The sequence below is a fragment of the Protomyctophum bolini genome (assembly GCF_963924005.1).
Source record: "Protomyctophum bolini genome assembly, chromosome: 16".
NCBI classification, from domain to species: Eukaryota; Metazoa; Chordata; class Actinopteri; order Myctophiformes; family Myctophidae; genus Protomyctophum; species Protomyctophum bolini.
In genome coordinates, this window is record NC_137877.1 from 37,063,592 (window position 1) to 37,135,680 (window position 72,089).

Below are 72,089 nucleotides of genomic sequence, written 5' to 3' on the forward strand. Positions count from 1 at the left end.
AGTCCAGTTAGATACAGTAAAAGGACCATTAAAGGTGACCAGATTTGACTGAGAGCCTGCCATCGCACAAACTCCAGCTTTTCACCAGAGGAGATTATATTTTCCCCCAAAATGAGTGAATAGCACAGGCAGACTCTTCACATATACTAGAGCATGTCTGAAATAAGTGTCAGAGCTGAAATCGACATGTAAATATTAAATAAATGCTTAAACATGTAGCTAGGTGTAACGTTAGAGACCACAGAAGTGAACCTTTCAATTCAAGCCTCTCAACTCGCTGTATTCTGCAAGACATTACCCTACACCTACAGTATATATAAGCCATATCTACAAAACCGGTGGTTCAAACTGAACAACCCATATGTCAATTTGAAGCTATATGACTCCCTGCTTTCATATGACATGACAAAACGAAAATTAAAAAAAATAATAATGGCAGTCCCTCTGCTCCTCAGTCAAATTTGCACACAGTAAGGGGCTCAATGCATTCTCACCTCAAGGTGGCATACAACAGTTTTGGCTGGGGGGGGGGGGGATCCCCGGAAATGCTTTGGCCATGTATCACGACCCAAAATGATAAGAAAATTCAGTGTTTCGCCTATACTGCATTCATGCCAAATCTAGACCATCTGCTGCCTGCCTCACAATGTGTTACATCACTATTAAATAAATAAAAATAGAAAATGTATACACTGTATGCCAAATTTAAAGGACGCCATGAGGGTCAAAGTGGTTAACGTTTCGGTTATTCATATCGCATCTCCCAGATTATCACAACAATGAGCCGTCAGACTAAACAAACTGTGACACTCCTTGCACTGGTGAGAATTGGGTTAGGATGCAGACTTAGCCTGTGGGAATGTGGGACACACACACACACACACACACACACACACAAACACACAAACACACAAACAAACACACACGCACACACACACACACACTTGGATCTCAGTGAAGAGGCCGTGAGCATATTGCAAGTGGGCCGCCAAATAATTGGCAAAACACAAAAAGAAATATATAAAAATAAAATCATTCATTCCATTTATCCAAGCCAAGAGACAATCGATAGATTACTGAAGTAGCCTAAACATGCTCTGGAAATGAATGCAGTCCACCCATCTGACCATGTAGTGGTCTCACATACACCACAGTGGTAAATGGTGCATTTATATACTTTATCCAAGGCACTTTACATTAGATTGTGCATTATACATTCACACACATTCATACACCGATGGCAGAGGAAACCATGCAAGGGCCCAGGCACCAACCTGCACATCGGGAGCAATTAGGGGTTCAGGGTCTTGCTCAGGGACACTTTGACGCTAACTCTGGGGGAGCCCACAGGGATCGAACTGGGAACATCCGGTCACTCTACCCCTGAGCCACAGTGCTCCCTCATAAAGAAAAGGTCACTCAAACACCGCATTGGAAACCAGGTTTTTTTTTTGTTCTTCTTCACTTTATTAACCAGACACTGTCCAGTGCTGAAGCAGCATCGTTCTCCTCTGTGAGAACGTGACCAATTAGAAAAATATTTCATTGCACAATCAATAGATTTATGTTACACCATCTACACACAATTTAGCTGGTTCATTACACGATGAAAATGATTACAGCATTAGACAGAATTATACCAGGTGCAAGGGAATATATTAACGCAAAGTCTTTGAGCGCCCTCTACTGTACACTGCAAGATATGACGGTCCACTGTTAATGCTTGGGACGAAATGTGGTCTGAATTAAGAGACCAGCGGATTCCACTGATGCTACATTTTTAATTCTAGTGATTCTGAACAAATAACACAACTCGCCAAAGAATGCAAATATTCATCATACATTCATTGAAATATGATACAGCCCTGAATCTAATTCATAGGACTTTGTCCAAAAGCTGAAAGCAAACATATACCAAACAGAACAGCACCAGTCCAGAGCCATGTTTAATTTATACTTTGTCCTTTTGGATCAGTGGTTCTCAACGACCCCCAGGGGTCCCCCGCTAAATAATAGATAGTTACGAACCAAATGGACCCCTTATGGGACTGTAACGTCAGGGTCCATTTTGTTCCATTTCTACACTCTCTCTGAGTTAAATTAACATTGACATTTAGGGTCCCAGAGATGGAAATGCCTTTAAATGGGGGTCCGTATCCTAACTCATGTCAATGGGGAGGGTGGGGGTCCTTGAGATGAAAAGGTTTGAGAATCAGTGCTGCTAGAGACGTAAAAGTATTTTCTTATAGTGGGTCACTGGCATTATCTTTTCAAATGGGGGTCCGTGGGCTAATAAGTGTCAATTTGGGGGTATAACCTTGACATGAAAAGGTTTGAGAACCACTGCTATAGGTGAGCCGCACGCTGGAAATAGATGATCTACTACAAGCTCACAATGCGTCAAATCAGAACTGTATTGCCGACGAAAAGTTATGTTTCATGTATTTTCCTCCCACTGAAGAATCTGTTTACATACAATTTTGGGGCAAAAAAATAGCAGGCCTACAAGCTCACAACGCGTGGCGCTGCGGCGCGTTGAGAGCTTGTAGATCAGCTATTTCCGGCAGCGGCGCAACAAACCCAGCACTCTTTATCTACTGGAGATGCGTTGTGTACTAACGACATGGATTTAGAATAAAATTGGTTCAGCGCAAAATGCTGCGTTCCAAGTTCAGGACGGGTAAAAGGGGCAAGGGGTCAAGGCCCCTTGCTTCGATGTCAATGTGTGCACGTCCCTGGACAGGGGATAATTAGTTAGTGTGTCTCACTTGTTGCCACTGAGCTTCAGCACGTCGGCGACCATGGCTCCGATGCCGTCGAAGACCAGGTGCACCTTCGTCTCGCACATGAACGCAGGAGACGTCACGATCTTGTTCTTCTGGTCGACGTGGGCCTCGTGATTGCTCAACCGTTAAGGCGCAAATCTTTGAATATCATTTCAGACTAGAGCAAACTTTTTTTAACTCAAATCTTTGCTTCGGGGGGGGTCCCCTGGAACATATATATATATTATTTTTTTTCAGTTGGGGGTCGGCGGCCAAATACATATATTTTTGGGGGTCCTTGACATGAAATAGTTTGAGAACCGATAACATAGAAACATAGGGTTTTCAGAAAGCGGTCAGGATTTGGAAGGCATTAGTAGAATCGTCCTCAGGTCTAAATGGGTTCAAAACCATTGCCGTAATCAGCATTCAAATTGCTTTTCTGCCGACCCAAACCGACCCCATGGAGTTATGCAACGACAGTTAATGTCATTAAGGGCCATTTGGAAGCACAAACATGATTTTATAAATACTAAAAGTCTATTAAAACAAACAACAAAGCATTTGCACCGAAAACAATGAATTATATTCATATTAACATTAAGTAAACTCATGAGCACATTTTTGTACCAATACAACATCACAGAGAAAGCCCTTGGGCTTTCTTCAGGCACACTCATGTCAAACCGAGGACGTAGTTAAAATATCTTTATTGTTTAGGGCATAATTTCCCAATTTTAAATAAAAAGCAATATAGAAGAAGACCGACAGGTTCCGGCCCATTTGTGTCTCTAGAATCCACATGCTGACTTTGGGAACAACTTGCATTCAACTCGACTGAAGTTTTCCATATCAAGCTGTGTCTGAGGTGATCCCCCGATATATTTTGTTCTTTTAAAGAACAATTACAGCCTGAAATAGAACTTTAAACGTGTGATCCAAGTAAAGCAAAAAGGAAGGAAATGTGCATTAAATGAAAGGATATGGTGACGTCCTTGACACAGTGCTTGGCCCCCAGGGCTTTGATGGCCTGAGCGGTGCCGGCATAGGGCCACTTGCCTCCTTCCTCCTCCTCATGGCCCACCGTCACCTCCACACCTGGAAGAACCTTGGCCGCCAGGACAGGAGCGATGCAGCATAACCTGACGTCACAATGTAAAGGGAAAATAAAGAAATCAATCAAATTGGCACAGCTACAAGCACTTGTAGGTCTGCCAGTTTTGAAAAATCGTAAAAATGTGCCGCAATTCTATGAATACATATTATTTCGTTTTTAACTCGTTTTTAACTCAAATCTTTGCTTCTGGGGGGGGGGGTCCCTGGAACAGCAGATTTTGAGATGGGGGGTCGGCGCCCAATTACATATAATTCTGGGGGTCCTCGACATGAAATAGTTTGAGAACCACCACCGATATAGAAACAGGTTTTTCAGAAAACTGTCAGTATTTAGAAGACATTTGAAGAATCACGTCACAACGCAAATGGAAGATATATAGAACTGGCACATCCGCTGGACGACAGGCAGGTGCAGGACCGAGAGTGGAATAAGCAAAGTCAAAGTCATACGTTTTGTGACACACGTTACGGCAGTGACATTTGTTCTCCATCTCTTGGAGCGGTGAGCTGCAGCCGTGCACTCAGGAATCGTTTAGTAGATTTGACCCCCCCCCCCCCAATCCAACCCATTGATGCTGAGTGCCAAGCAGGGAGGCATTGGGTCCCATTTTTACAGTCTTTGGTATGACCCGGGCCGGGGATCGAACACAGCACAACAATGTAAGCTGATGACAACAAATCAATGAACAATTTTAATTGTGCACCAGCTCGTTCTCCCGTTCCTTACCCGATGGGTTTGCCAGCTTGATGGAAGTCTTTTAAAACACGCTCTACATCGGCGTTCACCGTACAGCCCGGTCCATCCACTGCAAACGTGGACCTATTATTAATAAGCAGTGAACACAAAGCAGTGTAAATGGTCAAAAATAATGGCCGACATATCAGTGTTGTATCCCTAGTTTGAATGCCATCAATATAGCTGAAGATTTTCTAAATATTAAAGGACAACTTTAGTTTTTTTCAACCAAGGTTCATGTTTTAGGTTGTTATTAGAGAAACTAAAAGGTGAGTGTTAATTTTCTTTCATTTGCTGCTTTCTTTCGTTTTAGGGATTTTAGCAGTTTTTGACAGGGGGGCGGGGGCATTCGAGCATGGGGCTAAATATGTATTTTTTAACACAATTTTATGGTGATTTATTTTTTTATGGTTTACTATAGTCCTAATAAACGCCAGGAAATGACATCTGGCCACAAAAGATCACAGGATCTATTGAATGTGACAAACTTACATATTGAGCCTATACACACAGTATAAGCCTTCCCCCAGTAGGCTACCTTCACATTCAGTAGATCCTGTGATCTTATGTGGCCAGATGTAATTTCCTGACGTTTATTAGGACTATAGTAAACCATAAAAAAATAAGTCACCATAAAATTGTGTTAAAAAATACATATTTAGACCCATGCTCGAATGCCCCCGCCCCCCTGTCAAAAACAGCTAAATTCCCTAAAACGAAAGAAAGTTGTCCTTTAAAGAAAATAGACAAGCTTGTCTCACTGTATATGTTTTCTTTTCCCCTTTTACCTCATTCATGATGATTTCCTGTTCTTTGGCTATATAGAAGTGTATATTTGTACGTCTCTAAATGTTATGATAAATCGAACAAGGTGGACCCTCTTGTAAACAAGTGTAGTGCTTTATTGGTCGTGTACTATAATTCTGCAAACTGTTCTAGAATAGAAAATGCAATAACATTTTAGTTTTTTTAATTGATTAGAACATTGTGGACAATTCTTTGGACAAAACAGTCGTAAACAAATCGGTAGTAAAGTGTGGTATAGGACTCTCAAAAATTGGGATTGACATCGGACCTATACAAATCTGTTTTATTGGCTCTGAAATATGAAATGATGCTGCTGTGACAATACCGCAGAACACCACAGGTGCATTCTTTTCACATACCAGAGGCAGATACTAAATGACATTATATTACGGTAAGTATTAGTAAACAGTGCCACCTACAGGTTCTTAGCTGCTCCAAAGCCCCCGGGGAAGATGATAGCGTCGTGGTTGGCGACACTTAGTTTGGCCAAGTCTGTGATGTTTCCACGGGCAATACGGGCCGACTCCGACAATACATTCCTGGCAAAACATACATTCACTCGTTTTACTGGGTTGATAAAGGCACTGCCATTGAATACAGTACAACTTGGAGAATGTATTAGTCACGACATGGTAAAACAAAAATAATAAAATAAAACGATTTACTTGGGTCTGTTGGTTTAAGACATGGTAAGAGCTGTGCTGAGACAGGGATATACTTTCTATTAAAATGTAATACATATAATAATATAAGAACCGAATATTTCCTGAAATTTGAGTTGCTGATCTCAAAGTTTAAAGAGTTAGATGACAATGACAAACAACTCATTGTATTAGGAGAGGGACCTGCAAACGACACTCAATGTCACATTATGTTGACAACTTGACACTATCTTGACACACATGACATTATGACAACATTGCATAACATTGTATTGTGAAAGTTAATGTTATTTTTGTTTTGTGCTGCATTTTATGATTTGGCAATACTGTATTTACATTCATGCCAATAAAGCTATTTGAATTGCTTTTGAAAGCGCTAGTACAATGGATTTAGTATTCTGGTTTTAATGTCCCATCATAGATTTGCTGATATTATAAAGATTACCCTTCATAAACCTCGAGTCAATAAATGATAGCTCTCCAATTTAGGAAGAAACAAATTGGTTGATGTGAGGGTACTGAGGGAATATTCAAACACTCTGTTCTAAGACAACTCTGTTCTAATATAAGTGCATCTGTCATCAGCTCTAACTGGAATAAGGAATCAAGAATACTTACTAGCTAGCCCATCTTTCCAAGACTACCCTGCCTTGTAGCCACAATTTGCAGCTCTAGATTTTTTTTATAAATGGGATGAATCTAGATTTGCAATACCCTCTATTGACTCCCCATTCATCCAATTTGCTTTTGCGATCTGCTTGTATTAAATGACGTTAAACTCACCAACATTGCAGCTCTAGGCGAAGCTTGAATTATCCTCTTTCAATCTGCCAAGCTTTTGTTATGTTATGAGCTACTTTCGGTCAAGAAATTCTCTGCAGGTAATTATTTTTCTAAGTGTTGGAGTTTGGAAGCACTCGTCGAAGTCACTATAAACGGCCCTGCGTACCACCTGTTTCGCATTTTCACATAATGCAGGAGGCAGCAGCGCGACCAGTTAATAAAAACGAGTGCTTCCAAACTCCAACACTTAAAAAAGAATCAACCGGAACAGAATATCTTGACAGAAAGTAGCTCATAACATGTCTATGATGGATTTTTATTAAACAAAAGCTTGGCAGTTTAACGTCGTTTAATACAAGCAGATCGCAAAAGCAAATTGGATGAATGGGGAGTCAATCCCATTATAAAAAAATATAGAGTTGCAAACTGCAGCTAAGCTGTCTTGTAGTAACCTCGCCTCACCAGGTTTTCCACCTCTGAGGAAAGGCTGATCTCTGTTCCAAAAGTGCCGTGTGAACTTGTCTGGAGCAGATGATATCGTTACGTCATGATGTAGTATTGTTTTGTAGTCATCAAGCAGGAACAATCAAACAGAACTTATTTTCTCTCAAACTGGAAGAATTAGAATAACAATAAAAGCTCTCGTAGCCTGTAGCTTTTATTGAGAAAAATCGGTTTGAGGGAAAAGGAAGTTCCGGAAGATTGATGACTACAAAACAATACTATAACATGACGTACCCGAAAAGGAATGGTGCCCAGGCTAGTCTTTTAGTGAGTTCAGTAGATGCATGTTACGGTGTCTCAGTCATATTGATTCACAACACACTTGTGCTTGGCTGAGAACAGAATCTGACCTGGACTCCTTCTCAGCAGGCTGACCTTTACTGTGGTCAATGACATGCATCTGAGACACGTCAGGGGCGAACATCTGAACTTCAGCTCCTCCTCGACTCAGGTGCACCAGAACCCTGATGAATACACAGTCACACACACACACACACACACACACACACACACACACACACACACACACAGGGCTAAGTCAGGTGAGAAGTGTAATACTTATGGAATGGAGGAGCACTATAGGTCGGAACACATAAGTGAACTCACGCCGAGGCTTCATGGAGCTCCGTGCCATCGAACACCCCACAACCTGACAGCACCTGTTAAGAGCACAACAGTGCACAACAGTGAAAGACTTGAAAGGAATAGTGAATCTTGACTGTTGAAGTAGAATTACAGTACATTTCAAGAAAACTCAATACAAAAACTGTTAACACTTCTATATAGCCGAAGAACAGGAAATCATCATAAAGGTAGGTAAAAAGGGAAAAGAAAACATATAAAGTGAGGGGGGGAAAGGGGTGGGTGGGGGATTCAGATTTCACGGGGGCCAGTTTCTAATTGCAGCCGTCCGTGCCCTTTGAGAGAGGTTTGGAAGGAGTCAATTAAGGAATTCGCATGTCTTAATGGCTGTTGGTAGGGCGTTCGACTGACTGTGAGGTTGCTTCTTGCAGACTTGTGGTGCGCGTATTAAAGTATAAGCCATGTTCATGGTATCAATATCAACATACGACACTGTCTCAAATAAATACTTTACTTACAACCGCCACTTTAGCCCCGCACAGCCCGCCGGCCCCCGCCGTGTGAAACGCGTGCGTCTTCACCAGCAGTGAAGACGCTCTGAACGCCGTGAACGGTAGTGATCTTAATGTCAACATTTTTGGAGTATTATAGTATACGACTTTGAACAAGTGGCTGCCTGGCTAACAAACACACACACACACGCCGGGGGGGTCACGTGCTTCTAAATCTCGCGTCGCCAGGCGAGGCTTTCTTTCCACTGTTGTTTACCATTCAGTGCTCACATTCGGTCTACAGCCCGCCTACTGTTAGGCATTATTTTCCAATAGGTATTTCCGTATCCGCTCTAAACGGATATGGATTCTTGCACAGTGAATTAACCCCCCTGTGGAATGAACACAGAGTTGGACGCATTGGACGTGCGTGGTGCGTCACATACCCAACAAGGTCACGCAGTTTCACGCAGCACTAGAGTTTCCAAGAGTGTCAAATATGTAAATATAATTTATATGGGACTCCATATATTACGTTTCAGCAGTATCATATTGCTGTTTCTTTTTATATTCAAAAGAAAGTATTTGATAAACACCGACCGTAAACTACAAATAAATAATCCTTTTACTAAAGGATTATTTGTAATTTGACCTAATACACTTAACCCAAAGATGACTAGATGAGTTGGTGATTTCTTTGAAAGGAACATCAATGCAAAGCACATGAACACATCCTGATGATGTAATATGTTATAACTGTCATATGCGAATGAATGGGAATATTAAGTAGTGTAGGTGGCTCTGTTCAGGATATTGAAGTGTGACAGCGCCCTCTTGTGGTACGTTTACACATCCACATTGATTATTCCCATACTGTATGCTCTGTCTAGCCTTTTATGAAGACTTTGTTTAGATGTATTTTTTTTAGATGTTGATATTTGTAGGCTATATTCATATACAAAATGTCAACATCGATAAAATACATCTACGAGTCTACGACAGCCTTGATCTAAGCTGGCTACTGCAGCATAATGGTTAGCCTAGTCCAGAACATATTTTAACAAAAGTCAATGTTCTAGCCAGCTGGTCTACCCTTAATCACTGTTTAGATTTAAGCATTTTCATTACAAGCTTTAAATATTTACATAATTTAATACAATTACACGTAAATAAATAAATAAACAAGCAAACAAGCAAATAAATTAATAATCAAAATCTTTAATTTTATGAAACAATATGTGCCCATAAACTACAACTAATCAGTCATCATGTTGGTCATCATCATCATCATCATCATCATTATAGGTATTTCTCTTCCATCCAGTGTTGTTTTTGGCAGCAAATTTTGATTTTAGTTTTAGTCATCATATAGCTTAGTTTTAATTTAGTTTACATTTAGATTTCGTCAGTGACAAAAAGGTAGTCGACGAACATTTTTCGTCTTAGTTTTAGTCGACGAAAACAACACTGATATACTGACCATAGGGGTGTAGGGATGCACCGAAAGGGTGCATCCGAATACCGAATATAGAAAACAGTTGAACCGAATACCGAATCTCAGAATATTATTAATTTGATTATATTTGGTCGTATACCTACCTGATTTATGGCAAAATAAATGGTTATGGCAAAACTTAACTTAAATAATAATCACTATTATGGGTCCATAAAACATTTATTCAGCTCTTTTGAATGCATTCATTGCATACACCAGTGATACTCAACCTCAGGCCCGCGGGCCACATCAGGCCCGCGGGACCATTATGACTGGCCCACCAATGAAAAAAAAAAAAAAAGAAGAAAAAAAAATCTGGAAAATGAAAAAAAAAAAAAAAAATCTGAATGAAGTTATCTTTAATTACATTATTATAAGTAATACTATTAGAGTTGTACTATTACTCGAACGAAAATAAAAGCTTGGGGGGGGGGGGGGGGGGGAGATGCAATGCAAATGAAAGACATATACTGTGTATCCCTATTCCCTGACATAATTTTATAGCTAAACGGACAGAATTCTATTTTATTTGAATGATGAAACCCAGCTGCCATTAATAGTTGGAAATGGAAATTGCGGAAATTGCGGAAATGGTGGAAATGGAAATTGCGGAAATTGCGGAAATGGAAATTGCGGAAATTGCAGAAATGGTAATTGCGGAAATGGTGGAAATTGCGGAAATGGAAATTGAGGAAATTGCGGAAATGGAAATTGCGGAAATGGAAATTGCGGAAATGGTAATTGCGGAAATTGCTCTTCACTTATAGCTATCTATTTTCAGGTAGATTGTTTTATTTTACTCAGTCAGCCATATCACTACTCATTTTTTTTCATGAAAAAGGTCATAGCTGGGTAATCTATTTTCAGGCAAATTGTGTTTATTGTATTTTATTTTACTCAGCCATAACAATTTATTTTCTGTTAACCAACTTGCTGGCTGGCAGGCAGGCAGACAGCTATCAAGTATCATTAATGTCGTAATTTTATCTACTGGCCCCTGGCCCCTTGCCATTTTTGTAATGTGGCCCACAGGTAAATCTATTTGAGTATCCCTGGCATACACTATTCAGTGATATATTTTCTGCCTATTCGTGCCGAAACCGAATAGGCCGAAAATGCATTTTTAGCCATTTTCTGCCGAATATTTTCTGCGGCCGAATTTCCGGTGCATCACTAGGGGTTAGGTTAGGGCCTCTCATAGGTTATAGACGATTTTTCAAAAATAGCAGAATAGCAGAAGCTAGATTGAAAAATCGTGAAAATGTGAAAATTCCGAAAATATATTCTTTCAGAGCGAACATTTTTAACTCCTGGCCTGGGGGGTTCCCTGGAACAACATATTTTCAGATGGGGCTTGGCGGGCAATTACATATGTTTTGTGGGGGTCCTTGACATGAAAATGTTTGAGAACGACTGACATAGAAACATGAGGTTTTTCAGAAAACTGTTAGGATTAAGAAGACATTTGTAGAATCGTCCTCAGGCCTAAATAGGTTAAGATAATCATCTGGGGACTTCCCAAACATTATTTGGGGACCCCCAGGGGGGGTCCCGACCCCCAGTTTAGGAACCACTGAACTATTATGACAGAGACAGAGCAGATTACACACAAGATACAAGGAGGGGTGGAACAGGCCTGCAGGGTAGGGCCTACTTCCTGAATCCTGTCTTTCTATCTGTGGTGGATTCTCTAACTGTCACAAACGCTGCAGGGTTAACGTTGATGAATCTCTTTTGTAAGTATGCTTTGTATTATTTATTTGTGTTAAATATAAAAAAATGTAATACATGTTATTTATTATTATAGCATACATGATGCTACAGTAGGTCCATTGTTGTACTTGTATCATACTGTAGTTTCAATGTACAGATTATTATTTTTGATAGTATAGGCTATATTGTTTAGAGGCCGAAGCAAAAGTGGAACAATACAATCAAAGTAAAAAAATAAAGTATAGTTAAAAGGGAATAGAAATGATGCGTACATAATGGGATCTAACAAAAGTATTTTTTTTAAAATATAGGAAATGGAGAGATGCATTTTCTTCCTTGTGCTCCTGCTAATGGGTAGAGAGGGTAAGTCAAGATTTGTTTTCACCACATTAGTTAGCCTAATTTAAAGTTAGCCTATAGTATACAGTATGATTTTGCCACAGTCAACATATTCCCTGTGTTATGCTCTGCCCATTGTAACACTAATAATACATTTTATTTATAATGCACTTTACATTCCACGGAATCTCAAGGTGCTATACGTAGCACTTTGAGATTATGTGGAATGTAAAGTGCATTTATAAATCAAATGTATTATTATTAGTATTATTAGACTAGATACTATGAAATGATAAAAGCATATAAGTATCTTTACCCCAGTAAGCTCAGAGCTACTGCCATCTTTCAATAACCTTGTCCCTTTCAGTGGCACATTTAATTTTACACTTAAACTGAACCTCACGATTATTTAAAATCCTTAGAAATCGTAAAAAACAAGCGCCGTAACTCTCTTACAAAGTGTCTTGTGTCTTCTCAATCAATCAATCAAAACGTTATTTGTATAGCACATTTCAAACAGCAAGTGCAACTCAATGTGCTTCACAGTTTACAAATTATATAAACATTAAAGGTCTGTTTGTTGTTGTAGGTTCTTGCCAAGAGGAGGAAAAGGAAACATGCCCTAAGACATCGATAAACTCCTGTGGTGACTGTATCACTTCTGGGAGATACTGTGTGTGGTGCAAACAACCGGTGAGTAAAAAAAGACATTACGATGCATGTGGCCTCATGAAGCAACATTTTCTTCTATATTTTCTGTTCAGAGAATAAGCCCTTTAAAGGCCTAACGTCGAAATAAATAAAAAGTCTTCTGAAAGAATATATATTCAAAGATATTTGTGCCACATTTTCATAGCAATACAAGCTGCTATTTTTCAATAGCTAAAGTATAACATAATGCTTAGTTAAAACACAAACAGGGGTTCCCGTCCAGAATGGGATAAATATCTCTGCTGTCAGGAGGAAACCTCAGAACTCCATGTGAATGTTTCAGGAAATGAAAAATATACATTTTTCAGGAAATTAAGAAAACCTTATATTTTTAAAACAAAGCAATATACAGCTTTAGCAGACATTTTGAGGGTCCAATGGAGTTAAGAGGTTTTGTCCAAAGCACTTTTTACTATACTTTCCATTGGTTCAATATTTTCTAAACAACACACAGATGTGAAGGGTGTTCAATAGCACTGATTTATGCCACACAAAAAAAATGAGTTATGATCCTCCTGACAGCAACGATTATGAAAAAGGGAGAATAAGTTAACATTCAGAGCTGCTGTTATGCACATGCTGAATGGTTGAATGCCACTAGATCCTAAAATCGAGAAGCATGACAGTTGCCATAAGTAACACCCACCAAACAGTATGAGGGCATTTATTTGGCCACAAGACCACAGAATGGAAAGATCATCAGTAGGCTATACCAAACAAGGCAGTATTAGAAGAAGTTAAGTTGAATTTTCTTTCTGCAAATCAGTAAGGACATCACTGCAGGGAAACCAAAAACCCGGAAATGGCAAAACAGTAACATTTCAGAATATGTAAATGCTGTGTCAGAAGGACACAGTGAAAACAGTAAGACGCACGGAAGGGCGAGAAGCGTAGGGCGAGGTATGGCGTGCCGTGCACGCATCCGCCTGCGTGGCGGCAGACTGCTGGGCGAGCACTGGCGCTTTGGCATGGGGGGGTCATATCACCATTCACCATATCAGATCAACATGGAATGAATTCTGTACTGGCCATATATGGAGCCTGTCTTGAGTGTACAGGGTTTTATCAGGTCAGATCAACATATTATGGAATGTCAGCTCCAACAATATCAACAATATGTCAGATCAACCATATGGAACAGGTCAGCTCCATATGTGGAGATCTAAGGGTTGCAGCGAGGTCAGTGTCTTGAGTGTACAGGGTTTGATGAGGGCCCAGGTAGGGCCGGGCCTTCATTTTCGGGCCTGTTGGAACTCTAGTTTTTTCCGGCTGCCAGGCGTGGCTGCACTAATAACTTTGGGGCAGGCGTGTGTTTGAATGGACAGGTATCAGTCAAAAGGGAGACATCGAAGAGGAATGGTGGATGGGGAAGGAATAAGGATCAACATATGGAATGTCAGAACAGGTCAGCTCCATGTATGGAGATCTAGGTTCGAGGTCAGATGGAGGGTTTGCTGGCCAATATTGATGACATCAGAGATCTATACATATATGGGCATTCCCATATATGGGCTTAATAATGCTGATGTCACGTGATGTCACGAGGCATGACCATATATGGAGGCGTGGGGTGACAGACTGACGGGAAATGCAACGTTTTATCATAGTATAAATTAATTTAAAAAATGAATAAGCTGAATGCTCTCAATATCGTTCACGGCAATGTCTTATAGTGTGTCTTTAACCCAAATATGTAATAATCCAGTACACATAAAAACCAATTGTGTGCGTGTGCGTGCGTGCGTGCATTCGTCCCAGAAAAAGGGAGAAGTAGTTCATGTGGTTAAATGCTTTGTGCGTTTGATTGATTGAATAATTTATTGACCGTTTGAAGAAAAAAAAGAGCACAGGGTAAGTATACAGTGTGTGTAGGCCTATAACTATAATAATAGTTCTTCTTTGTATATTTTGCCATGTTGTTGTCAGGATTTCACCCAGCAAGGGGAACAGGACGCTGCTCGCTGTGACACCAGGAGCCAGCTGGAGACGAAGGGCTGCAGTCCGGACCAGATCATATCGCCCGTTAGCAACATTTCAGTGGTGGAGGACGCTCCGCTGTCCGAGTCCTTCAGTGATCAGCGGGAGTCCGTTCAGCTCTCGCCGCAGGAAATCCACCTCAAACTGAGACCTGGTCAGCACTGTTTTTAGTTTTTGTCGACTAAATCTATACGGCTGATTTACTCGACTGAAATGTGTTTCGTCGGGCCTTGATGCCGTCGTAATGACTGATTTTACACTTGCTGAAAATAGCCGATCTACAAGCTCACAACGTGTCGCGCTGCAACCCGTTGTGAGCGTGTAGATCGGCTATTTTCACCATGCAAACAAGTGTAAAATGACTTATACTGGATCTCTTGTAGTCCCTCCCTAACATTTTAGTCTAGTTTTCCTTTTTGACGAAATTGTCAATATACTTAGTCTTAGTTTCACTTTCAGTCATCATCAGCTTAGTTTTCATTTAGTTTCCATTAAACGTCTTAGTTTTAGTCGACGAAATCAACACTGTTGTTGGTCAGTGGAAGCAAAATTGACATGAAGATGAACAGTAGAGAACAAGCGTTATCTTGAATCAAGATAACGCTTGTTCTCGTTTTTTTTACCCCGCTGGGGGGGAAGGGCCGGGGGGTGGGGGAAGCACCCACTGACGTTAGAAGAACCTTACGCGCCTGATCTTGATTATTGTCAGAATTATGCTTTGTGACCTATAAGGTCTTGTGTCTGGAATCATGTGTATTGGGAATATTGTTCCATTCGTGTCAACAGGTTTTTTTTCCCTCTTTCTATAGGGCTGTCAACCACATTTAAAGTGCATTTTAAAAGAGTAGATGGTTTTCCAGTTGATCTCTATTACCTGATGGACCTGTCCAACTCCATGAAAGACGACTTGCAAAATGTCAAAAACCTTGGACAAAACCTTTTTACGGCTTTGAATGCTATCACTCAGCAGAATGCTCAAATAGGTAAGCCAAGGATGTACTATAGCTACCAACAAACAAACACATTTTGTGAGAAACAGTGAACCTTTCATGAAACCAGTGGTGGAAAATAGTACTTTTACTTAAGTACTGTATTTAAGTACAATGTTGAGGTATTACTTGAGCATTTCCAATTTCCAATACTTCCAATTTGTACTTTTACTCCACTACAACTATTTGAAAACTTTAGTTACTAGTTTGGAGATTTTATTTTTTGATTAGAAAACATACATTAACCACTTCAACCCTATAATTTCGGCCATTTGAAAATAGCCGATCTCTGTAGATCTTTTGAAATGGCACATTCTGCACAATGAGTACTTTTTCAATACATTTGCAATTCCGTACTTTTACTAGTAAGTTCTAAATTGCAGTATTGGTACTTTTACTTAAGTAAGACAATATTGATTACTTTTTTCCAACACTGCATGAAACAAACAACTGAATATTTAGATGGGGGTAAATAACGGTTATGTCTGGACACTGCAGGATTCGGCGCTTTCGTGGATAAGACGGTCCTGCCCTTCACCAACACCAACATAGACAAACTGCAATGGCCGTGTGAAGAGAAAGACACACACTGTCAGGCTGCCTTTGGCTTCAGGCATGTCGTCAGCATAACTGATAATTCAGAGAAGTTCAAGAGCGAGGTGGAAAAGCAGAATATCTCTGGGAACCTGGACTCCCCCGAAGGGAGTTTTGACGCTATAATGCAAGCTGCCGTCTGCGTGGTAAGAGCACACCTGCTAATAATGAAGGGATAATAAGTGGTTCCCAAACCCTTTCATGTCAAGGACCCCCAAATTGACACTAATGAGCCTCCCATTTGAAGAGATATAGCCCTATCTCCCCATAAGAGAAGATCTTTATGGTTCTAGCAGTGATTCTCAACCCGTTCAATTTCAAGGACCACCCCAGTTTGAAATGCATATTAGTCTACGGACCCCCATTTAATGGCATTGCTATATCTCTGGGACCCCAATTTATATTGTAAAAAGCAATGTTAATTTAACTCTGAGAGTGTACAAATTGAACCAAATGGAGAGTTACAGACCCATAAGGGTTCATATATGGTTCCAAACTATCATTTTTTTGGGGACCCCACTGGAACTCCCTCAAGGACCCCTGGGGGTCCCCGGACCCCACTTTGGGAACCACTGTGTTATAGTGTTTCATATCCAAGTTGCTCCCAAACATGTTGTTGTTGTTGTTGTTCAGGGCGAGATAGGTTGGAGGAACAGCAGCACGAGGCTGATTGTGCTTACCACCGACGATGGATTTCACATGGCGGGGGATGGTAAACTGGCCGGTATACTGGAGCCAAATGACGAGCAATGTCATTTGGTAAACGGTCTTTATGGCATGAGCAAGGAAATGGTATGTGTTGGGATTTAAATTAGTTTATTTTTTTCCTTTGTGTTTTGCCTATAGTATTCTTAATGTATAGGCTATACTCTTTAGTTTTCGTCATTGGAAATAGGTAGTCGACGAACATTTTTCATCTTAGCTTTAGTCGACGAAATGACGAAATCAACACTGCAGTATAGGAACTGTATAGTGTAGGGAGGAAAAGCGTTGTGACATCACATGATCCTTGCAACAGATGTAATCTAAGGTAATGTAATGTAACGAAACAGGACTTAACGAGTGCTATGATGTTGCATGGCCTAGCAGTACAGTAAGGTTACGGACAAAAATGCATATACATTTTAAGTGGTTTGAAGTTGATCAAACTTAGGGCCGATTCATACTCCTATTTACGCTGTTTCGGCCCTGTAGTGCCGAAATGATTTCGGCTCGTCAGACATTTTCAGTAGCACCGAAGAGCCGACTTTAGGACGGTAACCGTCCCCCCGAACCTCAAATGACGTCAAATTGTAGGCTCTACAGAGCCGAACCGACTTTTATTCGGCTCTAAAATAGGAGTATGAATCGGCCCATAGAGTTAGATTGTGTTAAATACAGTATGATAAAAATGCTAAAGAATTGAAACGGAAATGGCAGCTTCCTTACTCGGATTTCGGGAGGTGTAGTTCCAGACTCTATATATATATATATATATATAGCATTCGGAGATTGTGGAATTGTAAAATAAAATAAAGGCAAAAGCCACACAAAAAACATAAAAAAAAGAAACACAGGGGTCATTATAATCTGCTGAAGTATGATGTTGTTTTGACGTTTTGTGAGTGTTTAATCAAACATATATCTCTTTGCAGGACTACCCATCTGTTGGTCAATTAGCTACACAATTGGAAATAAATCATATTCAGCTCATCTTTGCTGTGACAAGAGAAATGGAGAAAGTATACACGGTAAATATGTTTTAACTGTTTGTGTCTATACTTTTTTACAGTTTTACAAACTTTGCTTTGTGGTATAATTTACTATTGGATACCGTTACGATGTTATTGTAATGGACCTTTCTTTCATCTCTTATCACAGGAACTCAGTAAAATGTTTCCAAAGTCGGTGGTGGGAGTTCTGTCAGACGATTCTGATAATGTTGTTGAACTGATCAAAGACGCATACAACGTGAGTTTTAAAATCTTCCCTATATACTTGCCCTGATAGCATGTTTGATCTTTTCGCGTTTGGGTAAAAAAATAGTGACGCCCTTGGCTTGGGAGATTGACAAGCTACGGCCCACATTTGTTTTGTATACCCACATCGTCTACTCCGGCCTTTGTGAACACGCCAGACAGTTTTTAAGTTGCTTGATTGTGTATTTAGATATTTGACATACATTTTAGCTTCCCATACAAACCCATTGTAACTTCAAACTCCTTGTAATGAACTTTTGTAATATATTCATTACAAAAACCCGCCCGTGGTTCTATAGCGACCGATATTGTCCTTCTAAAACGTGAAAGTCCAAAATAAACCGTGCAGCGCTACTGCGTTCTGTCTTCCTGCGTGGTGATTGGTGAAGCAGTGAATATAGGGGAACCATTTACTCGAATTACCCGAAAAGATATATCCATATGCTCGCCTCTCGTCTCCGCATTCTTCAAAGTCGGTTTAACAAACCAGCCATGCTTTGTTTGTCTACCAACAGAGCTTGTCATCCAAAGTCATTCTGAAGCACGGCGACCTCCCTAAGGGTGTGAAGGTGACCTACACCCCCATTTGTCCTCATCCAGGACCCGCGGGCGACACCACAGGGGTCTGTGAGAAAGTGGGTGTGGCAAAGGAGGTACGTTTGAACACATTTTGGTTACACACAAATGTGCACAAATGTGCGCACACGCACGCACGCACGCACACACATAGTGGCAGAGCTGCACCCCAAAAAGTTAATATTACACAGTATGACGTCACATTAACAATTGAAGTATTGTTCTGTTACCCTGTAGTAGGTGTATAGGCTATAGCGACGCGTTGTGAGCTTGTAGATCGGCTATTTTCAGCAAGTATAAAAAAATCAGTCATTATACGACGGCATCAAGGCCCGCCGGAATACATTTTAGTCAACTAAATCTACGGTTGATTTAGTCGACTAAAATGTATTTTGGCGGGCAAAATACATCTTATGATAACATATGAGTCTCATCATATTCAGTCGACTAAAACTAAACAAAACACTAAGACATTCCATGGTGACTAAAATGTGACTAAAACGAACGGAAAACTATTCAAAAGAGTATGACTAAAACAAAAAAAAAATCTAAATTTGCTGCCAAAAACAAACACTGGTATATCAGTCACGGAATGAAGATAATAATTCACCGTCTGAACCGTCTTCAACCCCCCCCCAGATTTCCTTTGATGTCACTGTGACTGCAGACCGCTGTATGGAGGAGCCCTCCGTTTTCAAAATCAGCCCGCAGGGCATCGAGGACGAGCTGAAGGTGACCATATCGACGCACTGTGACTGTGACTGCAATGACCGTCCTGATGCCGCCGCCTGCGACGGCAACGGCCGGCTCACCTGTGGCACATGCAAGTAAGCCATGAGGAGACGTGGGTGCATGGGAGGGCTTATTTACTGTTTCTCACCTGTCTGTGGCACATGCAAGTAAGCCATGAGGAGACGTGGGTGCATGAGAGGGCTTATTTACTGTTCCTCACCTGTGGCACATGCAAGTAAGCCATGAGGAGACGTCGTGGGTATACATGAGAGGGCTTATTTACTGTTCCTCACCTGTGGCACATGCAAGTAAGCCATGAGGAGACGTCGTGGGTATACATGGGAGGGCTTATTTACTGTTTCTCACCTGTGGCACATGCAAGTAAGCCATGAGGAGACGTCGTGGGTATACATGGGAGGGCTTATTTACTGTTTCTCACCTGTGGCACATGCAAGTAAGCCATGAGGAGACGTCGTGGGTATACATGGGAGGGCTTATTTACTGTTTCTCACCTGTGGCACATGCAAGTAAGCCATGAGGAGACGTCGTGGGTATACATGGGAGAGCTTATTTACTGTTTCTCACCTGTGGCACATGCAAGTAAGCCATGAGGAGACGTCGTGGGTATACATGGGAGGGCTTATTTACTGTTTCTCACCACATGCAAGTAAGCCACGAGGAGACGTGGGTGCATGGGAGGGCTGTACTGTTGTTCCTTCAATCGTTCAAGTAACATTTGTATATAGAGTATTGTCTGTATCAGTGTTGTTTTTGGCAGCAATTTTATAGTTTTAGTCATTGTCTCTCCTTTGAATAGTTGTCAAGGTTTTAGTCACCCGGAATGTTTTAGTGTTTAATAGTCTAGCTTATTCGACTAAATATCATAAGATTTTAGTCGGCTAAATCTACAGTTGATTTGGTCGACTGAAATGTGTTTTGGCGGGCGTTGATTTTACACTTGCTCAAAATAGCCGATCTACGACTTGCAGACGTAGACTCCGTCTTTAAGTCTATATGTATATTATTTTGACATTTCAGTTGCTCGCTCCAATACATAATGTTCTGTCTGCAGTTGTGACTCCGGCTTTGTGGGGCAGAAGTGTCAGTGTGAGATTGGAGTCAAGGACTTGAGCTCCCTGGAGGCGTCTTGTCGGAAGAACGGCTCACTCGACACTTGCGAGAGCCGTGGAGAATGTCTGTGCGGCAGGTATGTACAGCACGTCTCTAAATGTTATGATGAATTGAAAACGGTGGACCCTCCTGTAAACAAGTGTAATGCTTTGTTTATGGCGTCGTCCACTCACAGTTAAAGGGACACTTCACCCTTTTTTGCAAAAGAATATATGTAAATGACGTTTAGAAGATTTAGAACACTTTCCTGGGGGTCTTTATGTGTGTACTATAGTGGTTTTAGATATTTTAGATTTTAGCAGTGAGCCCAGTGTCTCTGATGTCATCAACACGGGGCTCATCACTTCCTTCCTGGACTACAATTCCCATAATGCTTTGGTGCACTGCTACTCCTTGTGGATAGGGGGGAGGGCTGTCTGACTATAAGACAACATGTAGTCCAGGAAGGAAGTGTCATGGCTCACTGCTAAAATCTTATCTAAAACCACATATTACACACATTAAGACCCCCCTTTTTTGCAAAAAGGATAAAGTTTCCCTTTGTATTTAGTTGTGCTTGAAATGTACTGTAATTCTGCAAACAATAAATACTTCAATCAATCAATCAATCAATCAATAAATCAATCAATCAATCAAAAAGGTGCCTGTGCCACGGAAGCTACCACGGTGCCCACTGCGAATGTGACGACGAACACTGCGAGAAGTTCCAGAATAAACTCTGTGGAGGTACGTACTGTATACTGTAGTGCCTCAAAAAGTACTCAATTGTTTTACTTAAGTAAAAGTACCAATACTGGAATTTAGAACTACTTTGTTATGAGTAAAAGTTTGCAGTGGAGTAAAAGTAAGAAAATTGGCTCTGCGATGTAGTGGTAGTAGAAGTAAAAAATACTGGAAATTGGAAATACTCAAGTAAAGCACAAATACCTCAAAATTGTCATGCAGGACACCAATTACTAGCCTCGGAAACCCAGACGTTTTTATTTCCAGGGAGAAAAAAAAGTCTGGGTCTGAGTCCACTTCAATTCGGCATAGAGTAGCGCAAACATTGCTCACTCTCTGCTGATTTCTGATTGTCTGCACCTTTGTAAAATTGACATACACACGCACACATGTACACACACACGCTCCTCTCTCTCTCTGTCGCTCTAATAGTCTCATGTCGCGCAGCTGCGCATATATTCTCCCGGCGGATCCTGCCGGGAGCTGCCTATGCCATAAAAAGCATAGGTGAGTTCCAGGCTACCAATTACTGACTCTGCCCGTCCTTCTCCTCTTTAAAGGGAATGGCAAGTGTGGCTGTGGCATTTGTACCTGCAATGACGGATGGCAGGGCTCGGCCTGTAACTGTGCAAAGTACGACAAGGACTGTCGCACCCCCGGGAGCACGTCCGTGTGCTCCGGCAGAGGCCAATGCGAGTGCGGCCGGTGCAAGTGTGACCGCGGATACCAGCTGCCCTTCTGCATGCAATGTGACAGCTGTGACGATTACTGTGTGACCAACAGGTAAGAAGGGGTGGGAGTGTCACAGATCTTTTTTTTCCTTCTTTTTTTCACCATTTTCTTTTAACTTTAAAGGGGGTGTCAGTGATTTCAGTCAAAAACCCTTAGGTTTCGTTTTTTGCCTTGGGACACAAGCTTTCATCCAATCAGGATAGAGAACAAAAACGAAACCTAAGGTTTTTTGACCCCCAGGGGTTAACTGGGGACAGGGAGGAACTCCTTATATGGTCAGCACACTCTATAGTAGAGAGGATTATCACAACAAAACAAAAAAATAAGTGATATTTGAATTAAGTGAAATCACTGACTCTACCTTTAACACTCAAAAGTAGTATACAAAATGTACAAATAGGCTCTACCGTCTACCTTACAAGCTATAGACGGGGACACATCATACACAAATGTATTATAGCACTAAAAGTGGTTCTTTGCAGGTGGCTCATAATCACAGAAGAAGATCTTTTGGTGCTATATAGTATACCTATCTTAAAGTGTTATAGGACTTTTGTCAAATGTTCTCTATTCTATGATTATTCTATCAATTATACTCTTGACATTTTGTGGGGTGCATTAATTAAGGCCAGGCCTGCATGTTGAGTTGCACAGCGAACTTGTCTGATATGATGTCAATCTTTTCTTTTTCAGAGACTGCATTGAATGTCTGGCTTACGACAACGGCCCCTTGAAGAAAACCTGCGCAGAGTCGTGCACAAGCGTCAACCACACAGAGGTGACCGAATTCACGCTAACAAAGAGATGCAAACAGAAGGACTCTGAGGACTGCTGGATGTTTTACAGTATCGAACAACTGGACAGTGAGGACGGAAAAGCTAGATACAGAGCTGAGGTCAAACCTATTGGGACCAGAGGTAAATACAACTTTTTTTTAATACTTGTAGTTAAAATAGCGTACTGCCAGGGTTTTATTGCGCATAACACTTACTTTGAAGAGCCAAATATCTGTAATCGCATGTTACAGTGACAAACTGCTGTGTGTGGTGTCTTGACCAGTTGTTGTTCTCTCGGTCGGTGGTGGAAAAACCTGACCGTGAGTATCACAGCGCCTGCTACAGGCCGTGGAAAATGCTTGTCTGGGCCAGAAACTGCCCCTCAATGTCGTTTCTGAGATACAGGGCTTTGAATGCACAGCTTAGAATAGAAGTGGATGCGCGTGTATTTTCAAAATGGCCGCAGCCACTGTCCTACTTGCATGTTGTTGTGTTAGCGAATGGTGGCTACCGATATCGAATCAAATCATGGATTAAAGAATGTAAACCCTGGAACACGAGAGTCTTGTGTTTGGCGGGCTAGGGTACTAATTTAACCCTCCGTGTTCGCCGTTTCTGGCAGGCTCCGTGTTAACACGGAGTTCAATTTATGAACTACTTTAAACTTGGTGTCCGAGTGTATATATTCGTACGTCTCTAAATGTTATGATGAAATGAACAAGGTGGACCCTCTTGTAAACGAGTGTAATGCTTTATTGGGTCTTCCACTGACTCCACTCGCAGTTGGGTTTTGTATTGATTCAATGTCCGTGTCCCTAATTTTGGACATGGCAGCTGAAACTTTTCAGATTTTTATTTTTATTTTTAAGAATTGCAAGATGTTCAAAAAAGCTGTGATATTTTCACTATTCTTCGGACAACAAAAAAGTATTTTAGGACTTGTGGTTAAATTGCACCTAGTCTTGCATGGCCAGACTGATGCCTCCATAGAGTTATGAACTGTTGCCTCCCACGATTTTAAAATGTTTCCAGTCATACATTCTGAGATTGTGGAATAGTTGTCTGATTACGCGAGACTATATTGCAGCTAAAACTACAGTATTACAGACTTATACAAGCCCATGATGAACCATTTTTCTTTATATTCATAGAATGCCCCTTGTTGACAAACTTCTACCTCATCATCTTGATCTCCGTTGTGAGTGTGGTTGTCATCGGCTTCCTCTTACTGGCGCTCGTCAAAGGACTCATCACCCTAAACGACCGCAAGGAGTTCAAGAAGTTCGAAAACGAGAGGAGGAATCCCACCTGGGCAGAGGTGAAACTTACTATTATATAAATATTGTCTATACTTTGTAGATTTTGAATATCATTACAAAACATATACCCTGCACTTCACTTTTGAAAATAGCCGATCTACAAGCTCCCCCAATGTGTCTGATTTACAAGCTCACAATGTGTCCGATCTACAGGCTCACGATGTGTGTCGCGATGGGACGCATTGTGAGCTTGTGTAGATCTGCTATTTTCAAACGATTTGTGTACATTGTATACATTTGACAACTTGTGAAATTTGTACTTTCTACTTGAAGTACTTTTTGATATCAATACTTTTGTACTTTTACTGTGAAGTTGTTGTTTTTTTCTGACTTTTAACAGAGCAAGCTATTTCTACATCGCAGCATTGATACTTAAGTCAAATATTTTAGTACTTTTCCCACCATGGCCACCATTGCTAGTTTTTTTTAAATGTTCTAAAATGTTCTAAAATCGTCAATCTACAAGCTCACAACACGTTGCGTCGCGACACGCTGTGTGAATTATTTTTGAATATATGAAGTTTAAAATTGTATTATTATTATTACTGTGAAATCCAAGTACAATGGCGAATAGGAAAAAAATAGATAGTAAGTTAACCAATTTAGCTGGGAACCCCCTGGAGCCCCCCTCAAGGACCCCCTGGAGCCCCCCCGTCAAGGACCTCTGTGGTTCCACGGAACCCACTTGGAGAATCGCTGCCTTACAATGGCCTCCTATGTCCTACTACTACTGTATGTCTCTGCTGTCCGGAGGAAACCTCATAACTCCAAAATGTTCATTTTTCAAGGAAATAATATAAATGAAAAAGGTTTCGAATTGCAGGCGTCCGTCCGTCAGTGCCCTTTGAGAGCAGTTTTGAAGGAGGGATTTGCATGTCATAATGGCTGTTGTATAAGGCATTCCACAACATCATGTATAGCCATTCTCCCCTATAGCATGTACAAATATGGAAACTAACGGGAGGGTTTTTGTCCCCTCAACAGGCTGACAACCCGATGTTTGTGAAAGCCACCATCACCACGGCAAACCCCATGTTCACTGGAGGAGAGTGACCGCTGCCCTGCACACACACAGCCAATCTATACTGGACTACGGTGGTTCTCAATATCTTTCACTTCCAGGACACTGTTTGATGTGCATTAGTAGGCCATGGACCATTATGCAGACCGCAGCCATCTTACCATATAAGTTAATGGCAAGGTGCTAACAAGGTGCAACTTCCTAATGGCAGCCCCTTCATCCAAACAGAAAAGTCCTCTCTGATTGTATTACACAACGTCAAACTCACCAACGTTGCAGCTGTATACGGAAAGCTTGAATTATTCTCTTTCTATCCTCAAAGTGTTTGTTTCATAAAAATTCACTGTAGACATATTATGAGCTACTTTCTGTCCTTGCAGGTGATTAAGTGTTGCAGTTTGGAAGTGCTCGTTAGATATCACTCAACTCCCCTACGCACCACCTGCTTTGAATTTGCAAATACTGTAATGCAGGAGGCAGTGGGACGTTGCTTTACTGAAAACGAGTGCTTCCAAACTCTGATGGCAAGATGGCCGCTGTCTGCAAATGGTCAATAGACATTCATTTGATTAAAAGAATATATATGTCAGCGACTCCAATCTACACTGTAAAATCTTCGGTGTTTATTGAACTCTGAGAGTGGAGAAATGGAACCAAATGGACCCTTACAGGTGCATTTGGTTCCATTTGTCCACTCTCAGAGTTACAGACTCGCTATACGGTCCATTTGCACCCCTGGTGGTCCCCAGACCCGATGCTGTACTGTACATGTAATGTGGAGGGGAAGGAACTGGAATATTGTTGCACTTTCATGTCTTTAAGATGGCAACGATTTACATTTACTCAGGTACATCCTGTAAGTATCTTTTAGAATAAATTGTAGTTTAGTTTTAATGCAACATCATTTTCACTTTTACTCAAGTATATCTATGAAGAAATGTTTTCCAACTTTCATTGTTTAAACGATGTGGCTTGCAGTTTTACCCATGTTTTATTCTTCAGAGACTAGAAATATTGTTATATTTTTAGATGCAGACGACCCTTAATTGACCTATAGCCAAGCCCCTCCTCAAACTGCTATGGTCCAATCACAGCTAACCATAACGTGGGTTAGACAAACCTCTCCACCAATAGTTTTCCTATATGATAAAACATTGTTTTAAAAAATAAATGCCACGCACATATCTTTCCAGTGCATACGGCAGGCCTTGTTGACGGATTTGGGAGAGATTTTGAAGGTCTGGTGCCAAAAATGAACCAGTATTTAATGTGTAAAATCCATATTTACATTGGAATGAATGAGCTCGGCTGGAAAGTGTCCAAGTGGGAGAGGCTTAAAGGTGAACTGAAATCTGTCTTGTTTTTGTTTTTTACCACCACATGTTGTCTATATATATATATATATATGAGACCACCTATGGTCATTAGGTGAGAGCTCATTTGCCAAATACTTCTTCTATGTACACATTCACAGTCAGGTTCCTTCTGGTAATTGTCATCACTGTCCAGTATAACTTTTAAATTTGAAACCAAGTTCTTCCCCGCCATTTCAGATTATGGTTGTAATTTCATGCAGGACTATATAGTCTGGACTATATTATTGGCAAAAAATATACTGTAGGAGGGCCATTCGGAACCAGTAGATGTCCGTTTCAATCAAAGTAACCAGTGTCTATACATACCCTCAATTTAAGTACTTTGGGATCGAGGTGGTTATTAATGTTCTCGCTGAGGAGGTGACATTGACAAGAGAACAGTTCTGCATTTTGTCTTCTTGGCACACTTCTGCATTTTGTTATGGAGGAACATGCATGGTTGCCTCGCTTTTTTAAATTACTTTGTTTATATTACACAAAAATCATCCTATACATTCTCTAGATCCGTTGACTATAGTTAATTTCCCCTCGTTCTCTCTGACTAAATACCTCAAATGCATATGTACATATTTGTATTGTGTTGTGATGCAACTGGAATGTATGTTATCTACCTTGTTATTATGTTACATTTGCTTATTGAATATGTCTGTGTGTGTGTATGATAACAATGTAATGATACACACACATTTTTCTATTTTAGTTATTGCTAGGCCTGCTTACTGCATGGTCTGTAGACTTTTGTATCTGCAAAATATCACAAATAAACTAGAGATACTTGTTCAGTACAATCGAAAGCCTTTCATTTTGCTCTTTCCCATCGGAGGTTAGATAGGCTACTTTAGAAAGACTATATCTACCCAGCAAATTTTGATTTTAGTTTTAGTCATAGTCTCTTGAATAGGTTTCATTTAGTTTTAGTCACATTTTAGTCACCTGGAATGTTTATGTGTGTTAGTCTATAGTTTGTTAGTCATAAGATTTTAGTCAACTAAATGTACAGTTGATTTAGTCGACTGAAATGTATTTTGGCGGGCCTTGATGCCGTCGTAATGATTGTTTTTACATTTTCTGAAAATAGCCGATCTACAAGCTCACAACGCTTCGCAGCGTGACGTGTTGTGAGCTTGTAGATCTGCCAACAAAAAGCCTCAAATCATGAACACAGTGTGCAATTTACGTGAAATCTTTCACAGACTTTCTACTAGGTTGAAGAATATATCCCACCCTTTTCACATTGGCCGGCCTGTTATAGGGTACCAACAGGTGGAACACATTTTTGGAACAAAACGCCTCAAATCATCCAATTCGAAGAAGTAAGAAGTAGTAAGAACAAATGGCACGCTTTTCACATTGGCTTATTATAGCGCCACCAGGAGGCCACAACCTGACATGCCCTGGTGCCCTGAGGGGCACCTTTTCTAGTTGTTTTTTGTTACCTGAGACTGCCTTTTGAGCTTGTAGATCTGCTATTTTCAATAGTTTGGGTCGCGGGCAAAAACATTTTTAGGAACCACTGCCTCTACCCTCCTGCCCTCTGTGGATCAAACCTCTGCGACCACATGCAGCACTTGGGCACAAAACGAGTCTCAGAGCTGAAAACGTATATATAAGTATAGGCCTACAGCTGTTCATTATTAGTCCTTATAGGCCTACCTTCAACTGAGCTGTAGTTACGTAAGAGAGTCATGGGAACCTAACAGGGTCCAGAGTCCTCCTGGAAGAACCCACCTTATTCTGGCATCCACTAGGAAACACACAGTGGCACTGCTGTCTCTCTCTCTCTCTCTCTCTCTCTCTCTCCCTCTCTCTCCCTCTCCCTCTCCCTCTCCCTGCTCCATGTGTCTGGTCGGTACTTTGGTTAATGAGTTGAGAAGCAGACAAGGTTGACAAGGTTGGAAAGACTATTAGCGACCATCCAGGAGACACACGTATACACGTTCGTCTGTGACCTCACCTTCACGCAAGCAGGTAAGCAATAATGTTTGACTGGCGCAGCAGGTGCCATAATGTTTGTTCAGCGCTCAACCATTTTCCTCATGCTGTGTTGTGTTGTGTGGTCCTTTTGTGTCGTCAGCTGGCTCTGTTGTCGTGTGGCTTTGGACACAGGCAGGCAGATGATAATGCACATATTATCATGGCGTCATCAATACAGTAGCATGAAGTCAGACCATTTGGAAGTCACATTATATCACTCTATGGTCTTTTATGGTTGTACAGTTTAGAAGTGTTCTCCTCTGCCGGTCATGTGTTTGGGTAGTTCTTCTCACCACTGGTTTCTTGTGGAGTTGTTTTTCAGCGTCATTCATTGTAAAGATAAAACCATGCATTGCCTGCATGTGTGTGTGCGTGCGCGTGTCTATAGACCTGATACTGCATCAGTGGGTGCACTCTTTGTGAACTTCTCTCCCGGTGCAGGCTATATAATACATCTCATGCATGTACACAAACGTGTCTATATGTGTGTGCACTGATGCATGTGCTCATAACATACACCAGTAGGCCTACAGTATGTGTGCTTGTGTGCGTGCGTGCGTGCGCAGCACCGTCAGGAGAAGACCGTAACCTTCCCTATAGTTGGGAATGTTCCCATGTTACTCTCGTCTCTAATCAGCAGCATTTCGGAAAGGGGGGCTCCTGTGTCCAAGTTGCTGCATGACTTCAGTTTAACAAAAGCTGGCAGAGCCCCCCCATTACGGACTAACGCACGAGAGTGCATCTCTCGGCCGGCCAGCCTCTCCTCTCTCTCCTCTCTCCCCTCTTTATTTAATGGCCTGCCGAATTCTCTTGAACTATGCCGAAGTGTTCGACGATAGGCCCCGATGCCCTGGTCCAAATGGGCCTCATCAGAGGGATGGTTGAATGGTCCAGTTCTTCTGAGACAGAGGAGCCAGTGTGGACAGCACAGCATGCAACAGGAGAGAGAGAGAGAGAGAGAGAGAGAGAGAGAGTGCATGGGGGGAGAGAGAGGGGGGATGAGGTCGAGTCAGGTGCTTTAAAAAACCCTTCAAGACCCGGATATATTTCTACTAGCAAAAAAAGAGATTTCAACCTTTCGGATGGATGGTGTCGTAGGAGTAGGCTACTTTGGAGAGGAAAATATTAAAATAAATGTTTTGTGCAAATGTTACGCACATTCATAATAATTATTCATATTAATAATTAATAATTTACATTTGGGGGATATATTTCACAAGAACAAATCTACATGTTCTAGATATTGCAGGCATTTTACTTACTTTTTTGTTGAAGAGAGGTTAGCTGCATGTACAGCAGTATATAAACAACATTTAGCAATAGTTCAGAGGAACTAAGTTCAAATACCGTTGCTGTCAGGAGGAGGAAACCTCCTTTTTTATATAAAATCTGTTGTATTGAAGACCCTTTACGTTGGTTAAAAAATAAAAAGTGCTTTGGACAAAACCTCTTAACTCCATTGGGCCCTCAAACTCTCGCCCTAGCAATTGACAATATATATAAAGTCGCAATACCAACTTTGATGAGGCGGTATTGCTTTGTTTTAACTTTTATAAATATATGTTACTTTTTTTCCATTTCCTGAAAAATTGACATTTTGGAGTTAAGTGGTTTCTTCCCGACAGCAGAGATATGTTTCTTTAGAAATAAGTTAAATAAACCATTCACAGACAAATATATGTCTCACCGAGATGAAGGAAAATCAGCGAATTCTCCGAAAGGTAACAGCCGGAAGGATTCTCAATCGCTAAAATCTGCCTAACCTCAACAGAAGATGCTGTGTGTGTGTGTGTGTGTGTGTGTGTGTGTGTGTGTGTGTGTGTGTGTGTGTGTGTGTGTGTGTGTGTGTGTGTGTGTGTGTGTGTGTACATGCGTGCGCGCGTGCGTGCGTGTGTGCGTGCGTGTTAACATTATGCATTCCACTTAGAGTTGGGAGTTTCTCATGCAGTGTTACGACGAATAATCCTGGACCTGAAAATGTAAGACATTTTAATCTGCTGTATGCCACCAGTTACCCGAAGGGCTCACTGAGGAGTTAAACCCAACACAAAAGCCATCTGTTTTACTTTGAAGTCCAAGAGGTTTTGTCATGAGGCCAGGGCCGAGCAATATTCCACTCATTTGAATACTTATAGGCTACTTCATTTATGCAGCATTACGCAGAGGCGGGGATTGAACCCGGGGCTCCCACTCGCCAGACCAACTCGCAACCTGTCGTGCCGTAGCTGGGGCTACAATCCCCCCCCACCAGTCTTTGAAGCACGTCCTCGCGCTTCTCACTTCACACACCACGGACCACCGCACACGATGTCCCTCACGCGAGGATATCGCACGCTCTCCACATCCTGCCGACTATACGCCAGATTGTATAGCATTGCGCTTAAGCATGGGATTGAACCGCGGGCGGGGCTCAGCCCTATATTGGTTAGCGCGTTGGTCTGGCGATCGAGTATGGGAGCCCCCGGGTTCTCATCCCCGCTTCTGCGCAATGCTATACATTGACACGGTGCATGCGCTTTTAAAGGAGAAATGTCAGTCACCATTGCGAGGGAACAAAATAACCTTTGAGCAGAAAATGACACAATTAACAAGACACCACAGACAAGGTGAAATATTAACAGACACACATTAACCACGTGAGCTATAGTGTGGGAAATTGAAAATAACGGAGGCGGCTGTTTTGATGCGCGGCGTGTGGTGGGCTTAAGGGGCCAGAGGGGATACCATGGTCAAAAAGGATTTAAAGGAGTATAGTTCCCACTTCCCACCCAAAAGATGACTTATTTTCCATCAATTATAGGCTACACTTACACACCCTATAGTAAGCTTTGAATTCATGGAGATTTTCTTTGTTTTAGTCACATTCCAAAGCCAATCATTTGATGGTGAGGCCCTCGACGTTTAGCTGGAGCGCATGCCAGACCGCCGGGATGGACAACCCGTCCTGGCGTGGACTTGCATCTCCCCCAGGGACGTGCATCAGTTTGATTAATTGATTCAGACCGATTCATTAATCGGTCCGATTAATCGGTCTGTCTTTACAGATAAACAAGCCCAAAATAACAGTTTGAACAGATCTACAAGCTCACAATATTAAATATAAAGGCACTAAAGTTAAATCTGACTTGCCTAAGCCTGTAGTTTGCAGACACCCTGTTAACATGTATTTTTCAGAATGGACAATAATTATATCGTATATCGATATGGGACAAAATGTCTCATCGGCACATCCCTAATGTGTATGTGTATATATACACCCTCTCAGTGTTCAATTAATCATAAAATCCTATGCCAAATAAGAGCAGACTCTCAGATGTGAAGGTGTAAACAGCAGTAAAGGTGTGGTACAGAGTGGGAAGGCGACATGGGTAAACTGCAGCCAGGCAGACGACAGGCACCTGTATGCATATTTTCACCTCAGCTTGGGGCCAGTGAGACAATTACAATGTGCACTTATGAGTGTGTGTGCGTGCGTGCGTGCGTGTGCGTGCATGCGTCGTGTGTGTACAGTGTGCAATTTTCCATGTATGTGTGTTTCAACAGAGAAGCATTGAGTGAGAGCGTGAGGTGAGAGAGAGAGAGAGAGAGAGAGGCGGTGAGGGAGTGTGCGTGTGTGCATATGTGTGTGCATGTGTGTGTGTGTGTGTGAGAGAGAGAGAGAGAGAGAGAGAGAGAGAGAGAGAGAGGGAGAGAGAGAGAACCTGAGGCAAAGTCCATGTGTAATAAAAGGTATTAAGCTTAGCTCCACCAACACAGATCCTGCCCCATCAGTCTCTATCCTCCTCAGTCCAACAACACACCCCATTCATACATCAGGTAAGTTCAACAACTTTACTCCCAAAATAAATCCATATAATACAACGATAATGATTTAAATAACAATACATTCATAAAACTATACATGTCTCTGAATATAGGGATGATATATTGCACATGTGCTGGACTATATAATCACAGACCATAATCGTGTCTTCACATGCAGCTGTCTTGTGAAACACTGTGTCATGTTGCTGTATAGTGTATAGTGGGTTGAACATTGTGACACCTCTCTGCCCTGCAGAGAGGATAATATACTAACAGTGCAGGAGAAAAAAGGATGTGGTTTTATGTGACCAGGTCGCTGCATATCCTGTCGTTTAGCAGAAGTGAGAACACTTTTGTAATGCTGAGTCCTCACACAGTGAAAGCCACTGTGTAATTTTATCCATTTGTACTTCTGATAGGTATAGTGTAACCAATGTATTAAGCGTATAAGCCTTTGGGTACATTTGTATATTATGCTCTGAGCAGCGGTATTCATTTTGTGGACTAGCTGACACCCTATGATGGAAAGTGTTCGTCGACTACCTATTTTCCACTGACGAAATCTCAAGAAAAACGTAATAAAAACTAAGATACGATGACTAAAACTGTGACTATATACTGACAATTTTGTCATCGAATAATACACAAATAAAACAGGAACCAATTACTATTATTAATCAGTAGACCTCTGAACTGCATTTATAATGATCGACGTGTAGTCGATTAAAACGGAAACCTTTCAGATGACGAAAATGTGACTAAAACTACATGGAACTTTATTCAAAAGACGATGACTAAAACTAAATTAAAAGTAGCTGTCCAAATTATTAGCACTGCCTCTCAGAGTTAAATGTACACTGTATAGATGTATAGTCTCTGATCAGCAAGGGTCTGAAATGAATGGAAGGGATTCATCATAACAAGTGTGTATTGGGGTGTACGGTACATCATTATCTCAATATCAATGTTGTGGAAGCGTATAGTTAATACCAAGTACTGATTACTGAACCACTTTTACCAGTAAGGCTGTCATGTCTGATACTTAAATAGCATCCCTATTCTTCCATAGGGCTAACGGTAGGCAGCATATGAACAGATGCACAAGCTCACAAAGCAACGCAACGCGACGCGTTTGCGAGTTTGAAGATGGGCTATTTTCCACAGAAGATATTTGGTGGTGCTATAGCTATAGGTGAAGATATTTGGTGGTGCTATAGCTATAGGTGAAGATATTTGGTGGTGCTATAGCTATAGGTGAAGATATTTGGTGGTGCTATAGCTATAGGTGAAGATATTTGGTGGTGCTATAGCTATAGGTGAAGATATTTGCCTCTTGGGAAACTGCATCGACTGTGATTAAACCCTGTAGATGACGGCATGACGCTGAGATCAAAGCAGGGTGTGGCCAGCTGGCACCAGTTCTCTCAGCAACAAGCTGTGACACAATGCTGTGGATCGATTGGGTTATATTGTATAGTAAAGGCAACATTAGGCTTCCCCTAATTAACTAAGGATCGTGTGACAATGAGATAAAGATTTATGGTATTACTGCCTGCCTAATACGGGTAGCCATAAATGTTCCAATCTGTTGTTGACACAAGCAACTATTTGTTTGAAGTATTGTGTGACGATAAAATCAAATAAAATAGTGCTAGCTTTTAGTATCAGAGTGGTATCCTAATTGTATCCCAGGGACGTGCACACATAAATATCAAAGGGGGCTTCGATCAGCCCCTGCCCTTTTATCGTCTGTAAAACAACTGCCCTCTCCAGACCACGAATGCAGCATTTACTATGGTGAAAGAAATGCAAATACCACTCCTTTCCATGCCATTCCGGAAGGCATGCATTCAGGAGAATAGTTTTTTTCCCCGAAGTCTCCTGAACTTGAACGCAGCATTTTGCATTGAACTAATTTGTGTAGAAAGCCATGTCGCTACACACCGCCCCGAACATAGCGTCGCAGAAACTAAATAAAAATTACTTTATTTTAGTAAAAAACAAAAATCTAGTTAAAAGGTTATAAAACCATAAAAATAAAAGGTAGAAAAGGGGGGGATTAGAATTAGGTATAGGTATAGCGTGCGGGAACTGAGAAGGAGGATCATCAATCAAGCACATGTTTGGTCGGTTTTTTAGCTTTTTTAGGCCACCACAATGCTTTTCCAATGGGAGTCACATGGTTTGACCAAACACTGGAGCGTATGTGCTCAAGGGAGGGCAAAAGGATCCCGAGATTCCTTGCGAAGCCCCTCGGAAGCATGAGTATGCCTCACAGAGCGCTTCTGATATAAGTACCGGAAAAGATGCGCTGTGATTGGCCAGTTGTCACTTGAGTGGCAGCGTGACGTATAGTGTATACCGTGCACTCTTCCGGCGTATACCAGTGTAAATTCTTCCGCCCTCCCGTCAACACAGATGGCTCCAACGAACTGCAGCAGCCAATGAGGCATCTATATATTTTTTAAAGGGGGTGTCAGTGATTTCAGTCAAAAACCCTTAGGTTTCGTTTTTGCCTTGGGACACAAGCTTTCATCCAATCAGGATAGAGAACAAAAACGAAACCTATGGTTTTTTGACCCCCAGGGGTTAACTGGGGACAGGGAGGAACTCCTTATATGGTCAGCACACTCTATAGTAGAGAGGATTATCACAACAAAACAAAAAAAAAAGTGATATTTGAATTAAGTGAAATCACTGACTCTACCTTTAAATATCTACGGTTGGCATCACCCACCCTGAGGGAGGGGCAGGGAGCCTGGTACATGCCACACCCCACAGCCTCTCACCCCCCAGGCCAACCAAGCTGCAGGTTACAAAGGTTTGTTATACTGCAGTGCACAGTAATCCTTGTCGGTATAAATAAATGTAATAAAAAAATTAAATGTAAGTCCAAATTGCATAGCCAAGCTGATAAAGCTCATCTTTTAAGCCATATTATCTTTCTGGACATCCTTGCATCATTTCAAATGTGTCTGCCTCGGTCGGAGAGCTAAACTGCAAGACAGTGTCCTTTCCAAAAAAGTAATCGAGGGTCATCTTATAGCTGCGGAACCTTTGAACTGGTTATCATTGCAGTGGGAGGACTATCCCCTTGACACTTCTTATTGCATCCAAGGGAGGAAAACAGGACATGCATGGTGACTCAACGACTATACACATCAGTAATAGACCTCTGAACTGCAATTATGAGATATACACAGGAAGGCCACTGATACTAAAAGTCCCAAGATTTTTTTTTTTATGGTTTAGGTCAGGACACAAGTATTTATTCAAACAACCTTTGCTTGTATCAACAGAATGGACCATATATATGCAGGGCAGGCTACATGTAATACTGTAAAGCTCCCAGGCCCTTAGTTAATTAGGTGAAGACCTGCACGCCATAATGTTGGTCCAGCCAGTTAATGGTTGTGTACTTATCTCTTTTCACCACTATTCTTTACATAGGCCTTTTGTTATACAGTATGTACCTACACTGTATACAGTAAGTACACTGTTGTGTATCATAAGTATGCACTTTTCAGTTTTGCATTTCAAATACATCATGCAAACTGGCTACATGAACAGTGATGTTCATTTAGCCGGTTGTACCGGTTTCGTGGGGTATGTCATGGATGTACTATTTGGCTGTTATGTATAGCATTGAAGTGTCATTTTGTTTCTGCCTCTTGGGCCAGTTCACACTTATAAAAGAGAGACTCCGTGTCAATGTTTATTTTTTTAGTGGTTAAATAAAGGTTAAACTAAACGAATAAATAAATAATGGAATGGAAAGCCAGATCATTTTCATCGTGGAAGTCAATTGTGACGTGTTTTAATACAAGACACTTTTCCATTGGCGATACATTTCCTGTATTGTGCTCAAGCTTGGATCTAAAGATGGACTATGTTGTAATGTTATGGGCTTGGCAAAGGATTTATCATGGTGGTGTATCACTTGAGCATGTGTTTAATGTCAGAGCTGTGACCTGAACTTTTGAACTGACGAGTGCTTTAACTTGGTGTTTAACATCTTGTGTTTCGTAGAATCACAGATTAAATCATTTCTGATTATTATTCCGTATTGGACTGGAAAGAGCACCGACGGAGAACCAACACAACTTTTATTATGGTCAGCTGTTTGTGTGTACGTCTCTGTATATGAGCCACAAAGTGCTGCACAGGAATAACAAGAAAATTCACAATAAAAAAATAGAAAAACAAATAAGTAACATGATCTATCATAATAAACGTAATAAACAAGAAACATTAAGCAAATCAAGATAACACGAGATCAGTAAAAGGCAGGGGAAAACAAAAGGTTATTTATAGGAATGCTTTTTGAAACAAATGGGTTTTTAATAGGGATTTAAAATGTGTAAGGGAGTCATTGAGGCGAATTAGTTCTGGAAGCTCATTCCAGAGCTTAGGATGGCTCGGATGGCGAAGGCCCGGTCGCCCTTTGTGACGTAGTTCGCAGTACGAGTTTTTAGGAGCCCCTTGCCTGTAATAGTATTATACGTAGTTGATACAAATTTGAATTATTATAATGCTCCAGGATAACTGCTACGGGATTTTTAACTATAAGCTGGAAACATTGTAATATAATTGTATTTAAAATGAAGTGACAAATCCACTAATATCATTATAAGGCTGCCAGTACAGAATCGATTTACATTGGCCATCAATCAGCCTTTCTTGTGCAAAGACTGTGTCACGATCAGAGTCAGAGGTGTGTAGTACCCTCTGACACAATTTACTCAACCAACAAAGAACTGAAAACACAAGGGCATACTTAGGTCAAAGGTCACACTGACTGATGCCTTTCAGTGTGATTTCCCCAACAAAGAGGTCCAGGTGTTATTTTGTGGCTATTTCCCCTTCCATGTGCTAATTCGCTTATTTACATCGAAATAAGTAGTAAGTAATAAGTGGGATACTATTTACATTATGAAGAGAGGATACATACAAAACACCCCATAGCTCCATTCAATTCAATGCAATTCATTGAGGGCTTATGGTATAGGCGTAATAGCCAACAATGCGCTTTTGCACAAAATAACACCTGGACCTCTTTGGTGGACTGGAGACGTAACAACTACAACTAAAAGGTTCCTTCTAGCATGGAATTCTACTTTAAAGTAGGCTACTTCATATTTGCATGATGTTTCTTCACTCTCCTCTTCCCCTTATATATAGGTATCTGAAAACCCAACCATGCCGCCCCAGATCAAAGGACAAGTTATAGAGGTCCTGAAGAAAAACACGTCAGGCCTGCATATATGGAGAATAGAGGTGAGAGAGCAGCTTGTGGGAGATCAACGTTGGTTTTGCCAGCATACATTTGTAGGATAAAAGGAAGAATTATACATACATGTATTTCCAAATAGCTTTTGATGTCTAAATTGGCACATTGTTCATCTTGGCCAGGACATGGAAATGGTGCCCCTTCCCCAGAAAGTGTACGGGAACTTCTACGAAGGAGACAGCTATATTATTCTTTATGTAAGTATAGAACCAAAGAGTAAGACACCTATGAGAGGATTGTAAAAAAACATTTGCTACTTTTGAAGGTTTTTGGCTATAATAACATGCCCAAAAGATGGGCACCAGGTTGAAAGTATACCAAACACAATATGTTCCTTATTAATCCATTCTGCATGGGAACCCCTTTTAGTGTTTTAAGCATTATGTCATGCTTCAGCTGTTGAAAAATAGCAGATCTACAAGCTCAAGCTCATAGCTCGAGTGCCGTGCTATACGAGCTTGTAGGTCTGCAATCTTTTTTAAATCGTGAAAATGTGGCGCACATTTGGAATATGTATTCTTTCAGAGCAACGCTTTAAACTCAAATCTTTGCTTCTGGGAGGTCCCTGGAACAACATCATTTTCAAATGTGGGTTGGCGGCCAATTACATATATTTTTGGGGGCCCTTGACATAAAATATTGAGCACCACTGACATAGAAACATAGGTATTTCAGACAACTGTCAGAAGACATTTTCTAAATTTCAAAGTCAGGTCTAAATGGCTTAAGAGCTACTGTAATTTACGGTAGGCCTAGACGGAATTCTACAGTATACCAACATACTAACTGCTGATTGTGTGTGTGTGGTGTCCTTCCTTAGCATGATGATAACGAACCATTTTATTGTGCCATTGTGTGTACACATGCAGGCAGACAAAGTACGCGCAGGCTCTTTCACCTATGACATCCACTACTGGTTGGGGAGGTCCAGCTCTCAGGACGAACAGGGTGCGGCCGCCATCTACACCACCCTGATCGACGAGGCCCTGGGGGGCGTGGCCGTGCAGCACAGAGAGACCCAGGGCTACGAGGGAGACACCTTCCGCGGATACTTCAAAAAGGGCCTCATGTGAGCAACATGCAATGTATATTATTAGACAGCGTCAGTGTTGTTTTTGTATATACAGAACATTTTGATTTCAGTTTTAGTCATGGTCCCTTGAATAGTTTTCATTTAGTTTCAGTCACATTTCAGTCACCCGGAATGTCTAGTTTTAGTCGACTAAATATATACAGTTGATTTAGTCGACTAAAATGTATTGTGGCGGGCCTTGATGCCATCGTAATGACAGTTTCTTTCGGCGATTTTCAGCATGCAAGTGTAAAATGACTTATATTGGATCTCTTGTACACTATAGTCCCTTCCTAACATTTTAGTCTAGTTTTTATTTGTTGACGAAATTGTCAATATATTTAGTCTTAGTTTTAGTCATCACAGCTTAGTTTTTATTTAGTTTCCATTTAGTCTTCGTCAGTGAAAAGCGGTAGTCGACAAACTTTTTTGTCTTTTAGTCGACGAAATCAACACTGCACAGCGATGAACACTGTGTGTTCATTGCCATGATCGCTTGCGGTGGACATTTTTTGTCACAATTCCGTTGCCACAGAAATGAGTGGGCAATAATACACAAAATGTAACGATTTCGTACACCCTCAGAGTTAAGGGGGTCTTTGCAAATAAAACATTTGAGAACCACACTAGTACAAGTTTGACTGCTAATATGCCATAGTGTCTTAGTAAATCAGTGTCATACATATTCTGAAGAAAACCTGGAGACTTGACATTCACTAAGAACAAAATAAGAACAAGGTCAGAACAGCTCCATATATGGATGCTGGGCCGGGGCCCGGTCCAGAGTCCGGGCAGAGGCCTTTTTGGGGCGTTCCTGGACAACCGTGGGTCCGACCGACTCGACACCGTGCGTGCACTGGCTATGACTATGTCCACCCGGTGGGGGCTCCTCACTGGCAGGTGGGTCAGTCGAATACTACAGTATAGTCCTCCCGGTGGGGGCTCCTCACTGGGAGGTGGGTCAGTCGAATACTACAGCGGTGATAACACACTAAACGAAATAATCGGAATAACGACTAAATTGGGGATGAAAAAAGCAACAAGAAGTCTTTCATCCATAGACAATACAAGTCTGTGCAAAGAAAAACTAAAAATAGAGGTACTTAACTTCCCCTTTCAGTATTTCTAAGGAAGGATCAGTGCAGTTGCGTACACGCGGGTTTCATCATCATCTTCCTCTGACACTGCAGCTACAAGAAGGGCGGCGTGGCGTCTGGAATGAAGCACGTCGAGACCAACACGTACGACATCAAACGGCTGCTCCACGTCAAGGGCCGGAAGCACGTGGTGGCAGGAGAGGTGAGAGGAAACCGGCTGCAATACGTCCAGTGGTGGAGAAAGTATACTCAATTGTTTTTACTTAAGTAAAAGTATACCAATACTGGAATTTAGAACTACTCCGTTACAAGTAAAAGTATACGGAATTGAAAATGTACTTGAGTAAAAGTACAAAAGTATCGGCGTCAAAATGTACTTAAAGTACTAAAAGTGTTGAAAATAAATCTTGTAAATACAAATGTATTGAAAATAGTAGATCGGGGTTTGAAGTGGTTAATGTATGTTTTCTAATCAAAATTAAAATCTCCAAAGTAACTAGTAGAACTATAAAGTTTTCAAATAATTGTAGTGGAGTAAAAGTACACATTTTGTCTCTGAGATGTAGTGGAGTAGAAGTAAAAGTACTGGAAATTGGAAATACTCAAGTAAAGTACAAATACCTCAAAAAAGTACAGTACTTAAGTAAAAGTACTTTCCACCACTGCACACATAACTTCAACAAGTTGAGCCAATAAATCTACTATGGCCTGACTCACACCTTTACAACAGACTGATTGTATGCCTCGCAATGCATTTCCAATGGGAGTCACATGGTTTGACACAACATTTGTGTTGTATGAGGGGGTGTGAGTCGGGTGTCTGCAGTACAATGCCCGAGCACAAACACAGTAAGGCCTCACTCACACCTTTCGATCTAGCATACAACATTGATGCATGCTAGATGTAAGTCAATGCATTTCCAATGGAAGTCACATGGTTTGATACAACATTTTGGACTACAAGCTGTTGTATGGCTTTCGGCTGTGTTTCGACTGCCCCCCTCCCCCTCATACAACACAAATGTTGTGTCAAACCATGTGACTCCCATTGGAAATGCATTGCGAGCTTGCATCAGCTATACATCTCATACAACAAGCGTATATACATCAATCTGTTGCGAAGGTGTGAGTCAGGCCTAATACAACACCATGCAGCAGTACGACACTTCACCTACAACTGTAATGCAGAGCACAAGGTTTGCGGTGTCTTTCTCCTCTTTTCAAACGCCCTGACTGCAGGTGGACATGAGCTGGAGCAGCTTCAACAAGGGGGATGTCTTCCTGTTAGACCTGGGAAACCTTATCATCCAGTGGAATGGACCCAAGAGTAATCGAATGGAGAGACTCAAGGTACAACAGTAAGCCGCCCAACGCTACATCGGGTGAACAATTCCCATCAATACTCCACTTCACCCAGACACTCATTATTACGCCCATTCCCGTTTGTGTGTAGTCTCGTGACTCGTCACTGCTGTCCCCTAGGTCTATAGTCGGTGTTCCCATTATAGTTGCTGCTAGTGATGGTATTGAAACTAGGGATGTGCCGATGAGACATTTTGGCCGATATCGATATCCGATAAAAATTAATTGCCGTCATGTTATGGCCGATAACCGATATTTCAAAAAATTATAATAACGTTGTCCATTCTGAAAGAGATACATGTAACAGGCAAGTCAGATTTATACAATATTATTTTGTAAAGAAATACAATTTAAGAATTTTATAGTTATCCAACCCAAAAAATTGCAAGATAGTTCCACTAAATGTGTTTTGTATGGTTCCCTTTAAGGGAATGACCCTGGCCAAGGACATCCGCGACAGAGAGAGGGGCGGACGGGCGCAGGTGACGGTAGTGGAGGGCGACAGCGAGAAGTCAGCGGAGGAGCCAATGAGACTGATGAAACAGCACCTGGGAGAGAGACGGGACATCAAGGAGGCCATCGTCTCCGATGACGAAGTGGACAACAAGCTGAGGACTATTGTCAAGCTCTTCCAGTGAGTGCTTAATTCTCTCTTCGATCTGCGGTCCTTAATTCTCTTGCTGAATTCAGACTAGAATAGATAGAGGGTGTGACATATCCTCACCCAAACCCGGAAGTTATGCAGGAATGCCTATACCGAGTGACAAAAAAACTACTTTCTGGCCTTGACAGCCCATATACATCCAAACAGAAAAGTCCTTTCCGATTGCCTTAAACAACGTTAAACAAATGTTAAACTCACTTTGCATGTTGCTTTGCCACTCGAATTGCAACAATTCAATGCAACAACTGCCCTCTCCAGACCACGAATGCAGCATTTACTATGGTGGAAGAAATGCAAGTGCCACACGTTTTCCATGCCAGCATTCTAGGAGAATTGCTTTTTTTTTTGTCTCCGAAGTCTCCTGAACTTGAACACGGTATTTTGCGTTGAACAAATGTATTTAGAAATCCATGTCGTTATGCACACCGCATCTCCACTATAGCTAAAAGAGTGCTGGGGTTGCTCCCCGAAAATAACTGATCTACAAGCTCTTAACGCGTCGCAGCGCGACGCAGCTTGTAGATCTGCTATTTCCGCAATTTTTGTCCAAAAGTGATAGAGATGCCAAGGAATTGTCTGTGATCTCACTCACAGTCACAACTAAAGTGTCATCTAACGGAGGCGCTTCTGACTCGTGGGGCATTTGAACTGCAAGGATTGTCACATTAAGACATTATAATTGATGTGATTTCCGCTGAAAAACACTTTTGTCTTACATTTCTGTCGAGCAACAATCGACAGTTGTGTGACCAATTGTAAATAATCACATCTCAATCCTCCATGCAGTTGTCCCCCTGAATGGAGAACTGAGATAAATATCGCAAAGAATTTTTGAACAATTCCTCAGTTCTCCACTCCACAGAGCCCGCCAGAAGCGTATAGAAAGCATAGATTAACTTTTATCTGGCAGGCCGCCAACAGCGTAGCCTACATTTTCTAGGCTTTATATATTCTTTAATCCATGTTTTGATCAGATCGCATCGATATTAGCCGTCTCTCGTTAGCATCACAGCGTACGTGGGACAATGCATGGACGCAGCCCTTTTGAAGATGCGAGCGCATCCACTATGTGCTGCATTCAAAGGCCTGTATCTCCAAATCGGCGCAATGAATGTCGTTTCTGGTGAAAACAAGGTTCTTCAACGGCTGATTAATTAATCCTGGCGGGCAGTAGGTGTTAAGTGGACATCAATGCAGATTCTCTGGCTGCAGAGGGAGCGAAAAAGGGGGGGGGGCAATAGTGCACCATGTCAATGAGCAGGCTGTGTTACTAGTGGGACACTGGGACCCTCATTCATCGGCCATGAATGAGGGCGTCCCGGGCCCAATGTCCCATGAACCGAGTTGATACGACTGACAGCCAAGGAGAGTACGGGCTCAGCCCCATACAACTATACAGGCCAGGGCTATGAATGTTTGTGATGTCACTGTGGTATATGTATTCGATAATAATGTCTAGTATAGTGTTACACTCTATAATTACATTTATTTTACTCTCATTTGATCGTTATCAAGGTAAACTAACCCGATTAGGGAAATTGGGTGGTCAATGTGCAGAAGGTATACGCAAAACAAAAGCAATCATGAAACAACTGTATATCATCCTGACACACCCACACAGAGATAGCATTTCCAAGAACTCTCAATCTAACACACACACACACACACACACACACACACACAGTGAGAGAGCGAAAGCGAAGCACTTCCTAGCACACTTGTTTCTTCACTACAGCATATGATGAAACAACTCACCAGAGCGTGATCAATAGGCCTACTTCAGTAGCATTCTTATTCCTATCTCTCCGCACTCTTATCTGTCCTGCTGTGTCACAAGGAGGATCAATGCCACGGCATGGCCCACGCAGTGAACCCACTGGGATCAATATAATATATCTTATCTTGTTGGGAAATGACGAGTAAAGTAGCCTTGCCGAGCCATGAGGCCTATAGGACAGGAGCCTATCTCCTGTTTCTGTAGCATGAGGCAGCTTGATGGACCCCCTGGACATGACGCTAGTATGTCGCAGGGACCAATCCAACCCTTGATGCTGAGTGTCAAGCAGGGAGGCATATAGGGTCCCATTTTTACAGTCTTTGGTATGACCCGGCCGGGGATTGAACCCCAACCTCCCAGGCTCAGGGCGGACACTCTAACCACAAGGTCACTGAGCTGGTGTATGTTTTGTTAATCTATAGCATCATATTATGTTTCTGTTGCCTCGTTGTAACGTGTAACTTCCTGTGTCCTCTCTGAACAGCATGTCAGACGCCCAGGGCCACCTGGTCGTTCAGGAGGTGGCAGTGAAGCCCCTGACACAAGACCTCCTCAGACATGAGGTTAGTTGTATATACACCGTACGATACGTGGAAAAAAGAATTGTCTATTAAATACTTCACTGGTTAGTGGTTATAGTTTGTACCAGCGGCTTGTAAAGCGCTGGTCAATGAAACTAGTTTTTGTCGTTGTTGGCTTTTCTGACTTTATTGATAGTATCAAGTGAATATAGTCAGGAAAGAGAGGGGGAGCGAGAAGGGGAGAGTCGCGCAGCAAAGGTCGTCATGAACGAGACTCGAACGCGCGACGCGTTTTATTAAGTTATATTGCAATTTAACCGTGATAGGCCCGTCTCATCGCGACTGCTGTATACTTCCTCTTCCACAGTGACTCAGAACCAAGCCCACGCCTATACCACACTTCCTGTTTCAGCTGTTGCTGTGGTCAACCCATCTTTTCTTTCACACACATGACACACACCGCAGTGTGGTGTGTGAAATATATTTACAGTAGGGTGTATAAATGCATAATGCATGCCTGTGCAGCTATACAGTACATCACTGTACAGTACATATCGAGTCACTGTTCGATTGGTCAACAACCTAGACTGAGGCAGAGATCAAACCTTTTATATATATGTGAACTCTGGACATGACAAAACACAGTGATGATTTTAGGCCATGTTATCTGCTATGGTAATTGATCCGCTGACAGTGAACGCAACACTGGTTTAAACACAGCCATCTTTTTAGAGTACATTGTGCTTCAGTATGTTGACAAGCTTCATGGAGATACAAATTGTCATGATTTTCATGCACAATGAATTGAGAATATATGAAAGTTTCACTTTTTGAATTATATTACGGAAGAAAGTGTGTGTGTGTGCATGTATATATATATGTATATATACTGACAGGAGTGCATTAATGACTATAAAGAACACCGTCTCGTGTAACATTGCTTAAATACGTAGTTGTTGGTGGTGCTATACTCGATCTTCTCTCTTCCATCTACACCAAATCTGTTTGCCAAAAAACAGGTGCTTTAACCCATTCTGGACAGGAACCCCTTTTGGTGTTTTAAACATTATGTTATAATTTAGCTATTGAAAAATTGCAGATCTACAAGCTCTACATTAGATCTACAAGCTCAAGGTCTGCTATTTTTGAAAAGTCTTCAAAATGTGCTGCAAAATGAACGTTTTTAAGTAAAATCTTTGCTTCTGGGGGGTTCCTGGAACAACATATTCTCAGATGCAAAAAAAAATTACATATATTTTTGGGGGTCCTTGACATGGAATATTGAGCACCACTGATACAGAAACATGAGGTATTTCAGAAAACTGTCAGGATTTAGATGACATTTTTTTAATTTCGACGTCGGGTCAAAAGATCTGCCATTTCACTCAATCCTAGCCCAAGAATAGGGATGCTATAGACATCGTGGTTGAAGGGGTATTTCACTTCATATGGTCATTTTGAATGCATCCCATAATAATCTATTTGTTTCTCAGGACTGCTATCTTTTGGACCTGGCAGGAAAGAAGATTTTCATCTGGAAAGGAAAGCGGGCCTCCAAGCATGAGCGCTCAGAGTCACTGGTCAAAGCAGAGGTCATTCTTCATCCTTCATACATCCTCTTTTGCTTTCGATTGCCGTTTTATGGTTTTGCTGACCCCTGCTGGTTACTTACAAGTACCACAACACGCTTGAAAACTGCCTGTTTGTGATCTTGACTGACTGGTCACTGGGATCATAATAAATAATAATCCAGTTGTGGAAAAAGTACTCAATTGTTTTACTTAAGTAAAAGTACCAATACTGCAACTTAGAACCACTTAGTTACAAGTAAAAGTAGGCCTACAAAAGTATCGGCATCAAAATGTACTTGAAGTACTAAAAGTAAAAGTAGCTTACTTGTAGCTGCCCCTCGATTGTTGAAAGAATGACACGTTTGGGTGGTCTCGACGGGTGTGTGTATTGTTCCAACACCGTGAAAACTATAAGGATATAGAATAAATACAGTTACAATCGAATAATTTCATAGTTTCACTACTAAAATCTGTGCATTAAACTTGTCACGTCAGCAGTACAATCAACAATAAAAATGGTTAATTTATGGTCAATTGTAAATACAGTGATACAAAACTCAAGTCATTTCAATTGTCATCAAACAAAGGAAAATGCACAATAACCAAAAGTACCACAACCAAACGAAAACCAAACAAATACAATCATGAATGATACTCCAAATGGAAACTAGACAAATAAATAATCATGTATACCTCACTCCGCGTATCGAGGGTGCTAAAGGGCTGCAGCATAACCAACTTGAACCTCAGGGCACATCAACAGTCACCGATGGTCACATTTACACATGACGGACAGGCACTGTAGACAATAGACAACTTCAGTCACTACAAGTTCACTACAACTGCAAATGTCACAGGCTTCAACACTGCTTAATCAATAAGAGTACAAACATAAGAGTCACATAAACAGTCAAACATTTCATACCGTGTGGTCTGGTGGACACACACACACACACACACACACACACACACACACACACACACACACACACACACACACACACACACACACACACACACACACACACACACACACACACACACACACACACACACACACACACACACACACACACACACACACACACACACACACACACACACACACACACACACACACACACACACACACTGGTGCTCTCTCCCTCTGCTCACTCTGGAGTCTGGCTGTGTGAAATGAGTCTATTGGTCTGAGGTGAGTGAAGCTAACAGGCTTCAGCTATATATGGGTAGGTAACAGGAAGTGTCAAAGTAAAAGTATGCCAATTACAGGAAGTATCCAAACAAACAAAACAAAATAAGACAAACAATAAATAAAGAATAAACAAACAGAACCAACTGTCACCACCGGCAGTTACACTACTCATTGTGCAGAATGTCCCATTTCACAAGTTCAAAATGTGTACAAAATCGATTGATTTTCAAATGCCGAAATGTAGAGTTGTTTCTGGTGGAAAAGTAATATCCTCTTTGCTTTCTGCAGCCCTCTGCATTGTCCCTCAAAATAATTGCTACTGTGCTCATGTTCCATCCATAACCGTTATTTATTAGGTTATTGATGTCACCCAAAATCCTCAGTGTTGGTTTAGAGCTATAGGGTAACATTTATAACTCCCAGAGTTAAATTAACAGCGAACTTTAGCAGCCGTATGAACCAAAAAAAGGAAAATAAATGGTATCATAATAACGCATTATCGTTTCTGTATATATAGGCGTACAAAAAGGCCAAGAACTATCCGGCCTCGACATACGTGGAGACGGTGAATGATGGCGCAGAGTCAGCCGTGTTCAAGCAACTCTTCCAGAACTGGAGCGTGAAGAACCAGACAGTGGGCCTGGGGGTCACCAACAGCCCTGGGAAGATTGGTATGAGCGGTGGATGCACGTCACAAACAAACAAAACAAATATACAACTGTTACCGTTACAGCAAAGTACAATCCTGAGTGGGGTTTAGATGCAAAAACCATAACGTTTACTGGACAATGCCAGCTCCAAAGTTTCCATTGGATGTGACATGACATGACAGACTTTTCATTGTCTGATGAAGAGCCGTCGAGGCTCGAAAAACATCATCGTTTTAAGAATTGAACAAATTGAAGCGCCGTGTGTATAACTATTACACAATTATGTGTCTTGATTGTGTTTAATGCGCAGCTAAAGTGGAGCAGATCAAGTTTGATGCCACCTCTATGCACGCACGGCCTGATCTAGCCGCCCAGCAGAAGATGGTGGACGATGGAACAGGAGAGGTTGAGGTCAGGACACATTTTAAACCACCTGTTCTGGGCATGATGTCATAATAGGCGATTGGGGAAAAGGAAAGCGGTCCGCACACTGGCTGATCTACTGCTCCCAGAGTGCTTTATTTTAAATGAGCAACGTTTCGACCCAGAAACAGGTCCTTGTCAAGTATGTGTATACCTGACATACCCGAGGCGGGCTTGGCGAAAGGGCCTTTCTGTGTGGAGTTTGCATGTTCTCCCCGTGTCACCCTATAGGGTAGGTACCCTCACATGTTCCCCCCGTGTCCCATAGGGTAGGTACCCTCACATGTTCTCCCCGTGTCCCCTAAAGTAGGTACCCTCACATGTTCTCCCCATGTCCCATAGGGTAGGTACCCTCACATGTTCTCCCCATAGGGTATAGGTACCCTCACATGTTCTCCCCGTGTCCCCTAGGGTAGGTATACCCTCACAAAAAACATGGAGTAATCCTGGTCTCTAAACTGCCTCCCCCTGGCCAGCCCGGGGGGCGCCCGATGGAGGGGAAAGGAACAGGTTGGAATAACGTGTTCCTTCCACGCGCTTCTGTCCAACCAGGGAAACTCCCCCCCCCCTGTCAGGTGTAAAGGAGCAACTTGGACACTCATGCATAGAAGGAAGCATGAGTTGCTCTTGCTCTCCCCATGGTTGGAGGAGGGTGTGTAGAGCCCAGGATCCCATTAGAATCTAATGGGATCATGGGCAATTATCTAATGATTAGATAATTGACACAGGGGTGAAAAATGGGTTACAAAATCGTGGGATAAGAAATGTAAGCAAAAAAGGCATACGTACACCTGACAAAGACCAAAAAAGTTACTCTAGGTGGAAGCTGTAGAACAGTGTGCGGACTTCTTTCCTTTTCCCTGTACGTATCGTTTTGTTTAGAACCTGAATATTTTTGTTAAAGATGTGCGAGCTTCCCTCTCGACTCTATTTATAATAGGCGACCACACACACACACGCACGCACACGCACACACATACACACACACACGCACACACACACACGCACGCACACACACACTCGCACTAATTGTCCGTCTCTCTAAACAGGTATGGCGGATACAGAACAACGAGATGGTTCCCGTAGAGAGGAAGTACCTGGGTCACTTCTACGGCGGAGACTGTTATCTCATCCTCTACAAATATGACGTCAACAACAGGCAGCACTGCATGATCTACATTTGGCAGGTCAGAGATATACAAAAGATCATTATGTTATACTTTTAAGCTATTGAAAAATAGCAGATCTACAAGCTTGTAGATCCGCTATTTTAGAAGAATCGTGAAATCGTACGCCGCAAATCTTTGAATATTTATATTCTTTCACAGCAAACTATTTTTTTTTTAACTAAAATCTTTGCTCTTGGGGGGGGAACTACATATTTTCAGATGGGTAGTCCGGGGCCAAATACACATAATTCCGGGGGTCCTTGACATGAAAAAGGTTGAGCACCAACTGACATAGAAAGAAATATATGTTGAGCACCACTGACATAATTATACTGTTATTATTATTATTATTATCATTATTGATGCCATTACTTTTTTAAATCGGCTTCAGGTCTAAATGGGTTAAAGTAAACCTGACTCTACAACTGAAATATACATTTTCTTTTATTTTTTAAGAAAGTGCGTTACAACAAAAAAAAATTATGTATCCACTCCATGCTGTATACATAGGGTCGCCATGCCAGTACAGCCGAGCTCACTGCTTCCGCTTTACAAGCTATCGTTCTGGACCAAAAGTACCACGGAGAACCCGTGCAGGTCCGTGTGCCCATGGGGAAAGAACCGCTACACCTCATGGCTATATTCAAAGGAAAGATGATCATTTATGAGGTAAATACGCAGCTATACGTTGACTTGAGAAGTATAGTTCAAAAGTAGGAGGAACTATGGTCGGGAACCCCTTTTGGTGTTTGGTGTAAGCATTATGTTATACTTTAGCTGTTGAAAAATAGCAGATCTACAAGCTCATGAGCTTGTAGGTCTGCTATTTTTGAAAAATCGTGAAAATGTGCCGCAAATCTTTGAATAATAGATATTCTTTCAGAGCCAAAGTTTTTAACTCAAACCTTTGCTTCAAAAATATTTTCAGATGGGTGTCGGCGGCCAAGTAGGCTATACATATATAGTCTTGGGGGTCCTTGACATGAAAATGTGTGAGAACGACTGACATAGAAACATGCGGGTTTGTCGTTTTCTGATCGTTTCTTCTGAATTAAATATCTGTTGACAGGAAGGGAGCTCCAGGCAGGACTCTGGACACTCTTCCCTGCATCTCTTCCAAGTGCGCGGCACAAATGAGCTCAACACCCGCGCCATCGAGCTGCCTGTGCGGTCCTCCTCCCTCAATTCCAACGATGTCTTTGTGCTCAGCACTGACACCTGCTGCTATCTGTGGTATGGAAAGGTAAGTCATCGTCTAAAGACTTTTATAACCTTATTTATTCTTTGCCTGCTGATATTTACATTGGAATGAATGAGCCTGGCTGCATGGAAAGTGTCCAAGTGGGAGTGTCTAAGTGTGAAAGGTGAATTCAGCTGTTACGTGGGAAACTGGTGGCCCGGGGGCCACATGCGGCTCCCATGCACCTTCCCTTAACGCGGCCCTCAGATTAATATGGGAATACTGATATATTATTGATTTCAGCTGTTACAATTCCACAACATGCAAACAGGACCCACTTTAATCACTTCAGTCTAAATGAGTAGCTTAATTAATATGTATCGAGTATCATAATGTTATTTGTGTCTTATGTCCAATGTATTTGCATTTAGTTCATACAGTTCATAATCATAAATGAAGGCATTTGAAATTAAATAAAAATGTTACTTTTCAGGATTTCAATTAGAAAATAGCCACAAAATATATATCAGGATTTCAATTCAAATATAGCAAAAATAGCTGATCTACAAGCTCTTAACGCGTCACACTTTGAGCTTGTAGATCGGCTATTTTTGCTACGACAGTAATATGCAATGTGCTGAATGAATGTGGCCCTCTGGAGTGACGGTGGAAATATAGTCAAAGTTGCCCATCCCTGTTGTATGGTGTTGTTCACATGCAGGGCTGCAGTGGCGACGAACGGGAGATGGGTAAAACCTTGGCAGACATCATCTCCAGAAGGGAGAAACGTGTCATTGCAGAGGGACAGGAGCCGGCTCACTTCTGGGTGAATCTGGGAGGAAAGATGCAGTACGCCAACAGCAAGAGGTATACGTCTACTACTGTAGCATGCAGAGATGCATTCAAAATGCCTGACAATCAGCCTGGGCCGTGGCTCAGCGGTCCAGGCACCTTGGCTGGTAATCCAGTCTGGCAGTGTGGCCGCGGGTTCAACTCCCGATCCCGACGGCCTTCACTGCATGTCTTCCCCCACATCTCTCTCCCCATTTCCTGTCAGCCTACTGTCTGTCCCTCCATGAAAAAAAATAAAGGCAAAAGCCACAAAAAAAAAGAAAACCTTAAAATGCTTGATGACATGTACATATACTTGTTGTGTATTATTGAGCAATTAAAAAAAGGAAGATCTCAAATGTCTTGATAATTAATTTATATACCCTTGAGCTTTAATGCCAAAGTAAAACGTTGACATTTTGAGCTATACATCGTCTATTTTCGCACGATTATGTTATACTTTAGCTATTGAAAAATAGCTATATTCACAGCAAACGTTTTTAACTCAAATCTTTGGTTCTCACTCAGGGGTTCCTGGAATAACAAATTTCCAGATGGGACATCATTTTTGATATGAAATATTGAGCACCACTGATATAGAAACGTGAGGTATTTCAGAAAACTGCCAGGATTCACAGAAGACATTTTTTTTTATTCCGACGTCAGGCCTAAATGGGTTTAAAAAAGAAGAAGAAGACACACATTCTGACGTGAACCCCTTTTGGTGCGTTAAGCATTATGTTATACTTTAGCTATATTGAAAAAATAGCAGATGGCGCGCTACGAGCTTGTAGGTCTGCTAATTTTCTTAAATCATGAGAATGCGGCACAAATCTTTGAATCTACGGTATATTCTATCAGAAGACTTATGCACCCCTAAATGCACCCCTCCCATATGTCCCTGTCACCAGTCTACAGGAGGAGCATAGCAACGTCTCCCCGAGGCTGTTCGAGTGCTCCAACCAGACGGGACGCTTCCTGGCCACAGAGATCACCAACTTTGACCAGGAAGACATGGACGAGGATGACATCATGCTGCTGGACGTCTGGGATATGGTCAGTGTATGACTTCCTTTGTATTAGGGACGTCCCGATAGTATAGCCCATGCACTTTTTTCGTTCCCGATCCGATACCAGAGAACAATATTTCTAATAATAAAAAGATAAAAGAAAATTACTTATTTTATTATACCAATATTTTATATATAAGGCAAAACAAAGTCCAAATTTCATCATTCTTTAAGTGGTATATGTGACATATAACTAGGGGGTTTTCTATTCTGAATCCATTCCAGCATTAGTTTTGCACAAAAACAAAACACTCATTGGGAGAAAACAGCCATAGCAGTCATCACAAATGTGATGAGGTCAGCACATTGGATAATGGATATGGTCGAATTTCAATCTTTTAGTACATGTTATTAGACACCTTTAGAAACACACTGGTGAAGACAATTCTTGGTAACGATTTAGTTCCCATGCAGATTATTGGTCAAATACCTGATAAAATGCCCTATATACTTTCACCTCTGTCTCATTGTGTTCTTCAGGTGTTCCTGTGGGTAGGCAAAGGTGCCAACGTTAAGGAGAAAGAGGCGGCCGTCACAACCGCAGAGGAGTACCTGCGCTCCCACCCTGGCGGCCGTGACGTGCGCACCCCCGTTGTTCTGGTCAAACAGGGCTTCGAGCCCCCTACCTTCACCGGGTGGTTCCATGCCTGGGACACCCAAAAGTGGCATGTACGTATGGAGCGTGATATTATGAAAGGGAATGTTTTTCATTGTTCATATGAAAGCAGGGCATCGTTTATATAGCTTCAAATTGACATATTGGTTGTTCAGTTTGCCCCACCAGTTTTGGAGAATATAGAGTAATGTCTTGCAGAAAACAGCGAGTTGAGAAAACAGGCTTGAAAGGATCACTTCTGTGGTCTCTTAACATTACACCTGACCTAGCTACATGTTTAAGCATTTATTTCATACTTGCGTGTCAATTTCAGCACTTATTTCAGACATGCTCTAGTATGTGAACTTAACTCATTTTAGATTAAAAAAAAACGTTTCTCTGGTGAATACCTGGAATTTGCACTATGGCAGGCTCTCAGTCAAATGTGGTTACATTTGTTTGCAGAAAATGTTTTCGACTTAAACCACATGAACTCTACACGTCATTGTCCATCAAATAGCAAATCTACAAGCTCACAACACCTATTTTTGGGCCAAATATTCATATATTTTCGCTGAATGTTTCCATTTTCAGCTGACATGCCTAGAACAGGGATGCTAGTGTTCAAAACATAATGTTGCCTATACAAAAGGTATAGTCATGTTTCCTTATCAGATGAAAAATGTATCTGAGAGTAATTAACCTTGACTTTTATTTCACCAGGGCTCAAAATCCTATGAGGAGTTGAAGTCTGAGCTCGGGGATGCCACTGACATGATCAAGATTACTGTGGTGAGGCTTAAAAATACTTGTACTACTGTAAAACTAATGTTTTGCAGAAAAGCATGTCGCAATAGGTAGCCTCTTTAATGTCTCACCAAACATGTACAACATATAGATAGACTGTACAAGACCCCACCTCACAAATATGGGGATGTATGGATGCAATTTGTGTTACTATACATAGCTACACTAACTTTACACCATTGTTGATTGCGAATGCATTGAGCACTTACTATGAGACCTAGCAGATCATGTCTGTGCGTGCGTGTGTCCCCCCCTTTGTGCCCATATATGGAGCTATGTCCAAATATGGAGTGTGTTGCATCAATACGTCACCATGACTCAGCCATAACCATATAAGGAGTCCCCAAAGCAGCTATACGTCCAAAACCCAAATATGTACGAGCTGCGTTCGCGTCCCGCGTTTGCGCGTCTTACTGGTTATTGATTGATTGATTGATTGATTGATTGATTGACAGTTTGCAGAATTGCAGTACATTTCAAGCACAACTCAATACATTACATATACATAACCACCTTGATACTGTATATAATTATGTCTCTCTACAGGACAGGAGCAATAAGGGCCCTCCACAGAGCACTAAAGGAGTTGTTGACATGCTGGCTCCTTCTCGTCTGCCCACCGTCCCTGCAAAGAATCTGCTCAACCTCCTGCCTGAAGAGCTGCCCGAAGGAGTCGACCCGACCAGGAAAGAGGTGACCACAGGGATCATTTATTCGTGTAACCACTTGAACCCAGTATAGAGTAGGCTATAGAGCGTCGCAGTCCCGCCCCCCTACCAGGGCGCAGGAAATGATTCCCCGTTCATTTTCCTCAGAGACATTTCAAAAAGTATTTATTTAAAGACCTTTTAAGCCCCCAGTACAACGCACACATACTTTAAATGCTCACAAGTATGTCTGTCAATTTACTGTATCTCATGCTAGAAATACACACGTGACTTGAACATATGTGGCCTTGTCTGTCTCCCATGATTGCAGGAATACCTGTCCAATGACGAGTTTGAACTCATTCTTGGTGTTTCTCGACTTGACTTCTACTCTATGCCAACCTGGAAGCAAAAGAATATGAAGAAGGACAACGGCCTGTTTTAAGAGGGACGACACCATGGGAACCACTATGACTGTTTAAAATGTGACTTTTTGTGCTATTATAAACTGGCAGCTTAAATACACAGAAGACACTTTAGAGGGAACTGATAATTCATGTAGCGCATATGCTGTCATCTAACAGAACAGTATAGTATAGGTAACAGTAACGGCGTGTTAAGTGGAAAGTATGGAATATGTATAAGTTCATAGATTTGTCTTGTTCATTTGAATTTGCTTTCACAATTATGTGTACCATTCTAGGGTGAACACTCAGAAATAATAGGTGATGATAGAAATAAACGATCTACAAGCTCACAACAACGCATTGCGTTGCGCCACGTTGTGAGCTTGTAGATCACCTATTTTCTTTTTTGTGACCAACTTTTTCTTTTTTTTAAAGGTTAGCACAGACGAGAGGGAAACAACAATGATTTTACGTATAGCATAATACATATTTATTTTTCTAGCAAAACAAATAATAGATCACCTATTTTCTGCAACAATATTTTATTTGGTATATGAGAGGAATAAAAGGAGAGGGTTTAGAATCTAGACCTCTGGGTATACTTTTTATATAGTTTCATTAAACAAACACTACACGTACTGTTGTAAGCACATTCTGTTCTTAATTCAGTGGAGACCCTTTTGAATATTCTAGCTGTTAATATCTAAGTAAATCACTTTATATATAGAGACTATAGATTTATAGTTGCCTTACAAATTGGGGAAATGTTTAAAATAGTGTAACGTTTAAGTTATGTTTTTATTTAGATGTTGCTATATTTCATGGAAAGGGGCCTTAAATAGAGACATTTAAGATATATTTAATTTGCTGTATGTTCATGTGATGAATAAAGATACTTATGTGCATATCACAAATATACATTTTAAATTTCCTATCAAGCTCATAGCTTTGACATTGCATTACACTCTTTATGTGCTTTAAATAATCCCAATAATAAAGATAATACAAACTAGAAATGCACTCTGTCGAAGTGCCAACTTCAGCGCGCAGGTATACTGCTACTAACTAATGTCTATTACAAGTCAGTCAGTCAAAAAGGGTGCAATTTCTTCATACGCCGTTGATGGCAATTCACCCTTTGTCAGTCTTCTGATTGGTCCCTGACTGACTAACCAGCAGGCTCTTTCTGCCTTTTTCCGCCCTCGTTCCACCTTGTTTATGTTGAATTTGCTAAAACATCATTTTTGGAAAAAACTAAAAAACTAACATTATGCACCTGTGATGTTTCTTTTTACTGACTGACACCAAGTTTAAAATAACAATTGAGTGCACAGAATATCAATATGAAGCAACTGAAAAACATGTTATATCAATGGTAGTGGATGGAGAGAGAGGATTTTTGTCCAACCACGAAACGGCAACCAATGGGTGCGAAGAGGGGCACAACCACGGTGAATTGGATTTAAGGGTGAATTGGAGGCATTTTTTCCAAAAATGTGTTTTGCAAACATCCACCTGTTGGTGGCGCTATAACAGGCCAATGTGAAAAGGGTGGGATATATTCCTCAGCCTAGTAAGAAAATGTGTGAAAGATAGTGTAATAACGTTTAAGTTATGTTTTATTTAGATGTTGCTATATTTCATGGAAAGGGGCCTTAAAATAGAGAAATTTAAGATATATATTTAATTTGCTGTATGTTCATGTAATGAATAAAGATACTTATGTGCATATCACATATACATTTTGAATTTCCTGTCACTTGTTATTCTTGTGTTGATATCAACTAGCCCATAGCTTTGACATTGCGTTACACTCTTTGTGCTTTAAATTATGCAAATAAAAAAAAGTAATACAAACTAGAACTGCACTCTGTAGAGTGTCTATACTTGCTTGTTGCATAAGCTTGTAGTATAAGGATATAATGTAACCTTAAGAGGCAGCACGCAGCAGGCATTTCTCTGGCAGAGGATGGGGGTTAATTGACACACATTTACGAAGTGAACACTTATGTGTAAATGGCTCAATTGAATAACAACATTGCTGTCATTTGCATCAGTTGAGTCCCAGTTTCAATGTATTGATTTATAAACAGTATGCAGTCACTGACTAGTGACTTTGTCTGTCTAGTATTGTTTCACTGGGACAACAGAAAACAGGGTCTCAGCAGCATTTGGTGTTTGTAGCAATGGCAAAAGAGCTTGTGGGCTCTCCTTTTATACTGGTTGGTGATTTTATACTGGCCCAGGTGTGTCACAATCTCCACAACACGCCTCCAATCTCTATACTGCCACTCCCACCATCCATCATCAGCACTGGAAAACACTAACAGTGGATTATACACAGACCAAATCACCACTAGGGCCACATAGGACCGTAACACAGAGCTCAAACAGTTTTATGATACCATAGAAAATGTGTATAATTATTTTGGCCACATCATTTAACAGTGGGCCATGCTGACTGGCATAATTTCCACAGATGATTCATCTCACCCAGGCATCACGTTGAAGCGATTATAAACTACCTCAAGCTTCACACTCCAATACAAATGAAACTATTTGAATAAAGGTTGTACACATCAGTGAAATTAACCTCTGGGAAAATCCCTAATTGAGAGTGTAGGCCTAGCAAGCCACAGATCATATAGGCTGCATGACTAACCTGGCTTGGGCACTACCCTACCATCTCTCTATATCATTTGATGAAGGCATATTAAAAACATGACTTGTACACCCAATGAAAATATAAACTTCACAGAATATATACCACTTGCTGCACCTTGTCAGTGCGGAGAGCGCTCTCTGTGGTGCTGAAACCTTTTTTCCTGTTGTATTCCACTATTCCAGGAATTTCCAGAATTGTAACGTGTGAGAGATGGGATCTGTCACGGGGCAGCCCCTGCCCTCTTAGACAATATCAAGGACCTTGCAAATAGACCACACAGTTAAGTCAACTTGATCAATTGACAAACAGCTGGACTGGAAGTAACGGTTTTCTATATATTGTATACACAGCTTATCAACAGCAGCGGTTAGCTCTTCTCAGTCAGAAGCTCATAACGCGCCACCGAGTGGTGTAGATCTGCTATTTTTCAAAAGCAAAAGCATAACATGATGCTAACACCAAAATGGGTTCCCGTGATTAGGAGATAAACAGCAGTGCGCATGCATGAATCAGCAATGAGTACTGTTGCAGAAGGAGATTTTTTATATAGCGGTATCAATAAAAAAGTTCAGACCCGTCTGAAGTGAGTGGTACTGTACTGTACTGTACTGTACTGTACTGTACAAGCCCTCTTCCCTGGCCTGCATGCGTCTGTGTGTTAGGCTGTGTAACAGTGACACTTGGTGGTGAACGGAGGGTTACACTCTCTGTAACCCAGGTTCTCTGAGTGGAGAGACTGGCTCTCCACTACATATTTTCAATATGTACGGGAACTGACCCTACAGGGCAGTGTTCATGGATATCTCTTTAAGACACATCTTCTATGGTGGCACCGCCCAGATGCCAATCAGCGGGCTATTTAAGCCCCATCTGTGCAGTGCCACTTCGATTAATTCTTGATTGACACGCATTTCGGAGCGGCTCTTTTGTGGAGAGCCAGTCTCTCCACTCAGAGAACCTGGGTTACAGAGAGTGTAACCCTCCGTTCTCTATCGTGTTCGAGACTGGCTCTCCACTACATATTTTCAATATGTACGGGAACTCTCTAAGACACACCGCGAGGAAATAAGCAGACCAGCTGCCCCTGCGGCAGCCCGAGGCAGTTTAACCTGAATTCCGTCCGAGCCTATAAGTGGTGAGCGCCATGAGTCACAGGCGCTTGCCAAAACGCTCCAAAACTTCAGTATTCATACCAAGTAAGTAATACTCGTGGCCTAGGCGCAAGACGCCGCCTAGGCTCAGCTGGCCCAGCATGATGCTAGGCCAGTGACCACCGGGGTGAAGGGCTGCTCAAGCCAGCCCGTCAGATGCCCGGCCGACCTGACCGGTCAAGGTGCTGGTGACCCTACCGCTGAGTAGCACGCAGGAGCGACTCCCACAGGGGGAGCGGATGCCACCACGTTCCATCGGTAGGACAAGGTGAATGTAGACAGAGTCGCCCATGTCACTGCTGTGTAGATCTCTGTCAGAGATACACCATTCTACAGCAACCAGGGGGCTGTTGTCCCATGGGCAGAGTGTGCCCGCCTTCCAGGCGACCCTGGCACTCCTGCCTGCTTGTCCCTGTTGGATCACCCCTGTGATCCGGTGGGACAGTCCACCCTTCGACCATGGTCTACCCGAGCACTCTCTGATCAGGCCGTATGGTATAGAGTGCAGGGATTGGTGCCAGCACCACCTAACCATTGCCATGTAGGAAGCGGCAGCCTCCTTCATGCACTGATAGGGACATTCTTGTGGCTGACACTGCTAACAACAAAAATGCTGTCCTGCGAGAAGCCACCCAAGTGTCCGCGCTTAATTGGCTCATGCCGCAAGGCAGACAGTACCACCTCCCGTGGGGGGGCTGCCGACCTAATGTGCGAGCACCCGGTACACCGTGGTCTCCCTCAGCCCTAAGGGGCGGAGGCACCAGCTGGCTCACTGCCAAGAGATGCCAGCCAGCAAACTAGTGCTGTGGGATCCAACAAACGGGCACCGGTCACGAGGACGTCCCACGCCAACATCCGTGGATGTACTCAAGAACGACGCAGGAGCGCAAAGTACCAACAAACTGGCCAGATGGAGATCCAGGATCACCGGAAACGACAATGGAGGGCTCGTCTGAGGACGACCTCGAGAGAGCTACAACCCATGACATGGTGGAACCTACTCAGGGGTCCACCTGAATTGACCGCCACTGTCTCGAGAGACAGCATGTGGGGGCTGGGTATCCTGAACTGTCAGGACTGAGGAGTGGGCTCGGTGTGCTGAGCACCTCTAGCCATACCCCGCCGGTTGGCCCTGGAATTGTTTGTTTACGCTCTCTGCCGTGTGGTCTGGCCGGACCGCGGCGGCAACGATCAGCGACCGTAGATGGCCTCAGAGTACGCCGACTAGGTCAGCTCCTCTGGGTTCTACCCCGCTACCCGCCGCAACGGTTTACAGCCGCGATGATCAACCAGGAGGTTCACCGACGAGGTCGGTTTCGCTCGGGGTCTCACAGCGCTTCTGCAGCCAGGGAACCCAGGCTCCACCAACGAGGTCGGCTTCGCACTTGGGACCCTTTGGCCGCACCGAGCGCCGTCTCAAGGTTTCCCCCGACGAGCAGGTTTCACCAGGGAGCGGACGCACGGACCGAACGCCGTCTCAAGGTTTCCCCCGACGAGCAGGTTTCACCAGGGAGCGGACGCACGGACAAGACTGAGGCTTCCTCCGCGAGGCAGATTCGGCACTCAGTCTTGTTGCTGTTGTTGTTGGCTAGCTGCGCCTAGATAGCCATGACTTCGTGACTTCTCTGGATGAGAAGAGCTTTCTCTGTGGTTTCAGACCGGTAACCGGATTCTACCCCGCAGAGTCACACCTAGGTGCATAAACGGCTCGCCGTGACACCCTGTACACTGTATCGTGTGCTCTGCCCGACAGCCACAGCACGCTCTGCTGTGTCACTGAGCCCGGCTCCACCGTGAAACTACACCACGGACGCATGAGCTGACCTCGTCAGCAATACGCCCTATAGTGTGATAATGGCTGAGATTCAGGCATACTTCCTGGCAGACCCAGCATGTCATGTCTATGTTACCAAACGTCGGACAGACACAGCATGTCCTGTCTGTGACAGAACTACACCACTGTCGCGTGAGCTGACACCCCGCCAGAAATACGACAGTATAGTGCGCTATGATGACTGCCCAACATAAAGGGAAACCTTCGACCGACCCAGCACGTTCTGTTTGTGTCACTGAACCCAGATCCACAATACCGAACTACATCACCGGGGTGTAAGCTGGCGCAACACCCACAATACATGTATTCATGTACTCTTTGTATGTCTATTTCATATGGACCCCAGGGAGATTAGCTGTCGCTTTGGCATCAGCTAATGGGGATCCATTCAGTAAACCATACCCTGTACAGTGTGCTCTAATGGCCGTCTGACCCCAAGGAATTGTGTTAGTCTCACCTACAAACGAGACAACAGCTAACCCGAGAGGGCGAGTCAACGCTCGCTCCCTAAACTGCACACTGTAGTGCATTAATAGGCTGCTGACACTCGTAAGTAGTCTCGCCGAAAACTTTCACTAAATCCTTCTTTACAGACCTGTCCATACCAGGCAGGGCAGGAAAGACGAAAGAGGTGGAGCTATAGCCTGAGCTTAGCTCGCCCAGCTCTGCCAACCTGGGACAAGGTTCAAGGTAGTCTTTATTTGTCTCTCTTGAGAAAACATTGTCTTGGAGACAGAGTCACAGCTGTATACAAATAGCATATACCCGTTCACATAAAAAATACATTTTTATGGGTCTGTCAGTGGAAACGACTGGTCTTTTGCCAAAACAGGCATGGCCCCTCCAGCTTCAGCTGGAAGGAAGAGACCATTCGTACAGGAGGTCCTCATACCAGGGCCCCCGCAGGGCACACACTGGTCATGGCCATCCTCTGTGGGCGTGTGAGCTCCACATGCAGCCTGAGAAACCCCTGCTATTTCCATCTCCTCTTGTCTCTATATAGATATATTCATATGTATACCTATATATTATTTATTATATGTGTACCTATATATACATATATGTATACATCTTGTATTGTACACCATATTTTAACTGTTCGGAATGTGCTCCACAGGGAGTGGGCCCATAGTAATTGCTTGAACGTGAGGGGTCATAATCTACCCTTTGCAGCTCAAAATGCTGCATAAACGAATCAAGGCAACATGGTACCCTAAGACATCCCCATGACGCGGATTCTCAGTGTGCTCTCTCTTTGTTAGGACAGAGTCCCCAAATCAATGTCCACAGTTTGTTTTGTGTCACCAGCAGAGTTATGGACCTCTGGAAGAGGTTGTACATAAACTGCTCGGCCGCTCTGCTCTAGCACAAAACAATCTGACATTAAGCACACTGGAGGCTTCCAAACTTTTGTATATCATACCAGTAGGCCTACAAGTCCACATGCATAGTGTGTTGTTGTAGCCATTATCATACTTATAATAATAACAATAATAATGAATTGCATTTTTATAGCGCTTTTCCAAGTGCTCAAAGCGCTTTACAATGGTACATATATATATGCCTGTACTGTATTGTACAGACTGTACAATACATTGGTAGTGTATCAGCTTGCGTGATACACATACCTGTATGCTTGTATTGATACACACAGGTATATAATATATAAGCATATAAGTATATATTAACCAGAACCAATTCTGACAGAGTAAGCGATTTAATTGCAGCGCCTAACACGGTGGGTCATCTGGAGTTTTTGTCTCCTGATCTTTGAGCCACACCGCCCTCTTGTGAACCGTGAGGCACAGTGCAGTCTGGGCAGCCGTCCCTGACGAGCATACCTCCTACACTATGACGCTCACGTCAACCTGTCAATGAGGAAGTTGGAACACGCTGGAATTGTTTGTTTACACTCTCTGCCGTGTGGTCTGGCCCGGACCGCGGCGGCAACGATCAGCGAACGTAGATGGCCTCAGAGTACGCCGACTGGGTCAGCTCCTCTAGGTTCTACCCCGCCAATCGCCGCCGCGGTGTACAGCTGCGATGATAGACCCGGAGGTCTCACCGCTTCTGCAGCCAGGGAACCAGGGCTCCGCCAACGTGGTCGGCTTCGCACTTGGCTTTGGCCACACCGAACGCCGTCTCCTAGTTTCCCCCAACGTGGTCGGGTTTCACTAGGGAACGGACGCACGGACCGAACGCCGTCTCAAGGTTTCCCCCAACGTGGTCGGGTTTCACCAGGGAACGGACGCACGGACAAGCTGAGGCTTCCTCCACTGTCTAGCGGATTAGGCCTGCAGCTTGTTGCTGTTGTTGTTTTTTTGTGGAGCTACGCGGCGCCCCGAGAGGAGTCGTCGAGACGACCAGCTCTCTTCTTACCTAGGTAAGTGGACTGTGTGCCACGCAGCTTCATGTTCTAAATATATATATTTATATATATATATGTTGTTTAATAGTGTCAAAACTGCTGAGATACACGAAACGTCTGCTCTCGTGGAAATCAAAAAATCGAAGTGGCACTGCACAGATGGGGCTTAAATAGCCCGCTGATTGGCATCTGGGCGGTGCCACCATAGAAGATGTGTCTTAAAGAGATATCCATGAACACTGCCCTGTAGGGTCAGTTCCCGTACATATTGAAAATATGTAGTGGAGAGCCAGTCTCGAACACGATAGAGAACAAATGCTATAAGGCTATTTTAGTGCTCGGACACAGCCAGGGACACAGGAACAGACCCAGGGACACAGGGACAGACCCAGGGACACAGGGACACAAGGGACACACCCGGTCAAGTAATTTCCCCAAATTCAAGGAACCAAAAGTTAAATCTGAACTATAGGTAAATCTGCCTTTAGCTTCTGAGGCCCTAATAAACCTTATTGGTACCCTTGCATCATCATTTTAAAAACTTGGTGAGCATACAGACCCAAAATGTGTAACTGTTTTTAGATCATTTTGAAATGTTTTTGCTTTTATTTGAAATTTGTTTTAGCTTTTTATTTGTAAATGTAATTATTTATTTGTAATTTAGTTGTAATTTATGTAATGTATACCTTGTATTGTATTGAATTCTTTGTTTTTATATTCCTGATCTGACAACGACACTGAAAATGAGTTTAATTACTCAGTGTAATTTCAAGAATAAATAAAACTTGAATGAATGAATACAAATCCAAGGCACTCGTGTTTTTGTGTTTTTCTTTCATATTTTGTCCCAGAATTTTGTAACCGATTTTTTTCACCCAGTGTCAATGTAATCCTGGGCGCTACACTTCCTCTGCCAACCTGGGGGGGCAGCGGACTGACCTCATGCTTCCTTCTATGCAGGAGGAGAACAGAATCGGCCTGCGAAGAGGATGCTCATGGTGGGGTTATGCCGGATGAAGAAGAGAAAGGGGTGGTCAGCCACAAAATAAACATGGTTGTTCTTGGCATTCATAGATAGGCAAACAGCTACATGGATAGAAGTAGCAGCTGCTGCCTCAGTGCCCTCTTCATTCACATCCACAAAAGCCTTGTGCATCACCTTGGAAAGCGTGAGATCGTTGGATGGAGACATCCCAGAGAAGTCACTCTGTCCTTGGGAAAAGGCGTCCACCATGCCCATCTTCTTCAAGACTTCTGTCATCTCGTACGTTTCCTCCATCCTGAATCGAGGAAGGCCCAGGGCAACCTCTGTCTGATACATCATGCCTGGATTGGTCCAGTCCATAAACCTTTCATAGGTCAGCTCCTTTTCTAGCTTCTCCAGGCCTGTCGTATCATCCTCGATCTCATTGGGCAGAAAGATGAGCATGCTGAGTTCATTTCCCACGTAGGGCAGTTCCAGGACCTTACAGTTGACCTCAGGGATGAAAGCAAGAGGGAACTTGGATCTCTGGTACATCATCTTCATTAGCTTGCTTTCCACCCTATTGAGGCTAAATAAATTATCCCTCGTGCTGTCCTCATGGAATGACTTGAGCCACTTGGCTTTGAAGTAGATGGCATTGACCAAGACCATTCTGGTGTCTTCAGTCAACGTACCTGAGCCAAGCAAGTCCTTGATTTTACCTTGCGTCTGCTTCTCCACCCAGCTGTTGATGTCCAGCATGGCTCCCTCGGCATTGTGCTTGAAGTCCACAGACTCCAACTGCGCATCATAGTGTTTTCTGGTCTCACTCAAGAACTCCTTGTCAAACCGGTAGGTCCTCTCTCCATACAGGCGGTTGGCCAGACGGAGGTCATAGGGCTTCCCTGGCTCGTTTAGGTCACTCATAAGTTTAGAGAAGTCCGGGTGGACGTCGTCCACAGACTTGTGGAAGTGCAGGACCTCTGTCATCTGGGTGGCTGTGTTTCCGCCCGCTCCCAACAATACCATGGCCAGAGCGGAGGAGATGCTGAGAGGAGAGTAGAAGACATTGGAGCTGTTGTTTTCCGTCAGCTGCTTGAACAGAGACAAAGAAAAGTTGTTGCAAGCCGTGACCAGTGTTCTAGTGTTAGAACTCCTAATGTCCAGCAGGTGCCAGATGAAAGATGAAAGACATCTCACACAGAGTGAATATATTTCTGAGATCATGATTTTTTTTAGCGATAATAATAACCTGGTCTCTCTCAGGGCCGAACTCACTCATGAATGCGGCGCGAGTTGGCTTTAAGTTGAGTTGCCTTGATCCTTGCATCATCACTACTCCCAAACATGGAGTTGTACATGGAGCGGTGCCCATACATGGAGTTCTATGACATTAGACTGGGTTCTGACTGAGAAGAGGTAACCGGAACTGCCCAGAAACAGCTGCTGTTGATAAGCTGTTTAAAGCCTATACTTGTCAGATGTCTGGATACTGTCGTATGCATGTGGAATAGATTTCCCCTGTTTCAGGGGTAGGCCTATACACATGCACATTACATTTTGAGTGTCATCATTTTGTGATTTGTGTGTATTCGTTGACTATTCCTTGCCAATGTCTTCATTTCAGTTGCTAGACAGTCTTCATAAGAAACAAAATCCATAAAGTAGTGTCCTAAATGGGTTAAGATGACATCTCTTGCTATTCTTATTTAGTATGAAGAGCTATCTGATCTTTTGTTCTTCCAGGTTTGGGTTTTGATTGATTGATTGATTGAGTACTTTATTAGTCAGAAATGTAAACAGTACAGAGTTCAGTCAAACTCTATATCACCGGAAAAAGGTCATTGCGGTCTTGTTTCCAGTCAGGTCATGTGTATTCAATTCATAATCATGACATGAAAATCATCGTCAAATCATTCAAGGTTCACAAAGTGGTGGGGGGTAGTCACCTTACTAACGATTCTGCTTTATGGCTCCGATACATAGACTCTTTCTGAGCATGCATCAGGGAATGAGTGGAATGAGTCCAGCGAGTTCTACTTATATAGCCTCCCACACCTGTGTGTAGCATATACCGTTAGTGATATGGGAATATGATTGGACCAGCACTGCTGTCAGAAGTAGGCGTATGGTAGAAAGGAGTTTGCATTGAAAAACATAAAGAACCAAGAGACTGAAAATTATGCTTAATGATATTATTATTGAAAAAACACAAAAGTAAAACAAACAACAACAATGAATTCAGATATAAAACAACATAATTCAACCCAAAAGTATAAACTCAGTCGTGGCTTGTCCAAAGTCAAATGTTCAATGTCATTCAAGGTCAGAGGGGTGGTAATGTGAGGCAGTTCTTTAGAGTGTATGCAGCAGTCATGGGGGGGAAGTGTGTGTGTGTGAGTGTAGCAGAGATATCCTACCGTCCAGGTATAGGTCAGAAACAGGGGATCGCTCTGGGACCTAGCTCGCCATTGTGTTCAGCATCATCGTCATGGGGTTTCATGAACTATGGGAAAAAACCTGGCCTGAACACAAAAGAGGCCAAATTAAATATATTATCAAAATAATAATTAAAGTAGCTGATCTACAACAGCATACAGCATAAACCAGCATTTACAAATGTCAAATCATCTTTTACGTTTTAAACTTCAAAATGAAAATTAACAAAACCAAACAAAACACTTCAAACATTTCAAACAAACAACATTTCAAACAAACTCACCAATTCAGTTCAAATGCAACAGCTCATCAGTTCAGTTCACCAGTGTAGTATTTGGAGTCTAAAACCAATCATCAGTGTCAGTGTTAATATCATGTATTGTAAGGAAGAGTAAAATGGTAAAATGTTTGCAGAAGAATAGGGATACAGACCTGCCACAGCCAGTGACACCTCACTGACTGAGACAAAATGGCTGTGCTTTATACTAGGGTGTGGTGATTGTGTGTGGTGATGATTGCTGATTGAAACTGGTGTGACTGAGTGAGTGAGTGATCGGTGTGATGAGCTGTGAACTGATGCAGATGGTACATGTGACCATACAAATGCATGCATACTGATGCATACAAACAGATACAAATACAGACATACAATTATAAACCTGGGTTACATGTGCGTGGCCAATGAACAAGCTGCCACTAAGGCTTGATTGAGTGTCAGTGACTACTCTCCATGAGCCTTTTAACAGCCACCCCGGAATTTGGATAAATTCCACTTCATCCAAAGGTCGTTGCATGGTCTCTGATCTCACCATAGGCTCTCTTCCGACCGGGGGAAGGAGGTGAAGGAGCTTGTGGACCGGCTGATCGATGGATGTTGAGGAAGCCACCCCGCCAACAGTCTCAGGTGTAGCATCGATCAGCTCTTCCCATGTCTGGGACTCTGCAGGATTGGGGAAAGCATCTATCGGCACAGAAGGGATGTTATCACATCTGGCAATTCTGTGTTGCCATACTGTGGCTGTGTGTGGGCCTCGGCTTTCCTCCCAGCTTCCAGTCACCTCTTCGCACTCAATTGACACACCTGCCGGCCATCAACTCATCAGCCCTGACAGTATTTAAGCCCTGGTCTTCACTCTACTCGTTGCCAGATCATTGCACAACCTTTCATGGTAGTATGATAGGTTGACTCTAGCCAGTGTTTACTAGTGAAGTTATAGTATTTTGCTCCTGTGTTTCCTGCAACTCAAGCTCTTCTCCCTGTTCTACTGCCTGCTCGTCTGCCTGCCACCTGCCTGGACTGCTCTCCTCATCCTCCATGTTTGTTTTACATGCAACCTTCCACAATCTCCAATTCACCATATTGTGAATAAATATCTTAATTTTGCTCCTGTGTTTGGCTCTGCATTTGGGTTCAACTTTCTGCTACTGTGACATGCGTGGTCAAAGTTTGCATTTTCAATTGGGTGCTATAGCACCACCCTTTGGCCAATGGTTGTGGGCTTCGCATGGCCCTCTACCATATTTACTTTCAGGACTGCTTGGTCCTTTAATAAAAGTCTATATATGGGCATTCCCAGACGATGCCCTATTAGGGCATCGTCTTGGATCTCCATATATAGGCATAACAGGGATTGTATTGGGGCCGAATACGATCCCTGTTATGCTTATATAGAGATCCCTGATGTCATCAATATTAAGCCCATATATGGGTCAATATATGGACATATTGTGTCAGTCTCATGATAACCAGTGTGGTTGCCGGCTTGCCGCGACGCAAGTCACACTTGTAAATGAACTATGTTGGTACAACCTCAACCTCTAATGTGGCGAGGTCGCGAGGTCGCCCTCATGGCATCTTACTGGTAATAGCTTATCATTTTGTGGTGTAGGTGGTGGGTGCACCAATAACTCAAGCCCAGGGGCCTCCACCCCCTGTACATTCCAGCCTATTCCAACTGCATTGTGTTGTTCTTCCCCAACTCTCTGCCCTCAGTTTCCTATATTATACAAATAAAGCACAAAATACTAGTGCCTAATAAATTAAAGTGAAATGAATGTGTCCTTTAAGAATCTGGATTGGTCCGCAAGAGCTCAAGAGCACACTAGTCGAACAAGCATGGCTTGGGTTCAAAACCAAAAAAATCAGTACTGAACAACATGGCTCATTTGAGAACCATCAGGGTCAAAACCTTAGAGTATGCTCTAAGGTCAAACCCCGCTCGGAGCCATGGATGAATTCAGACATACTGACTGCAATGAAATACTTGGGATACTTGGACAGTGGTTTATATGAGTTGAGTTGCTTAAAGTAACTTTGACTATCAACTTTATCTGACTAGTGACTTTGTCTGTCTAGTATTGTTTCACTGGGAAAACAGAAAACAGGGTCTCAGCAGCATGTGGTGTTTGTTACAATGGCAAAAGAGCTTGTGGGCTCTCCTTTTATACTGGTTGGTGATTTTATACTGGCCCAGGTGTGTCACAATCTCCACGCCTCCAATCTCTACTGCCACTCCCACCATCCATCATCAGCACTGGAAAACACTAACAGTGGATTATACACAGACCAAATCAATATAGGGCCACATACAGTAGGACCGTAACACAGAGCTCAAACAGTTTTATGATATATAGAAAATGTGTATAATTATTTTGGCCACAACATTTACAAAAGTGCTTACGAAACAAATGGGTTTTTAGCAGCTTTTTGAAGGTATCGACAGGTTCTGCCCTCCTTAGGGAAAGGGGTAGTTCATTCCATAAGGTTGGCTGGCTATACAAGCGCAAAAGCTATATCCGTTTAGTAAGAAGGCTGAAGACCTAAGTGTTCTCACATTTGCTTTGGGGGATAATAATTCAGTTATGTACATAGGAGACAGCCCATGGAGAGCTTTAAAAGTGATTGACACTAAATACTTCAATCAATCAATCAATCAATCAATCAATCAATCAATCAAAGCTTTTGCATTGTGAGCGTCTGAAGTCTGTGCAAATCCAAGCATTTTCTGTTAACTCCAGACGAGGGCGACATTTCTATTGAAATGAACACTGGTCTTCAATTAGTTCATGCAGATTTGCAGACAACAGCACTGGCTTGCAAATAGCATGCGCGCAGGATCCGGAACAATCCTCTCTGTTTTACCCCTGCCCTTATTGGCCGCCCAAAAGCATGCAGGCTCCCATTGGACCGTGAGTTCCAACCTCTCGGCCAGCGGGAGATTGCCCCTGTGTTTCAATGGCGTTGCCACGTCTGCTCGTATCAAGCCTGGCTTCGTCCACTGAAAACGTTTTTATTTCGGGAACATTTTTCTGATTTTATTTGACTTGATTATGTTGTTCTTATTTGCTTGTTGTACTGTCACTGTTTTAATTATGATTGATTTGATTGTGTCACTGTACAGCACTTTGTAACATTGTTAAGAAAGGTGCTTTATAAATAAAATGTACTTACTTACACAAGGCAGGTCGCTGGTTTCCGTGGCAAAACATGGCAACGACCCAGTGCGTCTCACAATGTTGTGATTTCTCTGCATGCATGCAATTAAAATGAATGACCTGTAGGTGTCGTCAATGCACAGCGTCTGATCAATAGTTGAAATGTCAATTTTGATTGATTTAAATATTTATTAACAGTTTGCAGAATTACAGTAGGCCTACATTTCAAAAACAAACTCAATACAAAGACTGTTAACTGTGAGTGGACGACCCAATTAAGCCTTACACTTGTTTACCAAAAGGGCATTGTTCAATTCATCAAAACATTTAGAGACAAACAAATAGACACTTAAATCAAATGTAAAATTCTACAGTGTAAAGACACCAATTTAATTATAAATGTCAATAAAGTTGAATATCTAAGAATATCAATTTAAAATGTATTATCCAATACAAATTTCCTTACCATTTTTAATGTTTTAGTTTTGTATTGCTATTTTTATTTGCTAATTGTAGATTGACCTACTTTTTGTTTCTGGCATTCCGCTGCTTGTTATTTTTTATTTTATTTTCATGTGAAGTACTTTGAGTTGCATTTTATGTATGAAATGTGCTATATAAATAAAGTTTACACCACTGACTGTCCCTCCATATAAAATAAAGGCGAAAGTCACAAAAGAAAATTGATCAGTTACAATTCCAGACTATGAAGAATCATTTAATAAAGGAAGACTTCCAGATTCAGTTAAAGATTAGCTACAATAATTGTGATATTAAAAGTTAAATGCTCGTAATATGACATAACAGAGAGGAATGGGCCGGACCCTGCGCGCAGGATCCGGAACAATCCTCTCTGTTTTACCCCTGCCCTTATTGGCCGCCCAAAAGCATGCAGGCTCCCATTGGACCGTGAGTTCCAACCTCTCGGCCAGCGGGAGATTGCCCCTGTGTTTCAATGGCGTTGCCACGTCTGCTCGTATCAAGCCTGGCTTCGTCCACTGAAAACGTTTTTATTTCGGGAACATTTTTCTGATTTTATTTGACTTGATTATGTTGTTCTTATTTGCTTGTTGTACTGTCACTGTTTTAATTATGATTGATTTGATTGTGTCACTGTACAGCACTTTGTAACATTGTTAAGAAAGGTGCTTTATAAATAAAATGTACTTACTTACTTACACAAGGCAGGTCGCTGGTTTCCGTGGCAAAACATGGCAACGACCCAGTGCGTCTCACAATGTTGTGATTTCTCTGCATGCATGCAATTAAAATGAATGACCTGTAGGTGTCGTCAATGCACAGCGTCTGATCAATAGTTGAAATGTCAATTTTGATTGATTTAAATATTTATTAACAGTTTGCAGAATTACAGTAGGCCTACATTTCAAAAACAAACTCAATACAAAGACTGTTAACTGTGAGTGGACGACCCAATTAAGCCTTACACTTGTTTACCAAAAGGGCATTGTTCAATTCATCAAAACATTTAGAGACAAACAAATAGACACTTAAATCAAATGTAAAATTCTACAGTGTAAAGACACCAATTTAATTATAAATGTCAATAAAGTTGAATATCTAAGAATATCAATTTAAAATGTATTATCCAATACAAATTTCCTTACCATTTTTAATGTTTTAGTTTTGTATTGCTATTTTTATTTGCTAATTGTAGATTGACCTACTTTTTGTTTCTGGCATTCCGCTGCTTGTTATTTTTTATTTTATTTTCATGTGAAGTACTTTGAGTTGCATTTTATGTATGAAATGTGCTATATAAATAAAGTTTACACCACTGACTGTCCCTCCATATAAAATAAAGGCGAAAGTCACAAAAGAAAATTGATCAGTTACAATTCCAGACTATGAAGAATCATTTAATAAAGGAAGACTTCCAGATTCAGTTAAAGATTAGCTACAAAATTGTGATATTAAAAGTTAAATGCTCGTAATATGACATAACAGAGAGGAATGGGCCGGACCCTGCGCGCAGGATCCGGAACAATCCTCTCTGTTTTACCCCTGCCCTTATTGGCCGCCCAAAAGCATGCAGGCTCCCATTGGACCGTGAGTTCCAACCTCTCGGCCAGCGGGAGATTGCCCCTGTGTTTCAATGGCGTTGCCACGTCTGCTCGTATCAAGCCTGGCTTCGTCCACTGAAAACGTTTTTATTTCGGGAACATTTTTCTGATTTTATTTGACTTGATTATGTTGTTCTTATTTGCTTGTTGTACTGTCACTGTTTTAATTATGATTGATTTGATTGTGTCACTGTACAGCACTTTGTAACATTGTTAAGAAAGGTGCTTTATAAATAAAATGTACTTACTTACTTACACAAGGCAGGTCGCTGGTTTCCGTGGCAAAACATGGCAACGACCCAGTGCGTCTCACAATGTTGTGATTTCTCTGCATGCATGCAATTAAAATGAATGACCTGTAGGTGTCGTCAATGCACAGCGTCTGATCAATAGTTGAAATGTCAATTTTGATTGATTTAAATATTTATTAACAGTTTG

General features: G+C 42.1%; 4 protein-coding genes across 4 annotated transcripts; 2 read left to right on the forward strand and 2 right to left on the reverse strand.

Moving 5' to 3' along the window:
• Positions 1-1,459: 1,459 nt before the first annotated feature.
• gatd3 (glutamine amidotransferase class 1 domain containing 3) lies at positions 1,460-8,646 on the reverse strand. The gene is made up of 7 exons (XM_080785592.1): positions 8,474-8,646; positions 7,980-8,032; positions 7,724-7,837; positions 5,844-5,963; positions 4,609-4,701; positions 3,751-3,907; positions 1,460-2,896 (listed from the first exon to the last, which is right to left on the reverse strand). The coding sequence occupies exons 1-7, from the start codon at positions 8,588-8,590 to the stop codon at positions 2,765-2,767; spliced, it is 786 nt and encodes a 261-aa protein (XP_080641718.1). The 5' UTR covers positions 8,591-8,646; the 3' UTR covers positions 1,460-2,764.
• A 2,956-nt stretch (positions 8,647-11,602) lies between these two features.
• On the forward strand, positions 11,603-27,388 carry itgb2 (integrin, beta 2). Its single transcript, XM_080785605.1, has 17 exons — positions 11,603-11,677; positions 11,966-12,017; positions 12,583-12,686; positions 14,631-14,835; positions 15,491-15,664; positions 16,169-16,410; positions 16,898-17,056; positions 17,899-17,994; positions 18,125-18,214; positions 18,738-18,875; positions 19,438-19,625; positions 20,603-20,737; positions 21,302-21,387; positions 21,945-22,167; positions 22,810-23,033; positions 24,044-24,210; positions 25,196-27,388. The coding sequence occupies exons 2-17, from the start codon at positions 11,969-11,971 to the stop codon at positions 25,262-25,264; spliced, it is 2,349 nt and encodes a 782-aa protein (XP_080641731.1). The 5' UTR covers positions 11,603-11,677; positions 11,966-11,968; the 3' UTR covers positions 25,265-27,388.
• Positions 27,389-37,585: 10,197 nt separating this feature from the next.
• On the forward strand, positions 37,586-54,752 carry vil1 (villin 1; the record flags this gene model as incomplete). Its single annotated transcript, XM_080785703.1, has 19 exons — positions 37,586-37,663; positions 37,799-37,873; positions 38,546-38,745; positions 39,939-40,047; positions 41,085-41,195; positions 41,636-41,841; positions 44,133-44,211; positions 45,663-45,761; positions 47,453-47,606; positions 47,896-47,996; positions 49,058-49,195; positions 49,688-49,846; positions 50,247-50,420; positions 51,079-51,224; positions 52,100-52,244; positions 52,739-52,927; positions 53,577-53,645; positions 54,207-54,353; positions 54,639-54,752. 19 exons carry the CDS (start codon positions 37,586-37,588, stop codon positions 54,750-54,752), a joined length of 2,493 nt encoding a protein of 830 aa, XP_080641829.1.
• Positions 54,753-63,684: 8,932 nt separating this feature from the next.
• Positions 63,685-64,923, reverse strand: LOC308330954 (leukocyte elastase inhibitor-like; the record flags this gene model as incomplete). The annotated part of the gene is made up of 1 exon (XM_080786020.1): positions 63,685-64,923. One exon carries the CDS (start codon positions 64,921-64,923, stop codon positions 63,685-63,687), a length of 1,239 nt encoding a protein of 412 aa, XP_080642146.1.
• Positions 64,924-72,089: the final 7,166 nt, after the last annotated feature.

Excerpts from the sequence above, each read along its gene's own strand:
- gatd3 (XM_080785592.1), bottom strand. The coding sequence starts at position 8,590 with ATGTTGACATTAAGATCACTACCGTTCACGGCGTTCAGAGCGTCTTCA. Across the intron at positions 8,033-8,473 it reads GCGGGGCTAAAGTGGCGGTT|GTGCTGTCAGGTTGTGGGGT; the intron begins GTAAGTAAAGTA and ends TGCTCTTAACAG. Across the intron at positions 7,838-7,979 it reads GAGCTCCATGAAGCCTCGGC|GGTTCTGGTGCACCTGAGTC; the intron begins GTGAGTTCACTT and ends TGTATTCATCAG.
- itgb2 (XM_080785605.1), top strand. The coding sequence starts at position 11,969 with ATGGAGAGATGCATTTTCTTCCTTGTGCTCCTGCTAATGGGTAGAGAG. Across the intron at positions 19,626-20,602 it reads CTCACCTGTGGCACATGCAA|TTGTGACTCCGGCTTTGTGG; the intron begins GTAAGCCATGAG and ends TTCTGTCTGCAG. Across the intron at positions 21,388-21,944 it reads CCAGAATAAACTCTGTGGAG|GGAATGGCAAGTGTGGCTGT; the intron begins GTACGTACTGTA and ends TCCTCTTTAAAG.